At 36.4% G+C, this 61,776-nt stretch overlaps 1 protein-coding gene across 3 annotated transcripts; it reads right to left on the bottom strand.

Annotated features, from left to right (window-relative positions):
• Window positions 1-18,793: 18,793 nt before the first annotated feature.
• Window positions 18,794-55,097, bottom strand: LOC309817843 (uncharacterized protein). Of its 3 annotated transcripts, none has more exons than XR_014296276.1 (4): window positions 54,522-55,097; window positions 53,384-53,462; window positions 52,776-52,875; window positions 18,794-19,940 (listed from the first exon to the last, which is right to left on the bottom strand). XR_014296276.1 is itself a non-coding variant. In XM_082682124.1 (4 exons), exons 1-3 carry the CDS (start codon window positions 54,717-54,719, stop codon window positions 37,287-37,289), a joined length of 396 nt encoding a protein of 131 aa, XP_082538250.1. In that variant the 5' UTR covers window positions 54,720-55,097; the 3' UTR covers window positions 18,794-19,940; window positions 37,241-37,286. The 3 variants fall into 3 exon arrangements, 2 of the variants coding, with proteins under 2 accessions (XP_082538250.1, XP_082538249.1); XM_082682124.1 differs by lacking the exon at window positions 53,384-53,462 and adding an exon at window positions 37,241-37,384; XM_082682123.1 differs by lacking the exon at window positions 53,384-53,462.
• Window positions 55,098-61,776: the final 6,679 nt, after the last annotated feature.

Raw genomic sequence — 61,776 nt, 5'->3', positions numbered from 1 at the left:
GGTGTGAATATGAAATAAAGTAGAAAAAAGGCAAAAATTAGCATTTACTCAAAATTTATATAAAATCTTGCCAGATCTCTTCAGGAAAAATATTTTAGAGCTTGATGACTCCTAATATAAATGTTGTAAAATCATAAGGTATTTTGAAAATAATTCTATGGTAATTTATTTAATTACTAAATAAAATTCATTATTTATATTAAGATACATTAGCATCATTGATTAATGTATGAGAAGAATACTGAATAGTACCATAATAATGAAGAAATTTTTTAAAAGATCTACAAGAACTACCATGTTGAAAGGTACAAAAATCACAGGTCTTTAGAAAGGAAATTTTCATATACCTAAAATCAACTAATTCTCATATTATTTAAATAGTTCTGGGCTATAAGTTGAAATGGACTTTGCTGTGTCAAACCACAGACTGACTCGCATTATTTTAAAAAAAGCAAATCTCAAATATCACTAGTAAATAGCAATTAAATCTTAAGAGAGAATATATTTTTATACTTGGTAAAATAAATTCAATGTTTAATAAAATTCAAAGAAAGCATAAGTACCAACAGATGTATCTAAACATGACAAGAATGTGTATCTCAATCCACCTATATTTCAAAATGTTCTGGAAATTAATTTAATAGATTCATGATTATAAATGTGAAAAGAAGCTAAAATTTAGGTATATGATCTAGCAACTACTATAATGTACTATAAAACCTTTTATTTTGCCCTTGGAATAGAGAGTCAAGTCAAAAATAATGAATAATCCAATGAAATCAGAGTGTATACAAAATTTATGAACATCAGTGGGGAGAGATTGGATGACACATTAAATTGAGAATTGGCTGATTATGTCAAGTTGGGTTGATATAAAACATCTCTTAGTTGGAGAACTGAAATTCCAATCCCATCTCAGTGGAAAAAATCAAGATGCCTATTTGGAGAGTGTTCTTAGCCATCAAAATCTAGTTAGGCTAATTCAATGACTAATGATAACACCATACTTCTATGTGAGTGACAACAAATATAGACATTGTAATATTCATATTCTTCTCAGTATATTATTTTGTTAAGCACTGCATGTTGTTCTAGTTTTTTTTTTCATATTATAAGTGTTAGTTTTTGTTAACTTGATCTTTCTACACCTATCTATCCTTGAGGTGCTTGGATTTATCCTGTAGATACTGTGTTGGAATCATGTTAGCCACCTCAGGGTCAGATATTATGAAACATTTTTGTCATCCACAATGGAGACTTTGTAACAAGCTACAGCAGTGGGGAGAAGCAATTTATTTAAGTATAAGGTATAAATGGGGCAGCAAAATAATAACATTAAAATTCAAACAAGACCCTTTCAAATAGGCATATTTGTTGAAAATATTTAATCTAAGAGGCACGTAGACAGATGAGTAAGGACAAGGAGCAGAAAACTATGGTGTCTTGGAAAACCATATCCATGTGAAAACTGAATACTGTCAGCACCAAGTTCTTTCATGTAGTCTTGAATTCAACTGTAATTGAAGCACAGATCATAAATGAGAAAGGTTTTTCAATCTGACACCCTTAGAGGAAAAAAGTGACAAATGTAATTTTCAGATTGCAAAGCATTAGTTTATCATTGCACTTTGTTGTGAAGATATAGAGCAAAGTTGGAGAATATTTATATACCACATCCTAATGACACATGGAATAAGAAAGTTGAGCTCATCATTCTGAAACTTAATATCTCTTTTGTTTACTAAAAAAAGCAAAAAGCAAAACTGTGATAATCGATATTTTTCACTTATATCTAGGGATAGTTATGTTAAGCATGGTGTTTGTAATAAGAAGCTGCTGTTGCTCAAATGGATATTGCAACATATTTTTCTTGTCTACTCAAATTTATAATCTATGTTAGACAGAATATTTAGCTTACCAACTTACTCTAATTATCCATACGTGTACCCCAGTTACCATGTTTTAATTAATGTGAACATTATATAAATTATATAAATCATCTTGAATTATGAAAAACTTTTAAAACTATCTTTCTAGCATATTGTTAAGATAAAATTAAAATTTTATTTACAGTCAATTCACTTAAAAACATTTTATCTGAAGCTTTTGGGTGGAAAGAAAAAGCGTTTACCGTTACCTGTACCCTCAGAAGGATTGACTGAGTCTCTTAGTATCAAATAACATATACATAAAGTATGAGATAACTTGTTTCTTAATCATATGCATTAGGAAGTATATACTGCCTTGCTAAATAAGGGTTTGAAAACTCTTATTCTGATGCTTTCTAGTTTCATAATCTTGAGAAAACATACCTAATCTGTATTAAACTCAATTTATTAATCTGTGACGTTGACAAACATTGAGTGACTCCTCATAGATTAATTGAAGAGATTAAATAACATAAGCCACATAAAGTATACTACTATACATAGAAAATGATCAAAGTGTATTGACTATTACTGATATTAATTTAATGTAAGTAAGTGTATTTGGTAATTCCACCCAAACAATCTCTCTATAGTGCTCCTGGCTTCTGGGATATTATGGAGCTATTTTCACTAAAGATGGGAGATGATTTCACTTCAAATACAGCATATTTCTTTCAAACATATCTTCGATCCTGTTTCTATTTAGCATCCTTTGAAGTACAAATAAATTTCCAAAGGGAGCCAACCCTCTTTTGCTGAATGTTGTAAACAGATTTTTTTTCTTATTTATTTATTTATTTTTTGTAAACAGATTTTAATCTCAGTACCTGACAGGACAACACAGCTCTTCTCTTCAGCACACCATGTATTTGTCACTCTACTCAGTGTATCCAGTTTTCTGTGCACTGTAGATCAGTAGCTGTATCTCCATCTCCAGGCATATTTATTTCTGCACTTTTTGTATCACCAAATAATCCTAAGTATGCATTGATTGTTTCCTGAATTTTATATTTCAAAGGCACTAGTTATTGATTGGACAGCTCCAGAAACCTAGATTTGTGCCCTTGTCTCCAGTCCCCATTCAGGGACAGCTAGAGCAGTGGCCCATATGCATTCTTCTCAAAAGCCTAATTGCTTCAGGTGACTATCCCTACTATTTTCTGAAACCTCTGAGACTGAATTCAGAGAGTTGAATTCCGTTCTTTTTTGACATGTTCTAACTACATTCATGGAAGGAAACTTGTACACATGTTCAATTTTTAAAATTACCTAAAATAGTAAGACTTTAACTCCCCCTGGATGCCATGCCTCACAATCATGGTTGTTTCTTTGGGACATCAGTCTGGGCAGGAATCTCCTCCTCCTTCTTTGTCAGGAGGTGAAGTCATATCTTTGTGCTTGCATTTGTTCAGTTTCTCCACACTAAGTTTGGAAAGGCTGTTTTGATTATTTTACAATCCTGACATTCAATTGTGATCATGACTAACTTATTGCAACAAAAACTATTAAGAATCCAGGAATAAATCATCATCTTTCTGTTCTCAGAAGGACAAAGCATGCCACACTTGAAAGGAAAATTGTTTTTAGTAGACCTATTCAATTTTTCTGAAAGGATGCAATTCACATGTAGACTACAAACACACATTGTACATATTTTACTGCATTGTGTAAGGAAACAAAAACACAGGTAAGTAAAAGTAAAATTTCCTTCTGAGTTTTGCAATTCACTAAAATAGCACTATAAAATTTCTGTGTAAAAGAAGATAATAGGTCTGTTGTTGGTTTCAAAACAGTTCTAGTAGGGTAAAAGTATCTTGAACTGTCAACAAATGTGGCATCCATCTTATCTATTAATGGTCTTGGGAAGACCGTTTTCAGAATGCAAAAGTTTAAAACTGAAATTCACTTCATGGGGTTAGAGCTTTTAATGGACTGTCACTGATAAGGAAATGATGGAGAGCACAATGTTTCTGCAATCTCATTAGCTGGTTGTGTTGTGTGAAGTTGAATTTCCCAATCTCCAGAATACGAACATATACTACCAGTGAGGAGAGAAGAAAAGCAATTCAAAGTTCTATATTTAACTTTTATTCTTTTGAATACAGCATTAAAATAACAATTTCCATGGCATTGTATTTTCCTTAGTTCTTTAGTGGGCAATAAAAATAAATCTCATATTATTTTAGCATAATATCATCCTTCCAAAGGAAATCTATTTTGAAATGACATCTCATGTGGTCAGAGAACTTCCCTTAGTTCATATAAAGTTGGCAACTACACTGTTTTCTTCATTAGAAAGAGACAAGATAATATATTCAATCATCAGTGTCACGGGGCATGCTTCACGAGTATTTGCTTAAAACTTTTAATGCTGTGCAAATGTGACATTTAAGAAATATTTATTTAGAGTAAGCCAAATAAATTTGTTGACTCATTCATGATGCCCATGGAATATGATTTTCTATTGATCATTTATAGTAAAATGTCAATGTGTAAAACTAGGTCTCAAAATGCAGGAATTTCTGTATATGAATGCAAACTATGTCAGTCATGTAGAATTGGTTGACAGGTACACAGATGTTTGGCATACTGCAGCTTAATTGACAAAATTTCCCTATAAAAATAATGGTTTTTCTCTTGTTAATGTAGCCTTTTCTTTCCAATTTAATGGAGAAAGTCTATGAATTAAGGCATTCAAATTTTTTTAATATTTATAATTTCAACTTAAATATATTTAGATAGAAATATATAATGAAAGCAAAACAAAGAAACACAATTTTAGTCCCGGTTCTGCCACTTTCTTATTTATTTATCCCAGGCAAATCACTCAGTCTCTCTGAGTTCCCATGTATTGATACTTTTGTGTCTAGTAACTAGATAATTGTCAAAGACACTTATAATTTTATGATAACTTTATAAAGACCAGAAACGGGGTAGAGTGATCTCAAAAATACATTAAATATGTGCAGCAGTGAATAAGAATTCTGTTTTCCTCTATGAAGATGGTTGCTACAAATGTGCAATGTTTCAGGTGGGAGAAAAATGTGTCTTCTGACATCTGCAGCAGTATTTCCATGTAAACCAGGAAAAAAGAATGACTTCAAAGGACATAATGATAACTAAGATGTATGGAACACTTTCTATCACTGATAGCTTTAAAGATTTCCTTACAAAATCCTCATAGTAAGCCTCTGAAGTTGATCCCAAAATGACCATTATTTTCTAAATGAGGAACCTGGGACTCAAGAAATTTGGGTAAGACACACAAGGTGAAGTAGCTAGCAACATCAGAACTGGATTCAGAATATGAGAGTCTGGCTATAGAGGTGATATAATTTAACCATGCTTAGAGCAACAATTTTGAAAAAACGTGAGAATTCGTTCAGAGATTTGGAAGAGATATGGAAAGAGACCATCTATTTTAGGCAAAAAATGTATTGAAAGCAATATCCCTTTGTTTCAAAAAATACCTGTATTGCTGTAATTTAAAAATAACCTTTTAAATACTCTTCCCCTTTATCAACTGAGAACAATTATTTGATTATTGGGAAATATATAAACAATCATATTAGCCAAATGATTAGAGTTGCTTGGTCTTCAACCAACGGCTTTTGGAAGGAAATACATTTTTCTCTTGATGCTCCTCAAGGAAAAATTGACATAAGAAATAATTGTCACTTAAATATTTTCTAAATGCTTTTAAGGACTTTGATTAAAATTGGGGAGGGGCAAGACCAAGGTCAAGTACATAATGCTTTTTCATTTAACAAGGAGGAACTTCCTGACTTATTTGATTCAGCTCATAAGGACTTTTTTTGGTTAACATCAATACTCAAAAATTTAGAGAGCTCACATTAAAATATGAATTTCTTTCTTTTCCACAAACACTGGAATATCTGCCAAACCTGGTTCTGAATTCCAATGTGGCAATGATCCATGGTTGCTGGGTAGCAGCTGCCACCTTTAGGCGGGCCATGCACTTTGCAATGCTTCCAACCACCCGGGGCCTGCTTCACTCAATTACATTTCCAATCTGGCATTAAAAAAAAGAATATTCAGTGCTTTACAGTCTCCTTCTTAATGCCACCATTTAATACTTTTTTTTTCCTTCCCAATACTCATTAGGGTCTTGTGAAATGCCCTGAGTCCAAAGCAGTGAATAATTTTTGTTACCAGTGGAAAGAAGGATGGATTAATTTGATTAATTTCCTCTGAATGCTTTGAAGTAAGGCATCAAAGAATCACTGTTTACCTCTTGAAATGCTCAGATTTGATTCTATAGTAAAGAAAATGTGATTCAACTTTCATCCAAAGGACAATTGGAGAGCTTTGGAACTTTGTGCTTAAACAAAGACATATCATAGTCCATTTTATTCTTTTCTTAAAAGGTATGCATTTAGCATTAATATTATTTACCCCCTGGCATGTATCAGTAAAAATAGTTTCCCTTTAATATGATTTTTAAGTGTAGATTTATAATTAAAATACATTTGCACTGTAAAAGAAGCTTTCGTCCAAGGAAAATAAAATTTGAAACTATTTTAACATACTCAAATTTGTGCTTTCAGAAAACTTCCCGAATTATTGCATTACAATTAGTTGCTATGAAATCATCTAGTCCTTGCTGTTCTGAAAAGAACCTTGCATAGTAGCCCTATAATTATATGTGCATTATCTGAGTGAATTGAGAATAAAAATAATAAATTATATTAAGTTTATGAATTATAATTTGTATCATTTAGGGCATAATTTTGATTTTTCAGAATATAATTAGTACTTTGATTCTTTATATAGCTAAAAACTGAAAATGAGATAGAGTTGTGCCACCTTTACAATCCTTAGTATCTCTCTGTCTTTGTCTCTGTCTCTCTTGCTCTCACAAGCACAGAAAACACACACACACACACACACACAACTGCAATATCTTTTCTACTCAAAGTCTGAAAAATTATACTTACATGATGTTTTGAAACAACAAAAAAGAAAACTTAATGCTAAGGCATACTCTCAGAGATAGTCTGTGGTATACTCACACATACTGATGGTTAAAATGGAAAATATTTTTAAATGATACACAAGACAGCAATTTTCTATGAGCTTTGATAATGCATGACTTTTGCCTCTCAGTTCAACTTTATAGACACTATATTGAAGAATCTTAAAAACAGTTCAGATCACCTTTATGCATAGAACTGTTCATCATAGTTCTACAAAATGAAAACATGGAAACAGAATTTCAAAACTAGGAATTAGTAATTTTTTATTTCGCAAAGTATATTATTCTAATTCTATTAAAGTAATATATAAGGAGTGTGTAAAAAAACAAAGTCCATCAAAAGTATTTCCTTTAATGTTAAATGACCAAAAAGTGCCAGACATTTCAAAATCCAGTTGTGTTTGCGTGTTGGTATGTATGAAAACTGACAAGTAGAATACAATATTTATATTAAAAATCAAGTAGGTGAACATAGCCAAGACTACTTTATTAAATAGAAAAAAAGGAATGACTTACATTATTGAATATAAACACATATCGTGTTACCATCCTCTAAAATACAATTTTTGTACAATCTATACAATGTACATGTAGGATATATATACTCTGTAAAAGTTGCTTTTTAAATGCTTTTGAGAGCTGTGGTTTTCCCTATTTTATCCTATTCTGATTCCACATTTTTCCAATATTGACCTCATATTGCATTTGTAATCAGAAATTTTTAAATAATAAAGTTGGAGTGAGCCTTAGTGCATCCTGCAGGCAGTTTCCCAGCAAGTACTGTGGACCTCAGTTAAGCAACATCCCAATGGGTGTTCCAGCCACTTCCCTGCGAGTTCAGGACCCACTCCACCTACCCCAAATGTAGCTCCCCATGAATTTCCTCTACATATAGGAGGCAGTTCTCTGCTTGCTGGCATCCTCCTGTGGAACTTCAGTGAACTTCTCCACTATCTGCTGGGCTACAACAATGTGCCACCAGGGGGTTCTGAGCCTCAGTTTGGGGTGGGGAGTGGTGTTTTGGGGGTGGGAGTGAGGGAGGAACTTTTGCACTGATATCACCCCTAAGAGTAGTGGCTGCTTTCTCTATTAGGTATTACTGCATTCTTTACTCCATTCACCTGTTACTAGGTATGAATTCTTTTGATAAACTGCACCCATTCCACGTACCGCATGGTTCATCTCCTGACTGAACCATGACTGAAAAATCAGCATTATTTACAGAAGAAGACAGATTGAAAGAATCCAACTGGTAAAATGTAAGGGTAATATTTAGGTCAAATGTGAGACACAGGGTAACATGAAAAAACTGTAAATGAAACCTTCCTCATTTGAGAAGAGAGTGAAAAAAATGTGACTTTGGATCTAATGACTAAGCTTCTAAAGAGGAAGAAACAAAATTATCTTACTGAACTAATTATACAAATCATTGCAACAGTTAGGCATAAAGGTAGTTTTCTCTTTTTTTTTTGGAGTATAGTTGATTTACAATATTGTGTCAGTTTAGTTTCAGGTATACAGCAAAGTGATTCAGTTATACATATACACATATCTACTATTTTTCATATTCTTTTCCCATATAGCTTATTAGAGAATATTGAGTAGAATTCCCTGTGCAATACAGTAGGTCCTTGTTGATTATCCATTTTATATATAGTGGTGTGTATATGTTAATCCCTACCTTAAAGGCAGTTTTTGAATCTACTTTTTTTTAATGTTTGTCTTTTTTAACATCTTTACTAGAGTATAATTGTTTACAGTGTTGTGTTAGTTTCTGCTGTATAACAAAGTGAATCAGCTATATACATACATATATCCCCTCTTGCGTCTCCCTCCCAACCTCCTTATTCCACTTCTCTAGGTGGTCGCAAAGCACCAAGCTGATCTGCCTGTGCCATGCAGCTGCTTCACACTAGCTATCTATTTTACATTTGGTAGTGTATATATGTCAGTGCTACTCTCTCACTTCGTCCCAGTTTACCCTTCCCCCACACCATGTCCTCAAGACCATACTCTACGTCTGTGTCTTGATTCCTGGTCTGCCCCTAGGTTCATCAGAACCTTTTTTTTTTTTAGATTCCATATATATGTGTTAGCATATGGTCCTTGTTTTTCTCTTTCTGACTTACTTCGCTCTGTATGACAGACTCTAGGTCCATCCACCTCACTACAAATAACTCAATTTTGTTTCTTTTTATGGCTGAGTAATATTCCATTGTAAATATGTGCCACATCTTTTTTATCCATTCATCTGTCTATGGACACTTAGGTTGCTTCCACGTCCTGGCTATTGTAAATAGTGCTGCAATGAACATTGTGGTACATGACTCTTTTTGAATTATGGTTTTCTCAGGGTATATGCCCAGTAGTGGGATTGCTGGGTCATATGATAGTTCTATTTTTAGCTTTTTAAGGAACCTCCACAGTGTTCTCCATAGTGGCTGTATCAATGCACATTCCCACCAACAGTGCAAGAGGGTTCCCTTTTCTCCACACCCTCTCCAGCATTTATTTGTTTGTAGATATTTTGACAATGGCCATTCTGACCAGGGTGGGGTGATACCTCACTGTAGTTTTGATTTGCATTTCTCTGATGATTAGTGATGTTGAGCATCCTTTCATGTGTTTGTTGGCAACCTGTATAACTTCTTTGGAGAAATGTTTGTTTAGGTCTTCTGCCCATTTTTGGATTCAGTTGTTTGTTTTTTTGATATTCAGCTACATGAGTTGCTTGTATATTTTGGAGATTAATCCTTTGTCAGTTGCTTCATTGGCATATATTTTCTCCCATTCTGAGGGTTGTCTTTTCATCTTGTTTATGGTTTCCTTTGCTGTTCAAAAGCTTTGAAGTTTCATTAGGTCCCATTTGTTTAGTTTTGTTTTTATTTCCATCTCTCTAGGAGGTGGGTCAAAAAGGATCTTGCTGTGATTTATGTCATAGAGTGTTCTTCCTATGTTTTCCTTTAAGAGTTTTATAGTGCCTGGCCTTACATTTATGTCTTTAATCCATTTAGAGTTTATTTTTGTGTATGGTGTTTGGGAGTGTTCTAATTTCATTCTTTTACATGTAGCTGTCCAGTTTTCCCAGCACCACTTATTGAAGAGGCTCTCTTTTCTCCATTGCATATTCTTGCCTCCTTTATCAAAGATAAGGTGACCATAGGTGCGTGGGTTTGTCTCAGGGCTTTCTATCTTGTTCCATTGATCTATATTTCTGTTTTTGTGCCAGTACCACACTGTCTTGATTACTGCAGCTTTGTAGTATAGTCTGAAGTCAGGAAGCCTGATTCCTCCAGCTCCATTTATCTTTCTCAAGATTGCTTTTGCTATTCGGGGTCTTTTGTGTTTCTATACAAATTGTGAATTTTTTTCCTAGTTCTGTGAAGAATGCCATTGGCAGTTGGATAGGGATTGCATTGAATCTGTAGATTGCTTTGGATAGTATAGTCATTTTCACAATGTTGATTCTTCCAATCCAAGAACATGGTATATCTCTCCATCTGTTTGTATCATCTTTCTTTCATCAGTGTCTTATAGTTTTCTGCATACAGGTCCTTTGTCTCCTTAGGTAGCTTTATTCCTAGGTATTTTATTCTTTTTGTTGCAGTGGTAAATGGGAGTGTTTCCTTAATTTATCTCTCGATTTTTCATCATTAGTGTATAGGAATGCAAGAGATTTCTGTGCATTTATTTTATATCCTACTACTCTACCAAATTCATTGATTAGCTCTAGTAGTTTTCTGGTAGCATCTTTAGGATTCTCTATGCATAGTATCATGTCATCTGCAAATAGTGACAGCTTTACTTCTTCTTTTCCAATTTGGATTCCTTTTATTTCTTTTTTTTTCTCTGATTGCTGTGGCTAAAACTTCTAAAACTATGTTGAATAATAGTGGTGAGAGTGGGCAACCTTGTCTTGTTCCTGATCTTAGTGGAAATGGTTTCAGTTTTTCACCATTGAGAATGATGTTGGCTGTGGGTTTTTCATACTTGGCCTTTATTATTTTGAGGTAGGTTCCCTCTATGCCCACTTTATGGAGATTTTTTATCATAAATAGGTGTTGAATTTTGTCAAAACCTTCGTCTGCATCTACTGAGATGATCATATGGTTTTTATTACTCAATTTAGTAACATGGTTTATCACATTGATTGATTTGTGTATATTGAAGAATCCTTGAATTCCTGGGATAAATCCCACGGGATCATGGTGTATGATACTTTTAATGTGCCGTTGGATTCTGTTTGCTAGTATTTTGTTGAAGATTTTTGCCTCTATGTTCATCAGTGATATTGGCCTGTAGTTTTCTTTTTTTGTAACATCTTTGTCTGGTTTTGGTATCAGGGTGATGGTGGCCTCATAGAATCAGTTTGGGAGTGTTATTCCCTCTGCTATATTTTGGAAGAGTTTGAGAAGGATAGGTGTTAACTCTTCTCTAATTGTTTGGTAGAATTCATCTCTGCAGCCATCTGGTACTGAGATTTTGTTTGTTGGAAGATTTTAAATCACAGTTTCAATTTCAGTGCTTGTGATTTGTCTGTTTATATTTTCTATTTCTTCCTGGTTCAGTCTCAGAAGGTTGTGATTTTTTAAAGAATTTGTCCACTTCTTCCAGGTTGTCCATTTTATTGGTATATCGTTGCTTGTAGTAATCTCTCATGATCCTTTGTATTTCTGCAGTGTCATTTGTTACTTCTTCTTTTTCATTTCTAATTCTATTGATTTGGGTCCTCTTCCTTTTTCCTTGATGAGTCTGGCTAATGGTTTATCAATTTGTTTATCTTCTCAAACAACAAGCTTTTAGTTTTATTGATCTTTGCTATTGTTTCCTTCATTTCTTTTTCATTTATTTCTGATCTGATCTGTATGATTTCTTTCTTTCTGCTAACTTTGGGACTTTTTGTGTGTGTGTTCTTCTTCCTCTAATTGCTTTACGTGTAAGGTTAGGTTGTTTACTTGAGATTTTTCTTGTTTCCTGAGGTAGGACTCTATTGCTATAAACTTTCCTCATAGAACTGCTTTTGCTGCATCCCATAGGTTTTGGGTCATTGTGTTTTCATTGTCATTTGTTTTTAGGTAGTTTTTGATTTCCTCTTTGATATCTTCAGTGATCCCTTGGTTATTTAGTAGCGTATTGTTTAGCCTCCATGTGCTTGTATTTTTTACAGTTTTTCTACTGTAATTGATATATTGTCTTATAGGGTTGTGGTGGGAAAAAATACTTGATATGATTTCAATTCTCTTAAATTTAGCAACATTTGAGTTGTCACTCATGATATGGTCTATTCTGGAGAATGTTCCATGAGCACTTGAGAAGAAAGTGTGTTCTGTTGTTTTGGGATGGAATGTCCAATAAATATCAACTAAGTCTATCTTGTCTAATGTGTCCTTTAAAGCTTGTGTTTCCTTATTTATTTTCATTTTGGATGACCTGTTCATTGGTGAAAGTGGGGTGTTAAAGTCCCCAACTATTTTTGTGTTACTGTCAATTTCCTGTTTTATGGCTGTTAGCATGTGCCTTATGTATTGGATTGATGCCTTGATCATTATGTAGTGTCCTTCTTTGTCTCTTGTAATAGTCTTTATTTTAAAGTCTATTTTGTGTGATATGAGAATTGCTACTCCAGCTTTCTTTTGAATTCCATTTGCATGGAATATCTTTTTCCATCCCCTCACTTTCAGTCTGTAAGTTTCCCTAGGTCTGAGGTGGGTCTCTTGTAGATAGCATATGTACAGGCCTTTTTTTTGTAACCCTTCAGCCAGTATATGTCTTTAGGTTGGAGCATGTAATCCATTTATTTGTTATTGTCAATATGTATGTTCCTATTACCCTTTTCTTAATTGTTTTGGTTTTCTTTTTGTGGGTCTTTACTTTTTCTAGTGTTTCCTGCCTAGAGAAGTTCCTTTAGCATTTGTTGTAAAGCTGGTTTGGTGTTGCTGAATTCTATTAACTTTTGCTTATCTGTAAAGATTTTTATTTCTCCATAGAATCTGAATGAGATCCTTGCTGCATAGAGTAATCTTGGTTGTAGGTTTTCCCCTTTCATCACTTTAAATATGTCCTGCCACTTCCTTCTGGTTTGCAGAGTTTCTGCTGAAAAATTTGTTGTTTCTGTTGAAAAATTTCTTTGTTTCTGCTGAAAATTTGTTGCTTTTCCCTTGCTGCTTTTAATATTTTTTCTTTGTATTTAAGTTTTGATAGTTTGATTAATATATGTCTTGCTGTGTTTCTCTTTGGGTTTATCCTGTATGGTACTCTCTGCTTCCTCGATTTAATTGACTATTTCCTTTCCCATGTTAGGGAAGTTTCGACTATAATTTCTTCAAAGTTTTTCTCAGACCCTTTCCTTTTCTCTCTTCTTCTTCTGGGACCCATATAATTCGGTCTGTTTAATGTTGTCCCAGAGGTCTCTGAGACTGTCCTCAATTCTTTTCATTCTTTTTTCTTTATCCTGCTCTGTGGCAGTTATTTCCACCATTTTATCTTCCAGCTCACTTTTCCATCTTCTGCCTCTGTTATTCTGTTATTGATTCCTTCTAGAGTATTTGTAATTTCAGTAACTGTGTTGATCATCAGTGTTTGTTTGCTCTTTAGTTCTTCTAGGTCCTCATTATGTTTCTTGTATTTTCTCCCTTCTGTTTCCTGGATTTTGGATCACCTTTACTATCATTACTCTGAATTCTTTTCAGGTAGGTTGCCTATTTCATCTTCATTTATTTGGTCTTGTAGGTTTTTACCTTGCTCCTTCAACAACATATTTTTTTGTTGTTTCTTTTTTTGGGGGGGGGTGCTTTTGTATTCCTGTCTTACAGGTTGTTTGTCATGAGTCATCCAGCACTGGAGTTTGTAGGCACTTGGATAGAGCTGGGTCTTGGTGCTGAGATGAGGACTTCCGGGAGGCCTCACTCCGATTGATATTCCCTGGGCTCTGGGGTTCTCTGTTAGTCCAGCGGTTTTGACTCAGAGCTCCCACCACTGGAGCTCGGGCCTGACATCCAGCCGGGGAACCAAGATCCTGCAAGCTTCATGGCACAGTAAAAAAAAAAAAAAAGAAAAAAAAAGGAAGAAAGAAAATAAGGAGCAGTACAATATCAAAGAATAAAAAACAAAATAAAATTAGAAAGATAAAAAATCTATTAGGATAAATAAAACTGTAATTGAAACAACTGCAACAAGGTAAAATAAATACACAACAGAAAAAAGAAAAAAAATTGAGGGGGGAACAAGCCAAAAGGAAAAATCACTAACAAAATATAAAGAATAAAATAAAATTAGAAAAATAAAAGATTTATGAAAAATAAAAATATAAAAGAATCAACAATAATGAATCAACAAGGTAAAACATAACCCCAATCTGACAGAGCAAAAAGAAATAGAAGAAAATAAAAGAAAAACAGCCTTGGCTATGTGGGTGGAGTTTGGGGGGGGAACTTAGGCTGGGGCGGTGTTTAGGGTGGGGGGGGTGACTTTTGAGTGTGGGGCGGGACCTACATGGGGCGATGTCCAAGTGTGGGATGGGGCCTAGGTGCGTGGGTGGGGGGTGACTTTCAAGTGCGGGGTAGGGCCTCTGCTTAGGACCTGAGCAGAAGGGGAGGCAGCATGTGGAAAGGAGGGCCTCTGGACTGTGGGCTTCCGGAGTTTGGAGGTAGGACCCTGCGTGAGGGTATGTGGGTGGGGTTTAGGCCAAGCTCATTGGAGGGGGTCTCTGAGTGTAGAGGTATGGCCCTGGGTGGGGGTGTAGGGGAGGAGCTTGGGCTCTGTGCTGCAGGAGGGAGGCTCCGAATGCAGAGGATTAGGCCTGGGAGCCCAACAGGCTTCCTGGTGCTTAAGTGTACAGGGAAAGCACCAGCCGTGTTCCCTTCCCTTCCTTCGTGCCCCTCCCCCATGGTCTCCCCCAGGGTCTCCCCCATCGCTGCTGGACCCCTATCTGTGAGTGGGTCTCGCTGGGTGCAGGAACTCCTCCCCTCCACCAGCCGCCCCTCAGGGGTGCCAGTCCCAGAGGTCTGGCCTTTACTTTTGATCACCCTTCCCTCCCTCCCACTCCCTCAGGACATGCGTGGCTGGAGGGGCCCAGGTGGTGGGCAGGGGAAACCTGGCCATGCTCCCTTTTGATCTTCTTCCCTCCCAGTGGTCCTCCAATTTCCCCCTTCTGGCATGGGATCCCTTCCCCTCCCCCAGCCACCCCTCAGGGGGGCCAGTCCTGACTCGCCTCCACTTCTCCTCCTCCCTCGCTCCCCCCATGCCCCACATCCTACCCAGTCACTGGGGGTTCCTCCCATCCCCTTAGGTGTCCGTGGCCCCCACCACTGCCTGGTAGGTGCCCTAGTTGTGAGGAGACGCAAATTTTGTGTCCTCCTAGTACACCATCTTGACTCCACCCTTCTCTCATATCTACTTGATCAATCTGTCCTGCATGAAAAAAAATCACAACTCCATAAAAATCAAACTAACAGAAGAAGAAATTTATTAATATTGAATTAGAGTAAAATGGTTGAAACACCAGCTCCAGTTCCAGGGGTCAGGGATCACCAAGGCACGTGATGCTCTGGTGTTGAGGCCACGTGTGCATTTACTTGACAACCAACAGCTTTCAAGATCTTTCTGAACATCCCTTCTGCACCGTTTATCCCTAAGTCTACCAAACAACCAATTCCACTGCCCTACGTGGGGCAAAAACTGTCTCTTCACACATTACTTTTTTTTTTTTTTTTTTGCGGTACGCGGGCCTCTCACCGTTGCGGCCTCTCCCGTTGCGGAGCACAGGCTCTGGACGTGCAGGCTCAGCGGCCATGGCTCACGGGCCCAGCCACTCCGCGGCATGTGGTATCCTCCCAGACCGGGGCACGAACCCATGTCCCCTGCACCGACAGGCGGACTCTCAACCAATGCGCCACCAGAGAAGCCCACACATTATATTTTAAGGCACAAATTATTCATTATAAACTGGAAGCCACTTTAAGAAATCTATCAAAAGATAGATTTTATGGTTGAAAATATGTCTGTGAATTTATATTAGGTCTCCAAAGTAATCAAAAAGAAAGAGGATGTCAAGTGAGTTCTCAAAGGAACAATTTTTCTTGTCATTCAAATTTTCAAAATTCATGTGTGTGTTCTTCTGAGCCAGTAAAATAAGTAAAATGAATTCTCCTGTTCCATTTATGAAATCTCTTCCTCAAATTTTGACATAATGAATTAATTTAATTCATCCTCAAGGCAATTTCAAGGTTTTCACTGTAAATTCCTTAAAGCAGAACTCAAATTTCATGGATTTCTATAAAACAAGGACTTTTTTTGGATCAAAATACTCCTAGAGCTATATACTAGTACAAAGCATTACACATTGTTTGTTTATATACACTTTCTATACAGTGTCACTAAAGAACTTTGAAATCATGGTTTCCATATTTCCCATTTTATTTAATTTTTCCACACAGTTTCACTGTTTGCTTTTTCCCTGAGTGTGAATTTTACATAAATTTTATTGAAAAATTATTTTAAAAGGAATTTAGAGAGAATTCATTCATGCACCTCCCACTCCCAACTGTACAAAGAAAAAATTTCTTTCTCTTGATTTGATTCTAAGAAATGGCATGATAATCTTAAACTTTTCCTTTCAAATCCAGTCCTTGTGCAAATTCAAGCTCAATATATTTACAACATGAAGCAAGATATGAACTAACTTCACATTTTCAAAACAGATGATCTTTTCTGCATGGTTTTTTTCTCTGTAAGGATTTAGAGTTAGTACCCATGATCATTAAAATATATATATATATATATATTTGTGTATATATATATATATATACAAATTATGTATATATATACAAAAATATATATATTTGTATATATATATTTGTATGTGTGTGTGTATATATATATATATATACATATATATATGAAACTCGGCATTCTTATTCAAAAAAGTGTTCATACAAAAACCTGCCACTCAACTAGATGACAGTTTTATAAGTCGCTTCTTTTTTTTTTTGACAACCTATTTATCCTACTATTTAAAATCCTTGAAGGAAGGCTTGCCATGAATGATAGTGTATTTCAAAGGTCATGTAATTTGTAATTTGTCATTCTTCATTTTGCAGGAAATGGTTCATGATGTAAACAACACATGAGCAATATATTAACATGTTTTGCTGTCTTTCGGCGTGAATAGATTTTTCTCTTAATTTTGATGACAGTCAAGGCAAACTACATTGTTCTGGTCAACTATGGGTTGTAAAGAAGAAGATATGTATTAAATTGTATATGTTGTTATGCTTTGGTATCTCTAATTGCTGTGCCTTGTTTGTTTGGTAGAGGTAGACTCTAAACTTCTAGAAAGAAACATACTTTTGATTATTTATTTATTCATTCATTCATTCTTTTAAATACTCATCAATTCTGTCAAAGTGCTTATATTAAATGCCTAATAAATTCAAGAAAGAAATGATTTAGGTAACAGATGATGAAAACTGTGGAATAGTTTCTACTTTTGTGAAACTCATGGAAAAGCAAGAGAAGCAAACAAGCAATCATGTGAATGTGAGGTTTTTTTGTATGTGTGCTGTCAGGATGGCCTGCTTGCCAGACAGTCCTCTATTACCCTGTTTGTGGTGCTGACAGAGGAGGATTCCCATGCCCATTATATATTTCTCACCTTAGTGCCTCATATGAAGTAGAGAGGGCAGATCCTTCTTTGCGGGCTATGGTCAGACATGTGACTCAAGCTTAACCAAATGCACATTCACCCTTCCTATGTGGCTTTTCAAAGTGGGACATTTGGCTCAAGAATTGGGAGAGTTTTGTTTTGTTGTGTCATTACTATCATGACAGCAGTAATTGCCCTGGTAGCTCTAGCATGGCACCTGTGATCTTGGCAGAGGGACTGCTGGTGACATCTTGAATAGTATAAAGCTGTTGCATGTCCTTACCCTTAATTTCTGCTTTCCAGCATCCATGGACATGTGCCTTGTTATAATTGCAGTATTGCTGTCTCTCATTGATTCTATGAGGCTTTAATTTATATCTACTCCTAATGTATCTCCCTCTCCCACCTGCCAAAACACAAACAAACAAACACACACAGCTAGGGTCAGAAAGAACAGCTCAAATGTCCTTCACAGCTTAAAATAAAACTTATTGAACAATAGTTTATGTCCCCAAAGAGTGAAATTAAGATAAAAAGAACAGAATTTCTGTCCATGTGGGTACAGCATAACAGTCAAATGCACTTTGATTTCATATTTTTTTGACCTATTTTGTCTTTCATTAAAACATGTAAAACACTCAGAGTAGGGCTTGGTGAGTAGTAATCATATGTCAGTATGAGCTATTTTATTATACAAAGGGGTGGAGCATAGAGGTTAAGAGCCCAGGTTATGGTTCTACACTGACTTTATTCATAAACTAGCTCTTCCATTTACACATCTGTGTGACCTTGGGCAAGTTACTTGGAAAGGTTACTTAACATCTCTGTGCCTGAGTTTCTTCATAGGTGAAATAAGGCTCATAATAGTATCATTCAAGACTGAGATTGATAATCCCAGCAATATTTATAGAAAAGTCTTGTCATATATTAAGCTCTCATGGAGTGTTATCTGTTTCTAGCTTCATCTAATTTCATGTCCATTTTCACAATAAATCCACTGAAATTTAATAATTATGTTATATATATATATATATATATATACTCTCTCTTAATAATGAAAGGATTTATAGCTTTTCATGTTCTCTTTGAGTAAAGGTTTAGTATATTTTATATACTTTGTTATGTTTGGTTCTCTAAGTACTTAATTTCTAAATAGGCATTGTAATTTTGCTTTCTTTCAGAGTAATTAGAGCTATTTAAATGAGTTCTATATTATAATTTCCTACTTGTTATTGTGTTATTAAGCTTATTAATTTCTCAAGTTATTGCACTGAGGCCAGAAACTGTGGTTTTTTTCTATTTTTAATAACTGATTAAAGTTTATTGCTTTGAGAACATAAATTTTGAATGTTTTTCAGATATTTGGGAGCTCTTTGCATGTCTATTTAGTCTAATTTTAAATTTCAGTATAAACCTATTAATTCAGACTTGTACTTATACTCTTCAAAATCGATACCATTTTTAAAGTTTTCTATGGACTTGCTTAAAATCATTTTGAGAGATGAGTCAAAGATTTCCACTTACATTATAAGACCAATATTAATCATCTTCTCATTATTCTAAAAGTGTTTGCTATTCATATTATTATATATTCTTTGTGGATCATGAATTTGTCCATTTTAATATTGATATTGCCCATCCTCCTTTTTTCTGGTTATTGTTGGTATTTATTTGTTTGCTTTTATCAAGTAAAGAAGGGTCTCTTCACTATTTGCCAGTCAAAATCTCTTCAGAACAGACAAGCTGTACTGGAAAGGAATAAAACCCAGGGTCATAGGCTTATTCCAAGTTTCAGAGAATAGTCATGTTCTCTCCAAGTATTCTTTTCTTTAATTGAAGTGTATTTGATTTACAATATTGTGTTAGTTTCAGGTGTACAGCAAAGTGATTCAGTTATACATTTGTATGAATAAATTAATATATATTCTTTTTTCTCAGTTCTTTTCCATTATAGGTTAATGGAATGGTTAATGGATAGGTTATTATGTGATACTGAATATATTTCCCTATGCTAGACAGTACATCTTTGTTGTTTATCTATTTTATATATGGTCTCTCCAAGTATTCATTTAAGCACATGCCTGGCAGCCATGCCCAGTCAGTCTCTCCTTGACCCAGATAGGAGTTTTCCAGATTGACATCACCAACAGGTTTGACTTTATTTATGGCTATGCATACTCAGTGAAAAATGAAAATGCAGTGCTGCTTATTCAAAAATTCTTCAGAATTTCAAGATGGCAACAATAGAGCATTAAACCAAGTGTGTAGTCCTTCTGTCTGGGTCTGAGTGGATGCACTAGGTGCATGCCCATAAATCTGGCTCTTCTTGTACCTTCTTTTTCAATGGTAATGTTTCCATCTCCTACTTCAGCCACTTTGGGAGAAACATGGGGGAAAAAACAGGAATTAATTTTTTTCTTGCAATCACTGATTTTCAATTTTAACATAGAATGGAATAAAATCCATGGAGCTAAAGACACAGTTGAAGTTCAGCAGTCATAATAAACCACTAAGGTATTATATACTTCTGATTTTATAGTGTATACAGGATTATTTTTTTGTAACGCATCTCCAGATTAAGGAATTTAAATAATTTAATAGTCAAAATTATGTTTGGGATTTAAAGAATATATTTAAGAATGCATAAAATTTGCCTTTTATCCTTATCTGTAATTTTATTCTATTTTTACTCTCAATATTAACTTACAAGGTTTTTTCTTAGTTATATAATTTTTTACATTTTAGTAATGTGATGTTCCTTATTGTTATTCATTTGAGTTTTATTCCAAAAACTCTGTTGCATTGATGACAATGATGGTGATTGATGATGGGGGAATAAAATGTACTTTATCCATGAATTATTTGTCTTAAGATTATCTATATGTAAACATCAATGACTCTAAGAGTTAGTTATGAAGTTCATAAATTAATCATTTACCGTTTACTCATTATGTTATTTTTGTTGATATAATTCTATTGATAAATGAATCTGTTGCAATTTCAAAGCTAGAAAAAACGTATTGCCACTTCTTCTCAATGTAAGTGTATTACTTAATTTTTAAATCCAAATGCATCATAATTCAAAGTTAATTGCAGAGACTTTTTGTTAAATTATCCCAACGTATCTTGCTCTTTGTATTTATAAGCTCTTTAATATTGCATGTACTCAAGATATCAAAGTAGCCTTAAAAACTTATTACAAATGATAGCTTTTTTACTTAGATTAATCTGCTACTATGATACAAAGGGTGTTTTATTAAATATTCATTTTCTTCTATCAGCACTGATACTAGTAATTTAAGTTTGGCTATAGAGTAATCAATTAAAGTAAAGCATGCCGTGTGAACACTAAACCTAACACATTAATTTAGTCTATTTTGACTACTCCTGCTGTCTTGCAAATCATTCCTATGGTTACAACACATTTATCAAAGTTTCTAATAGAAAAACATTCCACGATGGCAAGACCTATACTAAATAAATATAAGATTTATGGATAATAAAAATATTTAGATTTAATTTCGTAAATTAAGTGACATTTTCCTAATATCACAGAACACATACAATAAAAATGAGCTAAATACACTAAAATTTTGTTTAAATTATTGTGGAAAAATGACTGTGTAAGGTTAATCATAGAAGGTGTACAAATGATTATACAAGAAGAGCATAAAATTTAATTAACTCTGTGATAAATTAAGGATAGTGAACAGGCAAGTGACATCTTAGAGCTGGCATATAAGTGAAATTGTGTCCAAGTGTCACCTTGGTTGGAGCTTTTTCATATTCCTAGTAAGCAGGTGTCATTATTTCAACAGAATAAAAGGACAAGAAACTTTACAATGTTGTCTGAACTTTGGAATCACTATTGCAAATCCTTAAAATGATAGCATAAATGTGACTTTGATAAATGTACTTGTAGGGAATTTAACTTTACCCTAAAGAGGTCTGGCCTTTGCCTTTGCTCTCAGGGAGATATATCCTTTGGAAGGTCATGCCTGACAGGAGCATCTTTGTATAGGGGTCTGACCACACCAGATTAAGGTAGGGGTTGACCAGGATAGAAAGACCAACAATGTGATACAGAGTAGGGCTTTGGGTCATACAATATCACTTGAAATGGAGACTGAGATCAACCAGGGGGCAAGTGGAACCCCAGTAGCGACTGAATACTGAAGCTGAATACTGGGGTGAGCTTCCCTGGTTCATAGTGCTGAAACCTTAGGGTACTGTCACACAAGGATACCAGGAAAGCAACACCTCCTGATTCCACAGAGAGTCAATCAAGTCCAGGAAGCACAGAGAGTCCAATAGGATACTATCAGAGAAACACGCCAAGACACATATTAATCAAACTATCAAAAATTAAATACAAAGAAAATATATTAAAAGCAGGAAGGGAAAAGCAACAAATAAATACAAGGGAATCCCCAAAAGGTTAACAGCTGATCTTTCAGCAGAAACTCTGCAGGCCAGATGGGAATGGTATGACATTTAAAGTGATGAAAGGGAAAAACATACAACGAAGATTACTCTACCCAGCAAGGATCTCATTCAGATTTGATAGAGAAATTAAAACCTTTACAGACAACCAAAAGCTAAGAGAATTCAGCAACAACAAACCAGCTTTACAAAAAATGCGAAAGGAACTTCTCTAGGCAAGAAACACAAGAGAAGGAAAATACCTACAATAACAAACCCCAAACAATTAAGAAACTGGTAATAGGAACATACATATCGATAACTACCTTAAATGTAAATGGTTTAGATGCTCCAACCAAAAGACTTAGACTGGCTGAATGTATACAAAAACAGGACCCATATATGCTGTCTACAAGAGACCCACTTCAGACTGAGGGACACATACAGACTGAAAGTGAGGGGATGGAAAAAGATATTCCATGCAAATGGAAATCAAAAGAAAGCTGGAGTAGCAATTCTCATATCAGACAAAATAGACTTTAAAATAAAGACTATTACAAGAGAGAAAGAAGGACACTACAAATGAGCAAGGGATGAATCTAACAGGAAGATATAAAAATTGTAAATATTTATGCATCCAACATAGGAGCACCTCAATACATAAGGCAAATGCAAACAGCCATAAAAGGGAAAATCGACAGTAACACAATAATAGTAGGGCACTTTAACACCCCACTTTTACAAATGGACAGATGATCCAAAATGAAAATAAATAATGAAGGAAACACAAGCCTTAAATGATACATTAAACAGGATGGACTTAATTGATATTTATAGGACATTCCATCCAGAAACCACAGAATACACTTTCTTCTCAAATGCTCATGGAACATTCTCCAGGATAGATTATATCTTGGGTCACAAATCAAGCATTTGTAAATTTAAGAAAATTGAAATCATATCAAGTATCTTTTCTAACCACAATGCTATGAGACTAGTATCAATTACAGGGAAAAAATCTATAAAAAATACAAACACATGGAGGCTAAACAATACACTACTAAATAACCAATAGATCACTGAAGAAATCAAAGAGGAAATCAAAAAATACCTAGAAACAAATGACAATGAAAACACGATGACCCAAAACCTATGGGATGTAGCAAAAGCAGCTCTAAGAGGGAAGTATATAGCGATACAATCCTACCACAAGAAAGAAGAAACATCTCAAATAAGAAACCTAACCTTACACCTAAAGAAATTAGACAAAGAACCAAAAAAACCCCAAAGTTAGCAGAAGGAAAGAAATCATAAAGATCAAATCAGAAATAAATGGAAAAAAAATGAAGGAAACAATAGCAAAGATCAATAAAACGAAAACCTTGTTCTTTGTGAAGATAAACAAAATTGATAAACAATAGCCAGACTCATGAAGAAAAAAAGGGAAAAGATTCAAAATATAGAATTAGAAATGAAAAAGGAGAAGTAACAACTGACACTGCAGAAATATAAAGGATCATGAGAGATTACTAGAAGCTACTCTATGCCAATAAAATGGACAACCTGGAAGAAATGGACAAATTCTTAGAAAAGCACAACCTTCCGAGACTGAACCAGGAAGAAATAGAAAATATAAACAGACCAATCACAAATACTGAAATTGAAACTGTGATTAAAAATCTTCCAACAAACAAAAGCCCAAGACCAGATGGCTTCAGAGGCGAATTCTATCAAACATTTAGAGAAGAATTAACACCTGTCCTTCTCAAACTCTTCCAAAATATAGCAGAAGGAGGAACACTCCTAAACTCATTCAATGAGGCCACCATCACCCTGATACCAAAACCAGACAAAGATTTCACAAAAAAAGAAAACTACAGGCCAATACCACTAAGAAATTTAGATGCAAAAATCCTCTACAAAATACTAGCAATCAGAATCCAACAGCATATTAAAAGGATCATAAAGCATGATCGAGTGGGGTGCAAGGATTCTTCAATATACGCAAATCAATCAATGTGATAAATCATATTAACAAAATGAAGGAGAAAAACCGTAGGATCATCTCAATAGATGCAGAAAAGCCTTTGGCAAAATTCAACACCCATTTATGAAAAAAACCCGGCAGAAAGTAGGCATAGAGGGAACTTACCTCAACATAATAAAGGCCATATATGAAAAACCCACAGCCAACATCGTTCTCAATGGTGAAAAACTGAAATCATTTCCACTAAGATCAGGAAAAAGACAAGGTTGCCCACTCTCACCACTATTATTCAACATAGTTTTGGAAGTTTTAACCAGAGCAATCTAAGAAGAAAAAGAACTAAAAGGAATCCAAATTGGAAAAGAAGCAGTAAAACTGTCACTGTTTGCAGATGACATTACACTATACACAGAGAATCCTAAAGATGCTACCAGAAAACTACTAGAGCTAATCAATGAATTTGGTAAAGTAGCAGGATACAAAATTAATGCTCAGAAACCTCTTGCATTCCTATACACTAATGATATAAAATCTGAAAGTGAAATGAAGGAAACACTCCCATTTACCATTGCAACAAAAAGAATAAAATACCTAGGAAAAAACCTAAGGAAACAAAAGAGTTGTATGCAGAAAACTATAAGACACTGATGAAAGAAATTAAAGATGATACAAACTGTTGGAGAGATAAACCATGTTCTTAGATTGGAAGAATCAACATTGCAAAAATGACTCTACTACCCAAAGCAATCTACAGATTCAATGCAATCCCTATCAAACTACCAATGGTATTTTTCACAGAACTAGAACAAAAAATTTCACAATTTATATGGAAACACAAAAGACCCCAAATAGCCAAAGCAACCTTGAGAAAGAAAAATGGAGCTGGAGGAATCAGGCTCCCTTCTTCAGACTACACTCAAAGTTACAGTAGTCAAGACAGTATGGTACTGGCACAAAAACAGAAATCAAGATCAATGGAACAGGATAGAAAGCCCAGAGGTGACCCACGCACATATGGTCACCTTATTTCTGATAAAGGAGGCAAGGATACACAATGGAGAAAAGACAGCCTCTTCAATAAGTAGTGCTGGGAAAACTGGACAGCTACATGTAAAAGAATGAAATTAGAAAACTACCTTAAACCATACACAAAAATAAACTCAAAATGGATTAAAGACCTAAATGTAAGGCCAGACACTATAAAACCCTTAGAGGTAAACATAGGGAGAACAGTCTATGACATAAATCACAGCAAGATCCTTTTAGACCCACCTCCTAGAGTAATGGAAATAAAAAGAAAAATAAACAAATGGGATCTAATGAAACTTAAAATATTTTGCACAGCAAAAGAAACCGTAAAGAAGATGAAAAGACAACCCTGAGAATGGGAGAAAATATGTGCAATTGAAGCAACTGACAAAGGAGTAATCTCCAAAATTTACAAGCAGCTCATGCAGCTCAATACCAATTAAACAAACAACCCAACCCCAAAATGGGCAGAAGACCTAAAGAGACATTTCTCCAAAGAAAATATACAGATTTCCAATAAACATATGAAAGGATGCTCAACATCACTAATCATTAGAGAAATGCAAATCAAAACTACAATGAGGTATCACTTCACACTGGTCAGAATGGCCATCATCAAAAAATCTACAAACAACAAATGCTGGAGAGGGTGTGGAGAAAAGGGAACCCTCTTGCACTGTTGGTGGGAATGTAAATTGATACAGCCACTATGGGGAACAATATGGAGCTTCCTTAAAAAAGTAAAACTGGAACTACCATACGACCCAGCAATCCCACTACTGGGCATATACCCTGAGAAAACCATAATTCAGAAAGAGTCATGTACCACAATGTTCACTGCATCTCTATTTACAATAGCCAGGACACGGAAGCAACCTAAGTGTCCATCGACAGATGAATGGATAAAGAAGATGTGGCACATATATACAATGGAATATTACTCAGCCATAAAAAGAAACAAAATTGAGTTATTTGTAGTGAGGTGGATGGACCTAGAGACTGTCATACAGAGTGAAGTAAGTCAGAAAGAGAAAAACAAATACCATATGCTAACACATTTATATGGAATCTAAAAAAAAATATGGTTCTGAAGAACTTAGGGGCAGGACAGGAATAAAGACGCAAACGTAGATAATGGACTTGAGGACATGGGGAGGGGGAAAGGGTAAGTTGGGGCGAAGTGAGAGTGGCATGGACATATATACACCACCAAATATAAAATAGCTAGCTAGTGGGGAAAGCAGCTGCATAGCACAGGGACATCAGCTCGGTGCTTTGTGTCCACCTAGAGGGCTGGGATAGGGAGGGTGCGAAGGAGACTCAAGGAGGAGGAGATATGGGGATAAATGTATATGTATAGCTGATTCACTTTGTTATAAAGGAGAAACTAACACACCTTTGTAAGCAATTATACTCCAATAAAGATGTTAAAAAGAAAAAAACAAACAAACAAAAGAAACATCCTCACAGATACACCCAGAGTAATGTTTGACCAAATATCTGGCCACCCTGTGGCCCAGTCAAGTTGAGGCATAAAATAAACCATCACACCTTCCATAAAACTCATTTCTTTGAAAAACAATTAGCAGAACAGGAATGTTTTTGAAACCCATATACACTGGCAGAAATATATAATAATAATTTATTCTAGTGACAAGACCAGTGATATTCTCAGGATGGAAGCTATTCAAAATAGTTAACTTGTTACCAGGTAGATAGTAAATCTCAAGAAATTATGTAATTTTGGAGCTTGGTTTTGGTCTCTTTTTCTTACAGGTTGGACATTTGGCAGTAGCAGTAGCTAGATTAGCCTTAGTTAGTGGGAATCCATGCTGTTGGTCTCTCTCTCTGCCATCATGACCACTCCATCCTCTAAACAGTGTCTCATGAAGGCCTTCATAGTACTAACTATTTGAAGAGATTAACATGCTATCCTGAAAGCAATGGATTCATGTGCTGCGCTCTGCAATGTTTAGATAGTCCGAGATCCCTTTGGACTACATTATAGCAGAGGAAAAGGAATTACAGCTCAACAGCAAAATTTGCAAGTGTTTATTACACATTTGAAGTGAGCAAAAACTCTCCCTGATCCTCTTTTCTTACTGAAATAGAAAAGAATGCATATGCCAAAACAATGTCCATATACCAGAACCTGAGGCTCTATCTGTTCTAACAAAGTTACCACATCCATCATGGAAACTTCAATCAGGGCAACTACTGGGTTGAGCTTGCAGCGGTCTACAGTCACCTTCCAGGATCCATCTGGTTTTTGCAAGATCATTGCTAGGTAACTTAACTGGGGATGTGATAAGGACCACCATCCTTGCTTCTGTTAGAAACTCATAGCTGATATAAATCTCCTAAACTCTATATAATACATATATGATACAATTTTTATTTATATATTTTCACTTACTTTCTCATGACAGGAACAGTTTCAGAGGCTTCCATGTGGCTTTCCCTATTTTGGTAGTTATCTACAACCAAGGACCCAATCTGGAAGTTGTACTAACTTCCAAGTATGTTAATACCAATTAATTCAGGGTCCAGGGAAATGACCATCAGGTGGTCTATGTAAGTGATTTATTACCTGTCTCCCATATGCCCCCATACATATAGGAAGGCCACAATAATGTTTCAAAGTATTCGTAGTTCAATATCACAGAAACCCTATAACCTATACCAACAGTGCTAAAAATATGAGTAATCCCCATCTCGCAATTTATAGTCAAGTGAGTAAATGGCCATAATTTTCTTCAGGAAAAATTCAGCAAATCATTGCTTTGTATACATGCTATGGTACTGCAATTGTTCCACTTGGAACCACTGTTTAGTGGGCTCTGATTCTGAACAATGGTCCCCAGTCTGAAACCTGTGCAAGGAATCATGACATATTTATTAGGGTGGCTATCCTCAGACGCCCAATCACCAGACCTTGATTTCTTCTGCTGGTTCAAGCTGAGTAGTGACTTTGTCAGACACCAATCTATTTTGCCCCTAGGGAGGTCATATTCTATTAACCATCCTTGTAAGTCCCTGTGTATCTGGTTCCCAGGGCTATTACTCCAACTTTGCTAGTGATCACAACATATGTGGTTAAGTACCACCTGGTTACTGACAGTTAACTGCTGCCACCTAGACTCTACTATTTTAAAGTCCATTCATGGACATTGTTTCCAGCTAGATAAATTCTGTAACAGTATTTTCTATCTCCAGCCCTAAAATGAAAAGTAGAGACACTACTGAATTTATTTATTTTTTTTCCTGTAAACGGGGCTCTCACTGTTGTGGCCTCTCCCGTTGCGGAGCACAGGCTCTGGACGCACAGGCCCAGCTGCTCCGCGGCATGTGGGATCCTCCCGGACCGGGGCACGAACCCGCGTCCCCTGCATCGGCAGGCGGACTCTCAACCACTGTGCCACCAGGGAAGCCCCTGAACTTTTTAATGATGCTGCTTCCTGTCTCACCAGGCCATTCATATGGCCTTGATAAATTTTGTGTCCTTGGGCCTTCCCAAGGAACATAACCATCATGCTTATCTTCTGACTGTACATATTACATCCATTCTAGCATGTCTACTTGTCTGAACTTTTTAATTTCTTTATCCATCATCTGACATTGCAGTTCATGCATTTCAGTTTTGCTCAGCTTGGCCACTGTGTGTACCATGCCATGTACTGGGAGCCACCTTATTAGTTTGTACAATCTCCTGAGGTTCTTTCCAGGACACTAAATCCTTTATCTCCAAAGAATATTCTCAGGTAAATAAATTCTTCCCTTTCCAATTCTATGTTCCAGTCCCTTTGATAAAGAATCTTCTAACACAGTGCCACTCATACATCCCAGATGGCTACTGATACATGTCAGATAGATTTGCAGCATCTTTAAATTACAGTACTTTGTTTATGAAGCCAAGTGCATCCTCAGTTGCTTGATATTCTGACTTAAAACCTAGGTATAAGCCAAGTGGCCAGGAGGGAAAGTGAGGGCAGATCTTGAGTGGTATATCTGCTGCCTTTCAGGATTATTGAGATGACTGCTCTTAGCAAAAAGGAATGGAACACTTCTGCAGGCTTAGAAGAGTCAGAGGAATCAAAAGAATCAAAATCTTCAGAAGCAATCATCCGCATGTCTAGATTCTGTGTGTTAAAGCTTCAGATTTTCCCAATGGGGGCAATGCCCTTGGTATAACAAATCTGCCAAGTTTAACCTCCTTTGAAGTTAGTCGCACAGACTAATAAATCTCAGGCCTCGTGTTTGGCTTTCTCTGCACTCCTGCTGCAAAACGAGGGCTTCTTTGCCTCTACCAAGGAGTCCCTTTGGCTTTCACATCTCATTTTTAATTCATTCTTATTTTCTTTATCATTCTATTATCATTCTGTAGAGAAATTATAGCCCATAAGAGTGTGACAGAGAGGGGACTGGAATTATAGAAATTGAGGAAGGTATTAATGGTCTCCTTGCTCCTGGATGAATTCATGTCCACGTTCGTAAGAGTGCACTCTCACTTGTGAATCCCATCATATCACTTCCTTTCCCAAATCTCTTCAGGATAAACCATATATATATATATAACAAGACTGTATTATCTATTCCCCACCAAAATAGTAAACTCATTTCCTGTTGCTCCCTTTTGTGGCATTTTAAATTCTCAAAAAATATGTGAATATAGAGAAGATCAATAATGATCAACACATGTCCAATCGTGTTTTGGCTCTGCCCAAAACACGATTACTTTAAGGTTACTTTAGGATTACTTCAGAGTTACTTTAACCCCTGAATAGTATAGATGAAAATCCTAAGCATAACATTTCATCGGGGAAAAAATAGCATAAGGACTAAAAAAATACAAAATAAGACAAAAGCTTTTCCAGCTATCCACCCACAAATTTAACAATAAACCCTTAATATTAAAAAAATCTAGTCAGTGTATATATCTGCATGATGTATCATAATTTATTTCCAAAGTTGTTTTATTGAAATCAGAATCCCAACAGGGCTCAGAATATTGATAGCTTGGTTGATTATTCTCTTGTCTTTAAATCTATAGGTTGTCCCTCTCTCTTTTTTCCATGACGTTTATTCTTCCTTGTGGGTGGTCATTTGCCTTGTAGAGTTAACAAAATTTTGCATTTTTCTGTGTGTATTCCTGTTTTATTTTTAACATATTTCTCCGATTTTCATGTTTTTCTTTTTTAACAAATTAGTGATTGGGAACTACAGTTTTGATTCAGATTTGATTGGTAAGAGTTCTTCATAGTTGATGTGCTACACTTCTTATTTCTTCACATTAGGGAGCACATAATAGCTGGTTGTCTCAAGTTTTATGTTCTTAAAATTAATCACTAGGTTCATTCACTTAAAATCCCCCTCGATGTGTTATGATTCTTAAACACTAATACATTTAGATGTACTGTTTTCTCTATGGTTTTGAGTGCCCACAGCATACTTTACTTATATAGCATTATAAGAATTATTTTAAAGAAATAAAGCAATTAACAAGGATTAATGTGCAAGAATGCTTTTATAGAATGTTTGGGGATAGAAACACATTTAATATCAAGTAATAAAGGCACAGATAAATTATGTGGTACTTGCATAAGATGGAATGTTTTGTAGGTATTAACATGCTTTCAAAAAATATTTAATAACATGGAAAATGTTCTTCATGTAATGCTACATCAAAAAGTGCTGAAGACACAGATTGTTCCTTAAAAAAATACAAAAGCTTATCAAATGTAATTTCAAGAGCAAAGAAATAATACGTAATTTTAACTTCCTAGTGTTTCTGAGCGTCTGTAAATATACTAAATTTTAATTTAGGATAATGGATAATAAGAACCAATATTACTAAATATCAACAAACTGATTTGTAATTATATATGGCTGAATAAAGTTGTTTCTTTTGCCCTTTTCTCAGTAATTTGGTGCCAACAACAAAAGTAAAAATTAATGAAAAATATTTTAAGTGCATCTTCAGTAAGAATAAAAAATATTTTTTTACCTCTCAAAAGAAGATTTTGTTAGCATAAGGAAATATGACCAAACTGAGGAAGAACCGTGAGATCGTAAGATTAACAATACAGATCTCAATAACACAAAACAAAGTTCTAAAATTAGGTGACTATCCTTGTGTTTCCTGAATTAAAGTTTGGGAAAAGGAGCAGGTTTCTTCAGGAGAATTAATGAGTGCTAAGAAAACACATCGAAACCAAATTGTATGGATAAGGTTTTCTCGTATAGAATTGCTGGCATAGCAACCAAGTGAGGACAACTCGAAATCCCCATAAGAATGACAAATAAATTCTGAAGGATCCAGAATATGTGCTATGAAGGTATTTTGAAAAAGTTATAAATCTATAAACAGACATGAAAAAGTCTCTAAATCTTACCATCAAATAGAAAGCAAAATCCAAAACAATACAGAATATTAGTCCAATGTTTATATTTCCATCAATTTGAATAGTTTACATTTAACAAATTTCATGAATTAAACATATAGACAAAACATTCATATTATTTTTATTTTAAATTGTTTTGTTGAACACTGGTTAGTTTGAGCATTTCATTGTATTTATCACATTTTTTACATTTGCTTTCCTGAATTTCTTCTTCCTGGCATTTATTCAATATAATATTTACCTTTATTTTTTAATGAAATCTCTTGCCCCTATATTGATTATTTTGCATTGCAGAAGTTATTTCTCTATTTTGAGATTTGTTTAAACTTTTTGAAGCTTTTGGTGTTTAACCAAATCATTATGTCTGCTTTTATTGTGTAACTCAGAGTTTCAGTTATCTCCTGTATTATTTCAGTAATTTTATGCTCTATATATTTAAGTCCTTATTCCATCTGAATTTTATTTTGATTTGTATTTTAAAATCTATATAAGGAGACCAACCATCTGCTAACTAAAATGTACATATGTATTTTGCATTATCATATCATGATATTTGTGCCCTACAGAAATCTCTGAATAAAGTATACTACTGTAGTTGAGGTGAGGGGCGGGGGGACAGTGTGTCCTTAAAGAGAATAACTTACCATCAAGAGAAGAGTAGGTCCTTCGAGAGAAAACAGAAACCTAACAGAAAATGTTAACTTGCTGGACAAGAGAAAACACATTTCAAGTTTCTCCTTAACCACTATTCTACAGAATGCCAAGCACTTGAGTGTATTCACTTTTGACAGTAGGGGATAGAGTGTATTAAATAATTTTGATACTCACTAGCTGATCCCATGAAGATGGGCTGCTGCTTCGGTTGCTTTGGAAAACCATAAATATCTATTTAAAACTCAGTTTGTGAACATCTGTGGTTAAGTTAATCAAATATTTTATCAACGTTTCTTCATGCATTCTCAGTTCCACGAGGTGAAAACGTGCTTCATTTTCCCCCCCCCTCAGTCCACCATTCACCAGAGGAAAGTTCTCCTTCGTTTGCAGCATTATGTTTTTATCAGATCAAATATTGGGCAATTATCAGCTTCATCTTGACTTGTGTCTTCAGAAATGTCGAAAGGAATCTGAAACTAGTAACTGATAAATAACTATGTCACTTTCTGGATTAAAAAAAATCTTGTAATTTGTAAAAGTGACTGTTTCATGAAGTTACAATTTTCTGTAGATTGGATTTTATTTTCCACCTTCTTTCACTTAACTCTTTTCTCATCACACCTAGTTTCTATTATTTTCTTCTGAATTCTGAGAAAAATTGAGTATGTATGTATGCCGAGTATGTATTTCATTGCATTGATTTTCTAAGGAATATAACTTGCTGCTTACTGCTATCACAATGATTTTAAATTTGATAATTCTGTTTTTAATCAGGAATAATAATTTCTTTATAATCTCTAGAATAATAAAGAGGCAATGATAGCTTTCAATCAGGTCGAAAATGGAGTGGTGGCTAGACTCTGGGTTTCTGGGGTTCTAGGTATGTCCCAACCACATCTGGGGCTTCCCATGTCTAGAGGTGCCTCAAGCAAGGAGGGCTTAGCTCACACTTGGAAGGCCCCTATTTACTTTGTCATGTTCCCCAGGGTGGGAGTCAGCTTGCTGAACGCCTTCCTGTTTGCACCAGAGAAAACATAAGAACCCAAGTTTTTGTCTATCCCCATCTCTGCGTCAGGTCCAAGCCCTTTTCCTAGAGATATGGTAACCATTCTTTATTCTATAACCCTCATTTGAAGCCACTTCTGACCTGCAATGAAGATGAATAAAGAAAACCTGGACCATTGTTCTACATCATGGACCACAGCTCAGATTTGGACTATTCTTGCACATGGACCAGTAAAATGTATAGGACCTTAAGCCCATGTTCGTTATTTGTATCAAATGATGACCAGTAGACTGATTTTGCATCACTTTTCTTGTAGCAGGAGATGAATTAAATAAATAACTTAGGTAAAAAAAGAAAAGGAGAGAAAAAAAGGTAAAGTTAAGAGGAAGACCATGTATCACTCCCCCCTTTCTTGTTGCCCTAGATTCCATCCTTCGAAGCAAGGAATCATAACATTTATATATATATATATATATATATATATATATATATATATATATATACATACACACACACACACACACATATATATAACATATACATGCACATATATATACACACGTTATTTATGTTTTGTGCAAATAAACATTCTGCACACTACATAAAATACAAAAATCGATCAGTTACGATTAAAGTTCCCACTACTCAGCACTGTGCAAAGAGAAAATTGGAAATATCAGTTCGAGATTAGTTCTCACTTTGATGCAATGGTCTCAGCAGAGGTGGATCTAGAGGAAGTGTAAGGTGGCAGGTCTTCTATGATGAATGGCTTATTAGAGGAGAGTATGAATTGGTAATAAAAAACATGGGATTTCAGTTCACAATACTGATATAATTTGTGAGGTGAAAATAGCTAAGAATTTTTCAAAAATAATGACAGACACCAAACCATAGATCAAGGACTCAGAGGAGTCCAAGTGGGATAAATAATAAAAAAACTTTCACCTGGCATGTTGTGTTCAAACTACAGAAAATCAAAGAAAAAATCTTGAAACACACACACAGAAAAACAACACCTTACCTATGAAGAAAGAAGTATAAGATTTATAGCAGACTTCTTGTCATCAACAATGCAAGCAAAAAGAGAGTGGAGAGAAATATTTAAAATGTTGAAATAAAGGAATCACCAAGCTAGAATTCTGTATTAAGGAAAATTGTTCCTCAAAAATGAAGGAGAAATAAAGACTTTCTCAAATGAACAAAAATGAGGAATTTTTCACCAGTAGATCTGCCTTTCAAAAAATGTTTAAAGAAGTTTAATTTTTTTAAAGTTTAGAGAAAGAAAATGATGCAGGTTAGAAACTGAGATCTATGTAAAGAAATGAAGGGCATTAGAGAGGGAACACATAAAGGTAAAATAAACCCTTTTACTTTTCTTTTTCTTACTTGATTTAATATAAGTGTTCAAACTAACAACAGCAACAATATATTGGATGAGTATAGCTTATTGATAAGTGAAATGAGTGACATCAATGTTAGAAGGGATGAATACGAAATATTTTAAGGTACCTACACACTCATAAAATAATATAGACCTATTTAGAAGTGGACTTGTAAATACATGTTGTAAATACATGTTGCCATCCTTAGGGCAACCACTAAAATCATTTTTTAAAAAGAAGTATAACTGATTTGTTAAGAAATGAGAGAAAACAGAATCATATAAAATGCCTAATTAAACCAGATAAGGCAGAAAAGGGTAGAATATTAAAAAATAAGAAGTGCAATGAATAGAGAACAGTACAGAAAGGGGAGAGATTAATCCAACTATACACATAATCACTTTAAATGTGAATGGATTAAATGCAACTATAAAAATTAAAAACAGAAAATGACAGAGGGGATAAAAAAAACAACTGACTATATGTTGTCTGCAAGAAACCCACTTTAAAAAGAAAGACATAGATTATAAGTAAAGTGATGAAGAAAACTATACCACACTAACACTAATGAAGGGAAAGCTGGAGTAGCTATATTAATGTCAGGCAAAGCAGACTTCAAACAAGGAAAATTATCAGGGATAGAGAGAGCATTACATAACGAAAAGGGGGTCAATTTTCTAAGAAGACTTAATCCTTAATGTGTATGTGCATAACAGCAAAGTACCAAAATAAGTGAGGCAAAAACAGATAGAATGGCAAGATGAAATAAACAGCTCTATTATTATAGTTGGAGACCTCAACAGACCTCTATCAGTAATTGACAGATTCTGCTTACAGAAAATCAGTGAGCATACAGTTGAACTGAACCACCATCATTATCAACTGTATCTCACTGACATTTATAAAGTACTTATCCAACAGCAGAAGATTACAGTCATCCCTTGGTACCTGAGGGGGATTGGTCCCAGGAGCCCCTGCATATACCAAAATCTGCTGATGCTCAAGTCCCTCATATAAAATGTAGTAGTAAAATGAATGGAAATTTCAATCCAAGTTGATTGAATCCACAGACGCGAAACCCAAGAATCTGAAGGGCTAATTAAAACCACAATAAATACATTAAACGTAAGATTTAATTTAGCTAAATAGACAATTATTATTTATTTATGACATACCCAATTTAACAGGACATAGAAAGTCTGAAGTATGAGTGACAAAGAATCTAAGGGGAGAATACTGATCAAAAAGAAATGGATTTAGTTATAATAATATCAGAAAAAGAAGTCAAAAATACTATCAGGGATTAAAAGATATTTACTATGATAAAATGTATGAATCATTAAGACCTAGTAACTCCAGCTTCTCAAGCTTCTATAAATATAGCAACTCAGTCTTCACAAGGGAAAATTGAAAATCCACAAACTGGGAAATGTTCTCACACTTCTTTCACTTAATGCTATGTCAAAAAATATTTATAGATATAGATAGGTAGATGACAGATAGATGAATGAATGGATGTGTGTGTGTGTGCACATGCACATGCATATGTGTATCTTATAAGAGTCTTGAATCAGCAACTGAATTATTGAATCTGACACTGACCTGGGGTAACATTCAGACACTTCAAAAACATCTAGATAAGTGGTCTGAGGTATCAATACCATCTATTAAACAGAAATGATACCCTCTCAAGTTGTTAGCATGAGAGATATGGAGGCCAGGTGATAAGCTGAGTTCTGACCCAAGCCCAACTCACAGTGTGCTCACTGGTTCATAATGAAATTTGTGGATATTTATCCCGTTCCTGATATATAAGTGGAAAAAACACAGTTAGTGATAGAACACCCCTTGTCTTGCTTTTCAAATTTGTGTAGGAAAGCCAAATGAAACTGAACTGAACTTGTCTCCCATTCCAACAAGCTTGAAATCAACAGCAATACTGCATTTCTGGAATTATTGAAGAGATGTGTATTACTGTCAAAGATATGGAAAATGTAGTAGTTGTGATTCCTAGATATCCCCATTTAATTTGCTTACATGGCTTTAGCACAACAGTGATGGATCATGGCACATAAACATGGACTCCTGTATATTTAACAGGTGGTAGCCTGATTTTGAATTGAAACTGCTATGTCTACATATGATACCCTGACTAAAAAAGCTTATCATAGACATTACCATTGGAGATTTAGGTGTGCATCTATTGGTTTGGAAAATAATAAATAAGTAAATTTTCAATCTCCATTAAGTGTGTGTGTGTCTATGTGTGTGTGTTTATATGGTAAGGACCAAGGACGATAGTTCCACCTTCACGGTTTTATATAAGTATTATATCAACTCTCTTGCTTTCTACATAATACTGTATATAGGGCATTTATGATCTCAATAATCCATAGAAGATACCAGTAATTTGCTATATTGATTACATCAGAGTGCTCATTTAACCCCTTTGGGCCCCCACGGGAGTGGAGGAAGACTGGACAGAGAGGGAGAAGGGGCCATTGAAGGTACAGTATTTACTATGGGATTTAACTCCTCAAAGGCCTCCCAGTAGCTTCAGATCTGCTCAAGAATCCTTCATGTCCTGCTGGTTTGCAGCGAGTGGCTCACAGCTTCAAGGCCTCCTCTGCCAGATGGAGAACTATTTCAAACATCCTGCCTCTATTTTGTACTGTAGCAATGCAGACGGGAGACCTGACCCCATTTTCAGGTTCTAAAGAGAAATTCTAAGTATCTGAAAGACTGAGGAACATGGTGGCTTTTATTTAAGATGTGGAGATAGAGAGCACATACCTGGACTTGGGCCTGCAGCAGCACCAAATTGCACCAAGAGTTCCCTTTATTTTCTCTCGCATCTCTGTTTCTCCTTTTCTCTCTGCTGGACTAGCCACGGGGACTCCAAGTTCTTCATTGTGTGGTCCTGGTACCAAGATTCTCCTGGGAATTATAAAGCTATTCACCTTCTACATCGAGCACTTCTTATTTTTTCCCCAGCAACATAAGTCATCCTTAAGAGGGGTCAGGGTGCTAGCTCTTAAATATATTTTAGTCATCCCTTTGTACATTAAATTCTCTTTCTTGGAGACTGCTCCTGACATGGTGTTCACCGTGCTCTCAGCTGGCCTCCTGAAGTTCTGCCCTGCCTTCCCCACCAGGTACAGTTCAGGAGCTGCCTACCTCAGGGTGATAGGTTATCTTCTAGTTGCTTTATTCCTTTCCGTTTTACATTTAGAGAGTATAATTGGAATACATAAACTTCTCTGTGACCACAGCTTTATTTGCAACCCACAGGTTTTGTTATGGCATATTTTCATTATCATTCAATTAATAAAATTCTAATTCCCATTGCGACTTTATCTTTGACCTACATAATGATCAGAAGTATGTTTTTAATATCCAACTATTTGGTAAAATATTGGTTATACAGGTTTAAATTTCTTGCTTATTCAGAGCCTTGTTTTATAACCAGAATATAGTCAATTTTATAAATGTGCCATGTGCACCTAAAAATTTCTGCATAATATATATATTCCATCATTGTCGGTGCAGTGTTTTATGTAAATTTAGGCCAAAGTTTTTAATGATGGTATTCAGATCTTCTATAATCTGCTGATTTGTTGTTGTGGTTCTATGTTACTGATCTAGGTAATTTAGATTTTTCTATTTCTACTTAGATTTTTGGAATTTCCCTTCATATACTGCATTGAAGTTTAGACTTATAATATATTCCTTGTAAAGTAACAGTGGGTTTTATTATCCTGCCTTATCGCCAGTGATACTTTTTGCTTTCAAATCTATGTTAACATTAAAAAATCTTCTGCAATTTTACTTATTGTTGTTATGACATAATTTTTGAATCCTTTCATTTTCAATCTGACTCTTGTCTCTTGTAGGTGGCATAGAATTAGGTTTTTGGTTTGTTTCAATAATCCTTGTCCTTTAATTTCAGTATTTACAGTTAATGTATTTTCTTATAGACCGTTTACTCCTTGCTTACTATTTGTCCCACCTTGTTATGTTCCTTTTGCTCTTCCTTCTTCCTTTGAGATTTCTTCAAATTCCATTTTCCCTTGTATTAGCTTATTTTTACATAAGTAGCAGTTACACATGTACCATGACTTATTAGCTCTTTTACTTCTTCTCAAGCAATGCTGAGATCTTAAATTTCTTTTACTACTTTTTCCTCTTCCTTTTGTTGTAATGCATTCTAATGTTTGATATATTTTATTATTACTCTTTTTTGCTGTTAGATTTTATTTAGGTTTATCCACTTATTTATGCTTTCTGTTATACATAATTCTTTATAAAGTCCTTATTTTCATCTGTGATAATCTTCCTTCTGCCTGCAGGTCTCCCTTTAGAATTTAATTCAGTCAGTTCTGATGAGAACATATTTTCTAAATTTTGTTCGCAAATTTCCTTATTTCATCTTTCCTTCCAAACAACATTTTCTCTGCCTCTAGAATTCCCAATGCGCAGTTCTTTTCTTTAGCACTTAAAAATGTTATTCCATTATTTTCTAGTATCCAGTCAGTTTCGCTGAGAAGTAAGCTGTAATCTCAATCCTATTGTTCCTTTGAAAGTAATCTTTTTCCTCAGGCTGCTTTTAAGATGTCATGTTTTTCTTTGCTGTTCATGAATTGTACTGTGGTGATCTTAGGTGTGGTTTTCTTTGTATTTGTTCTTGTTGCTTTTTTTTTTAGTGCTTATTGAATTTAAGGCTCCATATATTCTTTTTAGTTTTAGAGAACTCTCAGCTGTTAATATTGTTTTCATCCCAATCTCTCTCTCCTTTTTTCTTTGGACTCCAGTTTACACATATGATAAAAATGTTTATTGTGGCCCATATGTCTCAAATGCGCTTTTGTGTACTTTTTATTCTTTTCGTTTCCCATGCTTTAGTCTTAATATTGTTACTACTCTATCTTCCAGTTCACTTACCTCTGTTTACCTGTGTCCAATCCACTACCGAGTTTTAAATTTCGTATAATTTTTAATTCTATCAGTTCAACTTCAATCAGTTTATAGTTTCTAGTTGTCAAGTTAAATTCTTCACCTTGTCATCTATTTTCTTGAACTTGATAATATTTACCAAAATATGTATGAACTTGAACGTTTAGGTCATCTATGATTCTGATTCTTCTTTGTTTTTTATTCTAGTTCTTCTTTTCTTGGTAGTCTTGGTGGTTCTTCAGTGAATACCAGACTTGGGATATGACAAGTTGTAGAGAATCTGAATGACTTTACAGTTGTCCTTTGAACAACCTGGGTTTGAACTGCACAGATCCACTTATGCATGGATTTTTTTTCAATAAGTAATACAGTACTACACGATCTGTGGTTGGTTGAATCCTCAGATTCAGAACCACAGATAAGAAGGGCCGACCATAAAGTTATATGGGGATTTTTGACTGCACAGGGAGTCAGCGTCTCTAACCCCTACATTGTTCCAGGGTCAACTGTATTTTCTTGAGGAGAGAATTTCCTATTCTTAGGTAGGGAGCAGAGGGGAAGATCACCTCAGTCACTGGACCAACTTCATACTCATTTTCCTTCTTTATGAGGTTCAATGTAGATGTTGCATCAACCTTCCTAACACATAGACACACAGACACACACAGACACACACACACACACACACACATATGTAGAGACTTCCAATGTCCTAATGCATATCATTAGTTTTCCATTGGGCCACAAATCTTTCATAGGTTCTGAACCCCAATTTTGTCTCTTCAGCATTATGAGCCAACTAAGTCTTTGCTTTGACTTCAGTTAGCTTTTGTTTGACTTCTTAGCATCTTGTCTTGTCTACCTATTATACATGGAAAATACTGCAAGGGAACACTGTTGCTGAATCCAGCTCCGTTCTCTGAATCTTTACTCCCTCTGTGATTTTGGTCCTTAAAATTCTAGCTGCCTTGTTATTTCTCAATTCCAACTCTGGTTTCCTTAGTCCTATGACATTGTCCTAAGACCTACTGGCTTTTCTACCTCTTAGGAGCCATATTTGGTTTCTCAGACTTTTGCTCTTCATCAGTAGTTTCTAAATGACTGGGCTAGAAACGCATGTGCAGAATATTGTTCTCACTTCAGTGAGTTTCTTTCTCTATTTTACTTTTCTAGGTCATGGCTACCTCAGTAGCTTTCTAACACTCACAGTCAAATGTTTCGTATGATTTATCTGGCCTTTCTAGTTCTGGGGTAAACATTTTCATACCTTCCAATCCAATTTAAGTAATGTATTGTTTTTACAGTGCATTAGTGGAAATTAAATGGTAAATTCAGTCAGTCATTTCATACATCAAAAAGGAAAATCAGTCAACACAACTGTCTGACTGAAATGAATGAAGAAAACAATTCAAGGTAAACAACTGTCCCAGTAGACCTGTATAAATACAGTAGTGGTGTCATGTGCAGAATTAATCTTTCCTCACCCTTAACTGCAGAACACTCTGCCAGCCAATTCAGTCACTCAAATGATACTGAATTATAATATTCCAGTTTCATTTACTCTCAGTTACTGGTGACTGCCCTTCCTTCTCCTTCATCTGTCCACCAGTGGAGAATGTCAGAGCAGGAGAATAGTAATATTGGCATATTGTAATGCACTGTCTTGAATTCTACAGCTTCAAAATTCTTAGGCTAACTCAATGATCTTAAAGAGCCTGGTGCAGAAAGGATATGTGAATTAAATCCCAGACCACTGGCTGACCCTTCCAGCACTAACATCCCTTATTCCTGGTTCTAATATATCACAGAATACTCAAGAGGAAAGTTTTGAGTGGTCAGCAGAAATATGGCTCCAAAGCAGGCACATGGAAAAGAAATGTTGTCATCTGTGAACCACTTTAAAGTTGACTTGTCTTTTACTCATAAACCAGATTCAGTGTGAATTCTGTTCTGCTAAATGTTAGAGAATCTGTTGGAGGAGTGTGGGCAATTCTTTTGAATTTTTTACTATCTAACTTTTTGGTTTTTTAACATCTTTATTGGAGTATAATTGCTTTACAGTGCTGTGTTAGTTTCTGCTTATAACAAAGTGAATCAGCTATACATATACATATATCCCCATATCTCTTCCCTCTTGCGTCTCCCTCCCTCCCACCCTCCCTACCCCACCCCTCTAGGTGGTCACAGAGCATGGAGCTGATCTCCCTGTGCTATGTGGCTGCTTCCCACTAGTATCTATTTTACATTTGGTAGTGTATATATGTCCAAGCCACTCTGTCACTTCATCCCAGCCTACCCTTCCCCCTCCCCGTGTCCTCAAGTCCGTTCTCTATGTCTGTGTCTTTAGTCCTGTCCTGCCCCTAGGTTCTTCAGAACAATTTTTTTTTTTTTTTAGATTCCATATATCTGCGATAGCGTACGGTATTTGTTTTTCTCTTTCTGACTTATTTCACTCTGTATGACAGTCTCTAGGCCCATCCACCTCACTGCAAATAACTCAATTTCATTTCTTTTTATGGCTGAGTAATATTCCATTGTATATACGTGCCACATCTTCTTCATCATTCATCTGTCGATGGACACTTAGGTTGCTTCCATGTCCTGGCGATTGTAAATAGTGCTGCAGTGAACATGGTGGTACATGTCTCTTTTCGAATTATGGTTTTTTTAGGGTATATGCCCAGTAGTGGGATTGCTGGGTCGTATGGTAGTTTTATTTTTAGTTTTTTAGGGAACCTCCATACTGTACTCCATAGTGGCTGTATCAATGTACATTCCCACCAACAGTGCAAGAGGGTTCCCTTTTCTCCACACCCTCTGCAGCATTTATTGTTTGTAGATTTTTTAATGATGGCCATTCTGACTGGTCACACAAAAAACTTTGGCATGGTGTTCATCATCTAGCTAATCCTAACATGCAGACATTTATGAGAGTAAAGTCAGGTCTTTGCCAGAGTGGGTTGCGTATTTGGGCAACTGGGTCAAATCAAGAAGGGCAAATGTAGGCTGCCAGAGTAAATAAGGAGAGGAAAAGCAAAAAGAGCGAGACATATCATTCATCAGTGATTTCCCCCCCAATATTCTTAGCCTCCACCTATCTCCATCTTACTGGTAACACAGGAAATAGACTGAAGAATCAGGTAAAAGGTCTCTACAGAAACTGAGGTAATATAGAAAATAAAAAAATAAAACATAAAATTGTAAATTTTCTTCCTAGGGATAATTGAGATGATACTTCAATAATAACATAAGATCAGGTGAAGTCTAAAGAAATTTTAGAAAACCCGGATAAAGTAAGAAAACATCTCTTCGCCAGCATCCGAATGTTAGACACACACCGAGACATGTGGGCCAAGTTCTGGAGAGAAGGGAAACACAGACGCAAGCTTGACATTTGGTGCAGCTTTTCTCCTTGGGGCATTTGCTGATTCAACTCATACAGCCTAGGAGCTGAAAAGCCAAGGAGTTCAAAAGACTCTAACCACAGAAGCCAAACGGCAAGAGCTCAAGCTAAAGGCAACAACTAATGGAATGACAAGCTACACGTATCCTTAGTCTCACAGGGCTGGGGGAATCATTACATTTAAAGCCTAACAAATATAAGGGTAGTTGGGAATAGGGAGAATCTAAACGTTCACATGGTAATCCCAAAGGGCAACACCCGTAGAGGAAGGACAAGACAGAAATAGAGCAACCTTCACACAGAGTGAAAAACGGCTTTGAATGAGCTCAAACTGAGAATGGACTAAGATTTCCAGTCCCTATAGTAACTGTCTGCCATGGGCAAAAGGAAATCTTTTCAAGAGAACGATAACAACATCCTGAACAACATCCTGAACGATAACAACATCCTGAACGATAACAACATCCTGAATATCTTTATAGTTTCCTAAAATAAGTTAAGCCCAATTTTAATATAAAAATAATTGGACATACCAGGAAAAAGACTAAATGATCAAAAGATAAAAAAAAAAAAAGAAAGAAAGAAGGAAAAAAGAAAATATAAATAGACACAGGAGGACAAGAGTTAGTAGGCCTTGGTTAAAAAACAAAACAACTATGATTAAACAAAGAAAATAGGCACACGGCAAATAAGCATATGAAAAGATGCTACACATTCCACGTCATCAGGGAATTTTAAATTAGAACAATAATGAGATACCACTACACACCTATTCAAATGTCTAAAATCCAAATACTGAAATACCAAAGTGGTTGACGATGCAGAACAACTGGAACTCTCATTTGTTGCTAAGAGGATACTTGGCAATTTCTTACAAAACTAAACATACTTTTACCATACAATGATCTAGTAATCATGCTATTTGGTATTTACCCATAGGAACTGAAAAGTTACATCCACATAAAAACCTGCACGTGGATGTTTATAACAGCCTCTTTCATAATTGCCAAAACTTGAAATCAACCAAGATGTTTTTCAATAGGTGAATGGATAAACGAACTATGGTATATCGGTACAAAGGAATAGCGTTCAGCAATAAAGAGAAAAGGCTATGTAGCCATGAAAAGACATGGAAGAAGCTTAAATGCATATTGCTAAGTGAAAAAAAAGCCAATCTGCAAAGGCTACATGCATATTATATGATTGCAGCTATATGAAATTTAGGAAAAGGCAAAAGTGTGGAGACAGTCAAAAGATCAGTGGTTGCCAGAGGTTGTGGGGAGGGAGAAAAGGATGGGTGAAGCCCGGAATTTTAAAGGCAGAGAAACTCCTGTGTATGGTTCTGTAATGGTGGATACAGGCTATTGCACATTTGTCAAAAATCATATAATGTACAAAACAAAGAGTGAAGTCTAAAGTAAACCATGGACGTTAGTAATAATGTGTCAATATTGGTTCATTAACTATAACAAATGTATTACGCTAATGTAAGATATTAATAATAGGGGAAACTGGGTAGAGAGGTAAGGAGGTATGAGAACTCTGTCCTTTCTGCTTAATTTTTCTGTAAACCAGAAACGGCTCCGAAATAGTCTGTTAATTTAAAAAACAAATCTAGACCTGCATACAAAACTTGCACGTAAATCCAACCACAGAAGCATTATTCATAAGAGCCCCAAAGTGGAAATACCCCAAATGGCCATTTACTGTGAATGGATAGATGAAACATAGTAATATCTACACCATGGAATATTATTCAACCATAAAAAGAAATCAAGTACTGATGCATGCTACAACATGGATGAACCTTGAAAACATACTAAGTAATTGTATGATTCCATTTGTATGCAATGTCCAGTCTAGACAAATCTGTAGAGACAAAGTATATTAGTGGCTGCCTAGGGTTTGGAGAAATGGGGGAGTGAGTGACCTATAATAGATTCTTTTTCTTTTGTGGGTGTGGATGAAAGTTCTAAAATTGATTGTGGTGGTAGATGCATAACACATTAAATTGTACACTTTAAATAATATGGAAAGTAAATTATATCTCAATGAAACTATTATTTAAAATTATGATTAATGTATTAAAAAAAGGACAACATGTACAATTTAAGCAAAAATTGTCTGTGAAATGCAACCAAAAGAAACTTCTGGAATTAAAAATGCTGAAATTAAGCACTCAGAAGATCGGTTGAACAGTACTTTAGTCAAACAAAAGAAAGGATTACAAATGTCAATTAAAAAATAACTACACTAAAATGTGGAGGGAAAATGATAGAAAACAGAGAAATAAGTACTTAAGACATATAGAGTATATATAAAACACTGTGTCTAGCCAGCCCCAAGTCACACAGCCTAGGGAGGAGACACACAGCCTACCTGAATCACAAGGACTTCTCCAAAGGAAAAATGAGGTTCTGATGCCAGAAGTGGATGGAATGAATTGCAAAGAAAAAGAACAATGGTAAAGTTTAATCTAGATATACATCGGTAAATACATAGGTTCCCTGGGGTTGTGATCTGGTACAAACACTAAAAAAAAAAAGATAAGACTCATAGTAGAGGCTGCTAGATTCTGCTGAGGAAAATGTCCAGGGAGGGAAGAGTTGATTTATTTCATTACTTTTTTAGAGTCCACATATAAGTGACATCATGCACTATTTGTCTTTGTCTTATTTCACTTAGCATAGTGTCCTCCAGTTTTATCCATGTTGACTTAAATGATAGGATTTTCTTTTTTAAGGTTGAATAATATTCCATTGTGTATACATATACCATATTTCCTTTATCCATTAATCTACTATGGACACTTGTGTTGTTTCCATACCTTGGCTCTTGTGAATAATGCTACAATGAACATGGGAGTACAGATATCCCTTCTAATAATGATGATGTTTCCTTTGGATATATACTCAGAAGTGGGAGTGAGGAAGAACTTATGACACAAATCGACCATGTGTAAAAGATGTTGTAGGAATGAAAAAGTCTGAACACCTAAGAAGAGTGTGGAGTATTTGGAAAGGTCATTGTTCAAGGTCATACATAGTTTAAAATTATGACATTTTAGTGAGCCTGTGTGCATGAAGGCTTGCTTATATTTTGGGATTTGAATATAGTGCAAAGAAGTGTTGCTAAATTTTCGATCAACATCAAAAACAGGGTGGAAATGTTTTTTCTTTTATTATGAAACTGCAGGAAAGGCAAGCCTAGAATTCTAGGCCCACTAGAATCTTCCCTGATGATAGTGCTAATTTAGGAGAAGGAGGATCCAAGGCCATAGAACAATTTTGAAAGCAAAATAAGACTGCTGAGTCTTCACCCAGTGTATGAGATTAAGTTTTAATGGCATATGATGAAGTGGCCATGACACAGCTGGCAGAGCTTGTTGAGTTGTTGAAAATGGCTCTTGAAGCTACAGGAAATGAACAGTAGACATAGAAAAAGAACAAGGTAAATCCCAAAGAGTGGAAGGACAAAATTAATCAAGAGAAAAGTCAAAAATAGAGAAGAAAAGCAGTAAACTTGACAAATAAAACAAAAAGCTTGTTCTTTAGAAAGACCAATAAAATAAGCAATATTTGGCAAATATGATAGTGATGGGACTAGCTATAAAACAGAGGTTTTTTTTTTTAATTACAAAAGAATACCATGGTAGCTTTATACCAACACATTTGAAAATCTGGACAAAATGGCTGATTATTGATTAGTTATGTGCAGCCATTATTTACTCCTGTTTTGAGTAGAGAATACAAGTAGCTTTATGAAAATAGAAAATATAATCAAAGATATACACCTTAGAAAGACATCAGTTATTTTCCAATGTATTAAAAAATTAGAAGAGTCCTAATACAAAAATCAGATATGGAAAATTTACCCAAAAGTAACTAGAAGCACATTTCTTTTAAGATCTTAAGTTCTACCTCATATTAGCAAATAGATTCCAGCAACGTATTTTTAAAAAGTCATTATGATCAAGAGGGATTTATCACCATAAAGCAGATTTTTTCCCTAATTGGGATTCGGGCAGATGAGCTATGGGACTTTTCAAATCTCCAAAAATAATGACAAGAATAGTGACAGAAAAATAGGAGGCTGCAAGCAAAAACATTCAGGAAATGAGGAGAAATGAATGAGATTTAATAGATGATTATGACAGCCAGGATAGTACAGTTTGTTGGCACATACTTCATACAAGCTGAGGCTTTGGTTTTTTTTGTTGTTGTTTTGTTTTTGTTTTTTTTTAATTAGGAGAAATGTCTTAGAAGCAGCACTGTGGGGGGGAAGAGAATGACAATCTAGTCTCTAAGCTCTACAACAGAGAGTTGTCCTTCTCTGAGGAGACAGTAAGGAAAGCTGTGTCATCAGGGGAAGTCATTTTTTTTTTTTTTTTTTTTTTTTTTTTGCGGTACGCGGGCCTCTCACTGTCGTGGCCTCTCCCGTTGCGGAGCACAGGCTCCGGACGCGCAGGCTCAGCGGCCATGGCTCACGGGCCCAGCCGCTCCGCGGCATGTGGGATCTTCCCGGACCAGGGCACGAACCCGTGTCCCCTGCATCGGCAGGCGGACTCTCAACCACTGCGCCACCAGGGAAACCCTGTTTTTTTTTTTTTGATGTTAACTATAACAGGCCAAGTAGGAGGCATAACCAATATGAGAGGCAGATCAACTTGCCTAGGGCCACAGATACCGCAAATAAAAGAAAATAATTTTAACACGTATTTAATATTTTACAGGTTCTAGGCAATATTCTATGAACTTTCACATACGTTAAAATCACCATAACAACTGTGTGAAGAGAATATTATTAGCCCAATTTTATGGATGAGGAGACCGAGGCTCAGTAAGATTAAAAGCAACAGAACACAGATATAAACTCAGGTCATCTGACCCCAATCCCAATAGTCTGTGTAATCATCATGATTAAAGTAACATGTATTAGGTACTTGCTCTATGCCATCTTCTCTGCTAAGTATTTTATATAAATCATCTCATTCCCAGCATAATGTCCCTAGAAAGGAATATCACTGGCTAACATTCACAGATTCAGAAACAGGTTGATCAAGGTCACACAGCTGATAAGTAACCCAGCTAGAACTTGAAATCTGAGTTTAGAACTAACACTCTTTATTAATGTATTTTGCTGCCTCTTGAAGGATAGTGCAATCCTAAAAGTGAATTCAGTTACAGGTATTAGGACCTTATTCAGGCAATATCTATGTGATAAAGTGAGGGAGAAAATCCATTCTCTTGGGGAATCAGACAGCAAGCACACATTGAAATCTCATTAGAAATTAGTTACAGGAAATAATACGTTTAAATGTTTCAGTATATCATCCTCCTCCACAAAAAGGACACTTCCATTTTCGCTTAATATCCTATCCTTAATTAGCAAAGACAAGAGCCTCAATTATGGATTGCTTTCTATATGTGCCTAAAGCCAAGCTTAGCAATTTATATAAAATATCTCATTTAATCCTCACAACCAGACTATTAAGTCTATGATTTCTTCCTGTGAACCAAGGGAACAGTATACAAAGCTCAAAGAACTCGAACAGGTGCTAACCTATCTAGTTAAGGGAAGCAGAGCAATTCTGGCCCACAAACACCTTGGAAGCTAATCATCTCTGCCTTTCACATGGAAGCCACAGTTGTGAGATTATTCAGCAGTCACCTGGTGAGATGTAAAGCATTTTATCTGATACGACTGTGGGAAATGTGCTATAAAAATAAACCCAGTGTGCCTTGCTTGTTGTGCCGAAGAAACCTCCCTGGACAGTGTGAGTGGATAAAATATTGAAGAAATATTGCTGCCCATGATTAGAGTTAGAGGGATGGAAAAAAATATATATATATTTTTGAAGCATATATTTGAGAAGGGGATAAACAGCCACAGACTTCCTTACTTTTTGTCCAGAGAATGTGAGCAATTCAGCAAAGAGCTCCTAGCCTTCGTCTGTGTAAAACTATTGCTAGACGTTAACTTGCCAGGGCTGCAGGACCCACCACCTCCTGCATGTATACCCTGTCAATGGAATGTGAGCAAAGGTAATGAATGTCACTTCTGGGATGGAGTGATTAAGAGCAGAGCCTCTACACCCTTTTCTCCTCTGTCTTCCAACTACATTCCAAAGGCTTTGAGGCCCTAGGAAATAGAGTCAGGACACAGAAGAAGCCTGGGCTCCTAATTCACTTCATGGAGAAAAGATCTCAGCAAATAAAAAATATCATGTTGGATTATGTCCTTAAAAGCAGAAACTCTATTAGATAGATTTCCATCTTGGGCAGGTGAATACTCAAATACATAATAAGACTAAATAAAATATTTTTCTCCTGATATTCTGTTCATAAGACTATAATGATACTTGTCCAACTGTACAATAATTATGTGTTAACCTCTATGACTCCCCTCAAGACTGGGAGACCCTCCAAGGTAATGATAATGACTTTTTCACCTTTCCAGCTCAGCACCTAGATCAATACCAGGTATAGTATCCACAGTAACAAATATTTTGTGAATATATGAATGATGTGTAAATAGATGAATACAAGTATGAATAAATGAGTGAAGAGACTGGAGTATACAGAGAATAAAACAATTATTTTCATAACAAGACCACACAAATTACTTTCCATTTGACTTTAGAATGCATTTTGGAACTTATATTTAAATGTGGGTGTGTCCAAATCAATTCAAAATCATTCAAATAATAGAATTAAGTCAAACCATGAGAGGTTAAAAAAAAGACAAGAAAAAAGCTTGTCTCTTTTGTTCTTCATCCTCAATTTCTCTCCCTAAACCTTTCTGGCTTAGGCAAAGCACCAACCTAACTTGAATTGTCCTTTTTCATTGAAAGTGTGTTACCTTCCTGCTGAGTGTCTTAAGTAAAAGATAAAGAATAAATATGTTCTCAGCTCCTGTGAGGCTGCAGGTTTAGTCTAGGTAAAGAAAGGGTAAAATAGAGAAGTTTGCCATTTTTTATATGACTTTCAAAGTTCTTCAAGGCTGTTTTAAGTCACACACCTGAATCAGAGGGTACCAAGCAGTCTGCTTAGGTATACAGTTCTGAATCTAATGTTTGTAAGTGGGACATGAGATAATGATCCCCTCAACCCTTGGGGCTGCCTGGTACAGCCTGGGTTACCCAGAACCCTGCAACTATTCACATTCAGCCACAAATAGCCTCTCTAGGGTCTCCCAGGAAGGTTACCCGAGAGAGAGAGAGAGTCAGACAAAAGGTCAAAAGTGGTCTCGGATGGCAGACACAGTGAGAAACGCCACACCCATGGGTCCATCAAAGTTCTCTCGCCATTCAACCAGTGGGCATCAGCTTGTGCAACAGCCAGCGGCGAGTATGCCAGTGCTGATGGTGAACAAGAGATTGCTAGGATTGCTACAAGAACTAATGATCCAGAGCAAAGATACAGCAGGTCAGGGGCGGGAGTCCCAGGAGACCTTGTCAGCGTGGGTTTAGGTGGTTACCCGCCCATCTCTGTCTTCATGTAAAGATGATATGACCGCCTAGAGGATGTGAAGGCTCTACCACAGTCTGTGCCTTCTACCATCATTATTGGGACATACCTTACAAAAGCAACCACCAACTTGGAACGAAATCAGTCTCATACACATCATCAGATGATACTGCAATGAGTTTTTGTGTGCCAAAGAAAGAAGAAACTAGATTCTTTGAAAAACACTGGCTTGAAAATTTTTGATCGTAAAAATGATTAAAATTTTCTTGTCTAATGTGACGATCAAAAATAGAGAGATGTTATTAAAACATTGATTAGAATTACAGTCACAACTTCAAGAGTAAGATCTGGTAAACAAAACAAAACAAACAAAAAAACCAAAAAACACTTATGTTTGTGGAAGCAACTACAAGTTTCTCAGTAAAAATCCTGAAAAGCATTACTTGAAAATTATGTAAATTAAGTATTTGATATCTTTCCCAATACTTTATACTTTATTATGGCTTGTTATTTTAAATTTTTATTTACATTAGTTGTTTTACTTTATCATTGTTTAATATAAAGGCTATACAATTTTTACCAAGCTCCATTTAGATCCCCTCTAGTTTATTCTAGTATAGCATACAAGTATCATTTAATAAGTGTGCCATGAAGTGAAAACAGTAAGCAGTAGTACCTACCTATATAAGCAGCATATTAATATTCACAACTAGACAATGTGTTCTAGAGTCGAAGGGGGCAGAACCCAGAAGATACCCTTAGCCTACTGATTAGGTAAATATTCAATTTAAGATGATATATTCCCTAGACCACACAAAAAATAGATACCAGTGTAATAATAAGATTTGAGGTCTGTAATTTTAACTAGCAATGTAGCCCTTAAGGCAGCAATCGCTGGTGTTTCATGAATTAATTGCCTACCCTGGAGCTTTTCAACATAGAATACAAATTAATCCCACACACCTTACTATTATAAAATTTACTTACATTTTTCATGACACATGCAGAATCTAAAGATTTATAAATATGGAGTAGATAATGCTTTCCATTTAAATTTGGCATCAAGCTATCGCTCTGAGCCCAAAATAACAATGCAGACAACGCTGGTTTAAAAAAAATCCCAGATTTACTTAATTTTGGCTGTTTGTTCCTTTGCCTAAGTGTTTGGTTTTTTCTTTTTTTTTTTAATCTTACTCTCTAAAGCCAAGCCGAAGTTCTTTCTTCGAAGAATCAGATTTTTTGACTGATGGTGAAGCAGATGGATCACAAAATTAGGAGGTAGGACAACTGGATATTTCTGATTACAACTCTTTTACAGATTTGTTTGCTTGAGTATGGTTTTTTGCTTCTTATTTGAGCTAGAGTTTCCTCATCACTAGAATGAAGGTTTTCATTAAATATTTCTGAGTGTTCTTTTGAGCATCATGTGAATTTGTGATCCTGTCTAACTTGTTGCAGAAAAAATTTAAATGTATATAATCTCAGAAGTATTTATACTAGTTATAAATTCAAACAAAGTAGGGATTTTAAACGCTGAATTATCCTGATTTTATGCCATGCTGCCACTAATAAACAAACAGCAAGTTCCCTGATAGTGATTCTCTATTATGGGATATTGATATATTTTGGGATTTGGAGGTTGGATTGACCTCCCCCTGTTTACAAGACACAACTTTCTGATTTGCCACCTGCTATGTCTCCTATTCATCTTTTTGTAAGACTTTTTAAACATTAAGCAAAACCCTCATGGTACAGAATTTCCCACAAGTGGCCCACATTTGAACAGTAGGATTCAACTGAGACTTGAAGATGGGCCACACGCAGCACACCCTGCTGACATGTTCCTCTACCCACGTCCCTCCTTTTCTCACTGCCTGGTAATTGAAGTGTATTTTTGTCAGTGGTGTCAAAGCCTGTCTCCTAGGCTGTCTTATTATTTTTAAATCCCCGACAAGTCCACCACAGTGATCCAGCAGCTCCTTGCACTTTATAGGTGCTCAAGATCTATTGGCCAAGCCAACACGTCTCTCTCAGTTTCTCTAGACTTGCAGGTCCTTAACTGCAGACCCTAGGGTGACTGGGAGACACAGCAGCTGGCCTGGAAGAAACTGTGCATAAACCACAGATTTTTACTTATGCAGCTTTGTGCATTAATTCTGGATAAGCACATGATAGAATGTCATATGTGTGAACTTTATCTTTCAGGTGTAGTGATGGTGGGAAAGAGGCTGGTAATAGCTATTGTAGACCACACTGCATTACAAAAACTCTGATAAATCCAAGCAATTCAATTCAAAATGGTCAATTAAGGGGAAAAATGCAGTCATTTAACTTGATAATTCTACATGATACATTAAGTCTCTCACAGACTCCACCACAATGAAAGCGAAAAGAGTTGAACGAAGGTAGAGGAAGATTTTCTTTAAGGTCCACTACTTGATTTCTTTTAGCTCCTAAATATGTGGGAAGCAGTAAAGCATGGTGTTCAGGCCATTGTACTCACCTGATCTTGGAGTTGGGCAGTGTAATTTGTGCACTGGCTGAACAGATGGATAACTGATCATAGGCAAATTCTTAACTTTTCTCTTCCTCAGTGTCTTCATCTGTAAAATGGGGATATTATTGGTACTTACTTCTTAAGAGCTTTGTGAGGATTAACTACACTAATCCATGGACAAGAGACATGTTGTCTACATAACAGGTGCCCAATAAGTTACAGTGATTGTGTTGTGTTGTTGATAATGCCCATGACAACAATGATGGCATGTGTCTATTTTTATCATTATAGTGTGATTACACGTCATATATGTTGTATCTCCTTGTTCTGAGATTAACATAGCCTCTTTTAGAAACCACCAAAAGGCTCAACAGTATTGGTGAGAAACATCTGTGAGCAACAAACATTCAGACACAAACATTCAATTAAGACGACCGCTTCCAGAAGCAGTCTCTGAAGCATGTCTGATCTAGAAGGGATGCCCCCATGCACTTCCTGCTGGGAGAGAATCTTCTATTGTTGCCAGTCAGGATCATTCCCTGTTGGTTTAAATTAACCTGAAAGATCCTCAGCAGTTTAGGTATGTTTAGCTCAACATCGCAGATTGTTTATACCTGTGACGCAGGCACGTCAAAAAAACCACCACTGAGCCACTGGCTTAGGGTTTCCAGCTGAAGCTACAGCAGTTCTTTTCTGTAAGCACAGGAAATCAGCCAAGGTCAGTTTGCTTAAGACATTCAGGTAAACCGTTTGCTTTGTCAGAGCACTCTCTCCCAGGAACGACCAAGATATTCTGAATCATTTACTTCTTTCCCATTTGCCATTCTTTTCATGAGGTGGATTCCCCAATCGTAAACACAAAGAAAGTGTTTAATCAGAAGCAGCCAGAAGTGATTGGTGATAACTGGGATTTAATGGCTCAATCTCAAATCTAGTTTCAGTTGTGTTTCACCAGAGATTTTTCAGATTCTTGCTATGAGAGTTTGGCAGAAGACAATAAAAATCATGATTTCTCACTTTTTTCTGATGTTTTGCTATGGCACTAAATAATATGTTCAGTATTCCCCTGGATATATATAAAGCACTTTACGTGGTGTGTTCATCATTTGCCTCTGACTAAAATGTCCAAATGACTGAGAACTAATGAAAATCATTATGGATAGGAGCAAAGGATGTGTACCAAGATGTTCACTAAAGCATTGTCTACAATTGTGAAAATGAAAACATATATTATAAACTGTATAACAATAGGCATGAAGTATTTACTACTACATGGACTACTATGAAACCATTAAAATAATGATGTAGAAACAAAAAAATGTGAAAAATGGGTTTTAAAATAAAACAATAACACACTAATATTAGATTATTTAGTTATTATTCTGGGTCAAACCAGAAGAAAAACAAACAGTAATTTGAGCATGGAAAGTGTAATGAAAAAACTATTAATTATGAAAGAGGATTAGAGTAAGGAAGGAATGGCCAGCGACAAGTAAAGAGAATGCCAAAACACACAGTTAGCAGAAATAAGGAGAGCTGCTAACCCTCCAGTTGAAAAGAAGACCTCCTCCTCCCTGCCCACAGGACTGAGGTCCAGACCCGGTTGAAAAGAGCATGACTGTGGCTCACTGGATGGTAAAGAAGCTGCTGTGGTGTCTCATGGTGGAACTTTCTGGAAATATGCCCTCTGTAAGTTGCTGGAAATCCACATTCTAGGGTTCCAGTAAAACTATGCACGGGGAGATTTCTCACCTGAGGCGCTACTCCAAAACTGCTTGATAGAAGATGCCGACGGAAGCTGTCGTCCACTGCTCTCTCTGCGCACTGCTGAAGCCGACTACCGGAGAAGTTGTGAGCCCCGGGAGCAGGGCTGACGACGCCCTCGGAGCTGCAGGAGTGAGTGGGTGCTGAAGACGCCACCAAGAGCCTTCCCAGCAAGCACCGGGGCATCACGAAGCAACACCTTCCTCAGGTGCCATCAATTAGGAAAGCCTAACATCACACGAGCTGGCCAAGGAAAAACTATTTAAAGGACCCATAGCACTTTTCACAGAGCAAGTAACAAAAGAGTGAATTTCGAGCTGAGAGGCGGTAACCAATGTTACCTTAAGAAAAATTAAATTAAAACGGAGTTTTGTTTGTTTTTTTTTTTTCCGGTACACGGGCCTCTCACTGTTGTGGCCTCTCCCGTTGCGGAGCACAGGCTCCGGACGCGCAGGCTCAGCGGCCATGGCTCGCGGGCCCAGCCGCTCCGCGGCATGTGGGATCTTCCCGGACCGGGGCACGAATCCGCGTCCCCTGCATCGGCAGGCAGACTCTCAACCACTGCGCCACCAGGGAAGCTCTAAAAAGGAGTTTTTATCACATAATCGGTGAAATGCAAATTCAAGCAATAAGATGCCATTTTTGACTAAAACACAAACTGACACAAAGAGTATAATATTAAAACGTTAACAATGGCTCTCTTTGGGTGGGAAATTACCAGTGAATTTCTCATTTTTCTTGGAGCATTGCCATATTCCTACAATATAAATGTACATAGATTTCCAATGCACAAAAATAAAATACAATTATCAACTCAGCTACCCAATAAACTTAATATTCACTCAATAACTTTTACTCTATTTAATTACAGCATAAAATGTAAGAACAAATGCAATATGGATGCTGCATATTATAGGGACCCGATCAGTCTTACTCATTTTGTGGAATCAAGGAAAGGACCATTCAAGCGTTTCCATGAGTTTCTCTTCCATTCTACCTAAAACTCCCTCTTGCTGGAGGAATTCTGTCCATCAAATTCTAGTTATCCAAATCAACACATTTCATATATCTTACAGGGGTATTAGTGCTTTGTGTGTGGGGGGGGAGGGGTGGTGGGTACAGGTGAAATAAGTTTAGGAAATGATCAATGTACCAAAGGGGAACAGGTTTACATATTATTGTTTCTAACTGTACATACCACACAGGTTTGTACAGAACTGCAATAGTGTTTGGATCTAGCTAGAGCCTGGATATGATTCTGCTTTACCAACCCAACAAGGACCTTCTGTGCACATGACTGAATCAAGGTGAATGAACATGTTTGGGGGAAGTTTTAAAGGCCTACACAAAGCACTACAGCTCTGTCAAGTGATGTAATATAATTATAAAAGTTCTTTAAAAAAAATTTACTGTTGCCTTTCAGTCTACCTTCCTGTATTTTACTACACTCTACCTTATTTTAAATGTGATTTAAGGAAATGTTTTGCTCCATACTTTCTTAGTCTATCCCTCCCTTTCTTCCTCTCTGCCTTAGAATAAGGCAGAGAATAAATATATAAAGAATAAATATATAATCGAGCCAAAAAAACCCCCCTCCAGCTTATTTGTACAAAAAAGCTTCAACTAGCAACCTAAGTGTCCATCGACGGATGAATGGATAAAGATGTGGCACATATATGCAATGGAATATTACTCAGCCATAAAAAGAAATGAAATTGCGTTATTTGTAGTGAGGTGGATGGACCTAGAGTCTGTCATACAGAGTGAAGTAAGTCAGAAAGAGAAAAACAAATACTGTATGCTAACACATATATATGGAATCTAAAAAAAAAAAAAAGGCTCTGAAGAACCTAGGGGCAGGACAGGAATAAAGACGCAGATGTAGAGAATGGACTTGAGGACACGGGGAGGGGGAAGGGTAAGCTGGGACGTAGTGAGAGAGTGGCATGGACATATATACACTACCAAATGTAAAATAGATAGCTAGTGGGAAGCAGCTGCATAGCACAGGGAGATCAGCTCGGTGCTTTGTGACCACTTAGAGGGGTGGGATAGGGAGGGTGGGAGGGAGGAAGACGCAAGAGGGAGGAGATATGGGGATATATGTATGTGTATAGCTGATTCACTTTGTTATAAAGCAGAAACTAACACACCATTGTAAAGCAATTATACTCCAATAAAGGTGTTAAAAAAAATAAAAATAAGCTTTAAAAAAAGCTTCAACTACAAAGGGACATGTTACCGCCTGCTACCATCAATATAATACCTAACAATTTATCATTGACGCTGTAAGAAAGTTAGTGGTGTACCTAAAACCATCTTTTATTTTAAATATCCCTTGTTGTGCTAGTAATGATTTTCCTTTATTATCCCCAAGTCATATATTTAAACCTAAAGAGACAAACCCAATTTCACTTCTCTAAATTATTCTACTGTAACCACATGTACCCTAACTGTAGGAGATGCTTGAGCCATTTTCTACTTAAAATTCTGAAAGACTCGTGCTCACATAACCCCCACTGACACTGTTGCAAATGACCAAAAATTTCATCAAGGTCACTGGATCAGAACAATTAGTGGGTACATCAAGTAAAAAGCAATATAAAGGGTTAACACTAAGAATACCTTGAGGGAAAAGCCTAATTGTGTGCCTCTGTAGGTAAGACATCCATATTTCTTTTAAAATGCTTTTAGGGCAATACTACAGATGCATGTTAATATACCCTGCTTGATTTAAAAAAAACTTTAATGGTGGAACATATCAAATTCAAATCGCACAAGTTGCAGCGCTTGATTTTTCTTAAAAGGTCCATTTTTACTCCTTACTCTTCAATCTTGACATCACTTTTAGAATGCGTCCCCAACACCTGCCCCCTGATCCAGGCAGGCAGTGATATTTCCTTACGTCTATGTTTCTTTTATCACATTGCATCATAATCATTTACTTAATCAACTTTCTGCTTCACTACAATATGAGTTCTGTGAAGCCAGGATCCATGTTTTATTAAGTTTGAATCTCCAAAGTTTAGTGGATTTGCTGTTTCAACAAATATTTATTAAATGTCTACTCTTTCCCAGATGTGTGTGCCGGGTATAAATAAGGTGGCTTGTCAAAAAAAGAGATGCGGTCCTTGGGCTCATGGAATTTAGAGTTCAGTGAGGGAAACAGTAAATTAACAAGAAAACATTCTAACAAATAATTACAAATTCATACAAGTTCTATAGTATAAAAGAGAAAGACGTTGCGACACATATTAACCTGGGGGAATTTCTCGGGATAAACAGGACAAGGCCACCCTTGGAGGCCACTTGGAAGCCACTTGGAAGTATGTGAGGCTCAACATAAGGGAATAGAGTGTGTGAAGTTTCTGAGTCCAGGAGAATTCAGCAGGAATAAATGGAGGAGTGAAGAAATAAATGATTTGGAAATGAACACTGTGGCAACATGATGGAAAGTTGAAACATTACCTGTGTCTCTAAGAAGCTTATAAACAGCAAGGAAATTGAGCCCGAGAATCCCCATCCTTTCCGTCCTGCAAGTCACTCAACCTATTTCTATTCTTTTTTCTTTTAACCAAGGCAGACATTGCTAATCAATCACGGCATTCTTCCCCCCTAAGGCTGGACAGAGCTTAAATTTGTTTCTTAATTCAGTGCTTCTGCCAACCATTACCACTCATTCAAAATGGGCACTCAAGATGATACCCTTTTGCCCTTCCTGATGTAAGCGGTTAATACCATTTTTACCTAATTAATAAACATTTGATATTGGCTTGAGGGGGACAAGAGGTAGCAAACTGAGCTAATATATATAAAGCAGTGAAGGTTGTAAATGGATAAGCAGCCTGGCTCATTACGGGTGCTGAACTGATAGGAGTGATTATAATGATGCTGGGAAAATATGGGGCATCCAGTAATTGATGGGAGCTAGCATTTGAGGCTACTCCTGAGGGTGAGAGAAATTACCAAGTGGGAAGCACTGAGTCACTGAAGTCACTCTTTCATAACGTCATAGTTTTTAGCTAACATAACGTCATATGTTAGCTTGGGACAGCGAAGCTAACATTTTCTCAAAAATACAGAGAAAAGAGTATCTTTACACTCAAGCAAAAAAAAAAAAAAAAAAAAAAAAGATCATCATCAGAAAGGATATATGCAGTTGGAAACTAGCATCTTGACCTAGTCCTAGTACATTTAGAAATGAAACCTCATCAGCTTTACTGACTTCACCACTTAGCCCGTGTACCAGAACTTCAGCAAGCCAGAGTTAGCCAGTCTAAAACATTCAGTTTTCCCCCACCTGCACTGAGTGAACCATGCATCTTAGGTATAAAATGATAGCATTTATTTATAATTTAGTAAGAGCTAAACCCAGAAGTACTCTAACATATTATTAAGGTTGAAAATTTCTTAGAAACCAAAGAAATACAGAGGTTTAGTTCTTATGATGATATTAATTGGAAATACGTTGCATCTACTACATGTTGAGAATCTCCTTGGATATGAATTGATGCACTGAGACCTAGCCATAGGATACAGCTACCCAATCCACTGCCTACTTGTAAGTTCTTCTGAATAAGATTTTATTATATATTGTTTCACTTTAGAACTGCCTATGTTGGGCAGAGTAGTTTTCCTGAGTTATAGTAACAGTTACCACTTTGAGTGTCTGTGTTACGTCAGTGCCGTGCTAGGCCTTTTATATATATTATTTATAAGGCATACAATAACCCAGTAAAGACTGACCTGATTTCTACCTCACAGACAAGGCAACTGCAGTTCAGAGAATTTAAGGAACTTGTTCAATTTACGTAACTAAATCCATGATAGGGATGGGATCTGGATGCAGTTCTGTCTCACTCCAGAGCTCATGTCATTTTCACTACCCTTTGTTTGCACGTTAGCTCTATCTCATTCCACAGGCACACACAGATTAGGGAAAATTAGAGGACCACCCCAGACACCACATTTGTAAGGGCCTGCCTTTAGGAAGGGGGAAAGCGGGCTAGCTTGTGGGGGAGAGAGTTGTTCCCATCTGATGCTAGGGCTTGTATAGCCTCCATCAGCCCCGGAATCTCTCTGACAGCACCTGAGCAATGTATGTGATCAGCACTTTCCACCTTCCTTATGGTTACATATGCTGATTAATTTTTCCTGGTATAGATGCTCATTTTTAACAAGTCACTCGTTGTAAACAGGGCCAGGTGTAGGGCCCATTTCCTGCTCCACCCACTTTATTGAAGCCAAATACTCCATCTATATCCTTCCCGAGTTGTATCTCACAGTTATACACAATAGGCACTGTGAGTCTTAAGCATGAATAGATTGACATAAAAGCATTCTCTCTTCACTAAAAGGAAAAAAAAAAAGTACGCTTACTGGGTGATAATATGGCAGGAAGTCTGCTATATATCTTTATAAACAGGGTACCGAGGTATAATTATTCCACTTTAGCTCACAGATGCTTTCACTCGTTTCCTGATTTTCGTTTTGTTTTGTGCGGCTCACGACAGACCAATCCATTTTTGCAGAGATCGGGCCCTGCAGCTCAGGGCCGACTCTCATAGATACTCTGAATCAAGTACAGAGATGAGCAGCTGGGAAGATGGGGGAGGCGGTCAGGGAGGCAGGGAGACCTGAACAGATGAGTAACGGGGACCAGGAAGGAGGACAGAGGCTCCATACATGATTAAACATGAATATGGGCCCTCTTGCCAACCAGATGCATCATCTTTATGCAACTGGAATGACCCCTTTTCCCACACCTCCCTACGCTACACAGAATGCTTTGACTGACTTTTACTGACAGCTCAGCATGTGCTATAACAGCAGTAGCACACCGAGTAGAACAGGTTGACAGTGTGGCAGATACCGCCATCCCTTTCCAATGTTTGTAGGCTTTCTGAGCAGGCCGTGGGCGTCCTGTGCACCTCACTCCTCTTCTAGCAGAGGCCAAGCGATGCAGACATTAACTATGCACCTAAATGAGACTCCTAATGAGACAGAGCAGGACCCTATGATCCTTTCCCCTAACCATGTCCTCTGCCTGCTTTTTGTCTGTGGAAAAACTTTAGCCCAAAATTAAGTTTAATCAGAGAAGTGAGAAAATGCAGAAGCAAAAAATAAAAGCAGTCAAACAGGACAAAACAATAATAATTTATCAGTAAGCAAAGTTAAGGACCTTTAGTTCCTCCTCAATGGCTATAGATGATATTCTGAGCCATATCCTGTGAGCTGTGTGAAACCCCACTAGGTGAAGAAGTTAAGTACATGATGACCAGACTGTAGGCATGACATAAGCTGCCACAATTCACAATTCTGAGAACTGGCCTCAAAGAAATGAGAACGAACCGACCCTGGAACTGAAGACTAACTGTACTTAAAACAATCAAGATGACACTGGTCAGACCACCGATGACCAATTTCAAGATGACGGTCAGAGCTGACTGTGCTGTTTCTGCGTGTAGCCCCCCTCCCTCCGTCTATAAAAGCTCTTGCCCCCTCATTGGGTGGGTGCGGGGAGTTGGCCTTCGGACAGGCGTCCTCCCTCCCACACCCCCTGGTCGCCGGCACCCAAAACAAAGTAAACTTTCCTTTCCACCAACCTTGCCTCTTTACTTGCTTTTGAGCGGCGAGCACCTAGACCCCACCTCCGGTTACACTAACAGGAAAGGCAAAGAGAAAAAATCATTTAAAAACATGATGTAGAGAACACAGATGTAGAGAACAAATGTATGGACACCAAGGGGGGAAAGTGGCGAGGGGAGGGTGGTGGTGGGATGAATTGGGAGATTGGGATTGACATATATACACTAATATGTATAAAATGGATAACTAATGAGAACCTGCTGCATAAAGTAATAAATAAAATTAAGTTAAAAAAAAAACATAAGTGGCATTTTATGCACCAGTTCAAATAAGGGGGAACCTAATCATTGTGAATGATAAACCAGTTTGTGAAAAACCCACTGCTTATTAGAACAGCACGCTCCATGTAAAAAGAAATTTTCTAATGGTAAATATAGCAGAAGGCTACAATTACAACCTTTCAATGATTGCAATCCACAGAAAAGCCATTTAGTGATAAATTGGAGAGCAAGAGGAGATTATCACCTGTTTAAGCTTCCACTGATTCTATCAAGTTGTTTGCCTGGCAGTATCTAGGCTATGATGGAAAAGCTGAGAAAAACTCATTTTTCCCCTATCTAAATATTATTAATTGCAAGCATTCATTTTCAAAGAT

This window comes from Grampus griseus, assembly GCF_964374135.1.
Source record: "Grampus griseus genome assembly, contig: HAP1_SCAFFOLD_722, whole genome shotgun sequence".
Lineage (NCBI taxonomy): Eukaryota > Metazoa > Chordata > Mammalia > Artiodactyla > Delphinidae > Grampus > Grampus griseus.
Note: the sequence above shows the minus strand (reverse complement) of the source record. Positions and strands in the feature narration are given on the sequence as shown.

Bases quoted from the DNA above. Each gene is read 5' to 3' on its own strand.
- LOC309817843 (XM_082682123.1), bottom strand. From the start codon at position 54,719: ATGCCCCGGTGCTTGCTGGGAAGGCTCTTGGTGGCGTCTTCAGCACCC. The intron at 52,876-54,521 runs GTGAGAAATCTC...CCCATTTTACAG, and splicing joins GTTTTGGAGTAGCGCCTCAG to ATGAAGACACTGAGGAAGAG. The intron at 19,941-52,775 runs GTGAGTACAATG...TTTCTCCCAAAG, and splicing joins CTGCCCAACTCCAAGATCAG to TGGCTGAAGTAGGAGATGGA.